This window comes from Euphorbia lathyris, chromosome 2 (assembly GCF_963576675.1).
Source record: "Euphorbia lathyris chromosome 2, ddEupLath1.1, whole genome shotgun sequence".
NCBI lineage: Eukaryota > Viridiplantae > Streptophyta > Magnoliopsida > Malpighiales > Euphorbiaceae > Euphorbia > Euphorbia lathyris.
This window is the reverse complement of record NC_088911.1, coordinates 82909439-82979285: the sequence shown is the minus strand read 5'-3', so window position 1 is coordinate 82979285 and position 69847 is coordinate 82909439. Positions and strand designations below refer to the sequence as shown.

The following is a 69847-nucleotide window of genomic DNA, read 5'->3' as shown; positions in this document are numbered from 1 at the left end:
AAATAAGCTAGTCCACGGTAATGGTAGGGGTAGGGGTAAGGGTAGTAGGTTACGCTTTGGGACATGGAACATAGGTTCTTTGACAGGAAGATTAGCTGAAATTGTAGATGTTATGAAGAGGAGGAGAATAAATATATTATGCCTACAAGAAACCAAGTGGGTTGGAGCCAAGGCTAGAGAGATAGCTCCTTGGGGTTATAAGCTTTGGTACTCAGGAAAGGATAAGGGTAGAAATGGAGTAGGTATTCTTATTGATAGGGAGTATATTGATGAGGTAGTAGCGGTGTCTAGGAAGAGCGATAGAATTATGAGTGTTAAGCTAGTGATAGGGGATGAGGTTGTGAATGTCATTAGTGCATATACGCCACAAATAGGATTAGATGTGTCTATAAGACAAGCTTTTTGGGATGACTTAGAGGAAGTGGTGCAACAGGTTCCTAGGGATGAAAAAATGGTACTAGGGGGTGATCTCAATGGACACGTGGGTTCTAGGCGAGATGGGTTTGAGAGTGTTCATGGAGGGTATGGTTTTGGAGATAAGAATGAAGCAGGAAATGATATTTTGGAATTCGCATCAGCCTATGACTTGAGTATCATGAACACATGGTTTATGAAGAGAACATCCCACTTAGTGACTTATCGGAGTGGCGGTAATGCGAGCCAAATTGACTTCTTCTTAGTAAGGAGTGCTTGGAGAAAGAGTTATATTGATTGTAAGGTGATCCCTGGTGAGAGTACGACAACCCAACATAGAGTAGTGGTGCTAGATTTTCGAAGTAGGAAATGTATAAGAAAACAAACACCTCAAGTAGAGACTAAGATTAAGTGGTGGAAATTGCAAGGGGAGAATCAACAAAAATTTGTGGATGAGATGACCAAAAAAGATATTTGGACTTGCAATATGGATTCAGATATAGATTCAATATGGAATAAGATGGAGCATAGTATAAGGGAAGTAGCGAAGGAAGTTCTAGGGGAATCTAAAGGTAGCATGCCACCGGGTAAGGACACATCTTGGTGGACAGAAGAAGTACGACAAGCAGTAAAGAGTAAGAGAGAATCCTATAAACTATTGGGGAAATGTAGGAGTGACGAGAACTACGAAAAATACAAAGAGGCTAAAAGGGAAGTAAAGAAGGTCATACGAGATGCTAGAGCAAAGGTGAATCGGGATCTGTATACAAGATTGGATACGAAAGAAGGGGAAAGAGACATATATAGAATTGCTCGGATGAGAGATAGGAAGACGCGAGATCTCGGAAAAGTTAAATGTGTGAAGGATGTGGACCAGAAAGTCCTAGTTGGAGATAAGGATATCAAGGAACGATGGAGGTCCTATTTTGATGACTTATTTAATGGAGATCGCCAACAAGATGTTGGAGATATAAGTATCCATCACGATATGATAAATCATGAATGCCTGCGGAGAATTCAAAAGGGTGAAGTCAAAATGGCATTAAGTAAGATGAAGTTGAAGAAAGCAGTAGGACCTGATGGCATCCCTATTGAGATTTGGAGATGTTTGGGAGAAAGAGGAATCGAATGGTTGACGACGTTCTTCAACAAAATTTGGAGAAACAATAAGATGCCATCAGAATGGAGGAAAAGTACCTTAATCCCTTTGTATAAGAACAAAGGCGATGTCCAAGATTGTGCCAACTATCGGGGAATCAAATTAATGAGTCACACTATGAAACTTTGGGAGCGAGTGATTGAACAAAGGCTAAGGAGGACGGTGAAGATCTCGGAAAACCAGTTTGGCTTTATGCCGGGAAGATCAACTATGGAAGCCATCCATCTAATGAGACAATTAATGGAGCACTATCGAAATAAGAAGAAAGACTTGCATATGGTTTTCATTGACTTGGAGAAAGCATATGATAAGGTACCAAGGGAAGTACTTTGGTGGGCCTTGATAAGGAAAGGCATTTCGCGGAAATATATTGACATCATAAAGGACATGTATGAGGGAGTATGCACGAGTGTACGTACTAGTGTTGGGAAAACTGAAGAGTTTCCTATTACGATTGGAGTGCATCAAGGTTCCGCACTAAGCCCATTTCTTTTTGCCATCGTTATGGATGAACTAACAAGTTCACTTCAAGATGGTATACCATGGTGCATGCTGTTTGCAGATGATATTGTGTTGGTTGATGAGACGAAAGAAGGAGTGGAGATGAAGTTGGAACTATGGAGGCAAACTCTAGAATCTAGAGGCTTTAAGTTGAGTCGAAGTAAGACAGAATATTTGGAGTGTAAGTTTAGCGGCCGTAGGAGTAGGGAGGCAGGGACAATCACCCTAGATGGGAGAGTTGTTCAGGCCTCGGATTGCTTCCGGTATTTAGGATCTATTATCCAAACGGATGGAGAAGTAGATGGAGATGTTGCCCATAGGATTAAAGCTGGTTGGTCGAAGTGGAAGGGTGCTACGGGTTTCCTTTGTGATCCCGGCATGCCTAATAGATTGAAGGGAAAATTCTACCGGACGGCAATTAGACCAGCATTGTTATATGGTACGGAGTGTTGGGCAGTGAAACACTGCCACATCCATAAGATGTCGGTGGCGGAGATGCGTATGTTGAGATGGATGTGTGGTCACACGAGAAAGGACCGGGTGCGTAATGAAATAATTAGGACAAAAGTAGGGGTTACATCTATTGAGAATAAAATGAGAGAAAACCGACTAAGGTGGTTTGGCCATGTGAGACGTAGAGCGCTTGATGCGCCGGTTAGGAGAACCGAAGAGTGGCAAAGGGATGTAGTGGTGAGGGGTAGGGGAAGACCTAAGCAAACTTGGAGGAGGGTGATCGAGAGTGATATGAGTTTATTGGGAATTGAGGAAAATATGGTAGTGGATAGGACGGAGTGGAGGGAGCGAATCTGTGTCGCTGACACGACTTGATTTTCACGGTTTTATATGATGGTTCATGTTAGCCGACCCCGAATCATTTCGGGACTAAGGCTTTGTTGTTGTTGTTGTTGTATGGAAGCTTCTATTGCTGTTTTGGATTGAAGAAGATGAAGAAGCAGGGTCTGTCCTTCACTTTCTCTCCCCTCTTTCTCTCTATCTCAATATCTTTTCCTTCCTTCCAAAATGGTTCTTCCCCCTAGTGTTTTTCCATTACTTTAAATCGTATCTAAATTGTGTTTAGAGCTAGTGAGGTTAGTGGGCACATTTACAGCAGTTTATAGAAATTGTTGTAAATTCACGATAGTGGCCAATCAGCCACCTAGGGTGGCCGACCGGCTACCCGTGATGAAGTCCAAATTGTTCTAACATTCAAAAATGCCTTTCTAGCCTCTGATTTCGATGATTCTTATACTATTGGACTTGTCTTGATGAGACGGACATTTTTGTATCGCACAGTCCACGACTAAAAATTACCTGACCTAAAGATATTGCTCTAAGATCTTCCCCGGTTTTCATTCGTAAACTTCAGATGATCATAACTCCTTCGTTTGACCTTTGAATCGAGCCTGAAAAAGTGCGATATGCTTAAAATGGAAAATAATTGATTTTAAGCTCTAAGATTCATATAAATGAGTTTGGATTTCGGTCTTTTATCCCGTACGAATCGATGTAGGTCCCACCTACAACATACCGAGCATAGGTAACCTGAATTCATCTTTAGGGCCGGAAAAATCAGTGCTAATAACTATGTAAATATCTACATATCGATAGCTTGTGAGATTAAGTGCACATTCAGGGATAGAAAAAATTATTACTTGCAAGCCTTAACGACATTATACTAGTCCTATTATATAATGATTGACTTCGAATTGTTTAAGATTATTATCATTATAAGCTTACATAAGTTTTATCTCACTTCATCTTGTATAAATACTCTATGTACTGATCATAATCTATGGAGACTTTGTTTTATCTTAGTTTAAGTTATATGATAAAAGATAAATGTCTTTCAATAATAATTCATAACTATGTATTAAAGCAAACAAGTATGAAATGAACATTTCATTAATAACATATTCTAAAACATATTTTTTAGGACATTACGCTAACACCAACAAGACAAGGCTTGTTTGCCGCTTTGGACGTATTCTAAATTGCCTTAATGGAGATCTAGTACTAACTTTTCTGAATGAGTTTGCTTTATGTTACCCATCATTGTTTGTAGATAGAATCTATCATATAGTAGACAACAAATCATAAAGTTGCATCGCTATCAACTCCTAACAACAAATCACAAAGAGTAAGAGGAAGGAAGAAGAGGAAAGAGAAGGGACATAAACAGTGAGATCCCACATGTTGCTAAACCCTAGTAGAGAAAGGAAGTAATGACCACAAAGGCATAACTACGGTTAAGGTTGTAAAAAAGTTAGGCGTTAGTCGGACGGACAAGACTCATGAATTAATTCGAGATTAATTGGATTTATAGTTTTGTGTTTTCTTATTTATCAATAAACAAATTATTATATAAATGGAATTAAAATATGTATTATATCATCGAAAAGTAATAATATAAAATGATTTAATATAGAATAATATGTATATTTATAATATATATTCTTAAAAATGTGTCAATAAAAATATTTAACAACAATATCATTGAAATTATTCAAACAAGTAAAAAATAATGTGCATAAATAATATAATTAACCAAAAACTATAAAATAATGAACTTAAAGTGCCAAATCATAGCATGGAACATATATGTATAGAACACAATTAAAACAAAAATACCTGAAAATAATAAATATAATTCACTACAAACCATACAACAATGTTTTAAAATGAATTATAATAAAACGAAAAACATAAAACAATAAAAATAATAAAAACATTGTTTACTGTCGCACAAGCAGGCTAGACGATTAAAAATTGAACAAAGGAATAAAAACACGCAAGGCTTCTAAAAAGGCCCTTGATGTTGCCCAAGAACTAATTGACACTAGATAAATGGAGCAAAACGGTCATTTGAAGCCTCATCAAATATCTATCAATAAGGACGTCATTAAAGAAGTAAGGAACTTTTTTCTCTCTCTAGACTTAAATTCTCTTCTTATTATCTCTTCACTTGCTTAATTGTCAGAGGGTATTTCAGGAACCGCACCTGATACAAGTAGGCCGTAGACAGAAAGCAACCATTGTTCAAAGTCCAACATCTCATCAAGTAATATAATTTATCAAAAACTGTGAAATAATAATTTTAAAGTGTTAAACCATATATATATATATATATATATATATATATATATATATATATATATATAGAATGCAGTTAAAACAAAAAATATATGAAAATAATTTATATAATTCACCAAAAACCATACAATAATGTTCTAAAGTGAATTATAATAAAACAAGAAAATAATAATAATGTTTTTTGTTTTGACTGTCGCTCAGGCGGCTATAGGGATCGTACATGGATGATAGTTGGAGTCAGCGGCTCTCCTAGGGTTCCCTCATCTCGGATCCCTGGAGAAGAGGTCCTATTTCTATGAAAAGGAATTCTATTCAAGGGACAGAGGACCAAAAAACTGCTAGAAGGTATAGACGGGAAAAATCGAAACGTATTCTTGATTTTTAACGCCTAGACAGAACCTAGACAATTCAGACGGTCTTTTTCTTCAACATTGACTACAATTACCTTTTTTTTTAATGTTTAGTAACTATGAACTAGGTCTAAATTAAAGGGAAAATTATATTAAAAAAAAACATGTGGTTACTCAATTCTACAAATAGGTACTTGTGGTTTTTTTATCAGAAACATAATAACTAGAAATCCAAAACAATTTTGGAAATTTAAGAATTGTTCTCAAATTCCAAAATTCTGGAATTTTCAGAATGAAGAAGGAGAAATGATTTTCTTTTTTTTTTTTACAAAAATTTCCTTGTGTCATGTCAGCTTTTTAACGGTGTAAGGGTAACTTTCTCAATTTTGTTAACAACAACAATCACTGATACTGATTAAAAAAAATACAAGTATCTATTTATAAAACAGTGTAATCACATAATTTTTAATTCACCCTAAATCAAATTAAATGCATAATGCTACCCTTTTTTAGTATACAAAAACGTGTATTTGATTTGATAATTCATCCTAAAATAAGAAAGTACATGAACACGTGGTTTGTTTTGGTTAATATAGAAGTTGCAGTAAACTTATCTTTTTTAAGTAAAGGTTGATTGTAAGGTCAAAGGATAAATCTTTCTAATCTCAATTAGGTTTGCACTACAAACAGAAAATACACAATATTTACTTTTAATGTGCATGCATATTCACTATTATTTAAGAATAATATAATTGCAGTAAAGTTGTGAGGTGCTGCTGGTTTATTTTTGAAGCATTTTATAAGCACAATCATGGACAAACCTGATTTCCTCTAAAACCTTGCAACCAAACCCAATTTCACCTTTATTTCCTTACCCTACTTTCATACGGAATTTTCCATAAATAAGGTACTAATTAATTATACACTTTTTCTTTAATATGTGTTTAATTGACGTATTAAGTGACTTAACTGTTAGAATTTTTTAAAGGGTAAAATCTAAAAAAATCCATGTGTTTTTACGTTTTATCAAATATGTATCTATAAAAAAAACAATTTATCCAAATAGAGAGTGCGGTTTTTTTTTTTTTTTTTTTTTGTGATCAGAAGATGACTGAGATTTTTCGTTTTGCTAAAAAGGACTTCAAAATTAAAATGACTGTTGACGACCTCAAATTTGAAAAATTCAAAGAGTTTGTAATATTTTAATCAACTTTAATTCTTCAATTTTCTAATTTTGAGGTTATGTAGGTGTTTGGCGAGGTGAGAGAAAGTGAAAGTTTAGAGAAATAAACCTCCAAAAATGATGATTTTGAAAAATAAAATATTTGGTTCCATACTAAATGTGGTACTAACCAACTTTAATTCTTGAAATTTTCCATTATGATGTCTTCAACGGTTATTTTTATAGTGTTAAACTAAAAGATTATTGTTTTTAGCAAAATGAAAACTGCAGTCCTCGTTTGGACAAAAAAAAAAAAAATCTACAAGTATATGTTTGACAAAACGTAAAAGCATAAGTGTTTTTTTTTACTTTACCCTATTTTAAATTTAATTAGTATTTTGATTTTAGATTTTAGAAATTAGATTTACTAACAAATGTTAATGTTTAAAAGGAAAAATAGATTGGTGCACAATTCTCTTAAGGGTGTTGTTAAACCCAGCCCCATTTTCCCACCCCTAGCCCCGTGAAAGGACGAAAATGCCCTTTCATGGGTTTTGGGAGGGGAATTTCTATTTTTTTTGCCAATCCGACACGCAGACGTGTGGGCATCACGCCTCACCTCACGGTAGGGCGTATAGATATCACGCCTCACCGTGTGGTCGGGCGTGATAGCCTCGCGCCTCACCGCGTGGTCGGGCATGTGGCTGTCACGTCCGACCACGCGGTGAGGCGTGAGGCTATCACGCCCGACCACACGGTGAGGCGTGATATCCACACGCCCGCGTGTCGGATTGGCAAAAAAATAACTTTTTTATCCTGTAAATAGTTCGTTAAACCCGTAAATAGGCCGTTAAACCCGTAAATAGTCCGTTAAACCCGTAAATATACCGTTAAACTCGTAACTACAGAATTGTACTTAAAACCAAAAAATAATATAAGTTAATTAATAAATATTATTAATCACAACATATAAAACTAATATAATCTAGTCCAAGCCTCTCTCCTTTCAGCGTATAGATTCTCCAAGTGACGAACACTCTGATGACAAAATAATCGCCATTGGGTGGCAATGGGAGGCACTGGAAACGCATGATGTAAATAAAGACGTATGTAGTGACGATAACTCCACAAATGACAAATCACAATCTCTCGCTCTGGTGGTCTTCCATCGTCCGAACGCATCGGCAGTATAGTGCAACATCCTAATTGTTGTGTAGTAAAGAGGAAAATTACTGCGTTCAATACAGATGCAGCAGCAAATAAGTCATCCGGACTCACCATCCTGTGGGACTCACCACAACCCGCTCCTGCCCATTTAATACGTGTGAGGGCAGCATCAAATCTGTTCCCGTACACTGGCGCATACAGATCACGGTTTGCCCGCATCTCATTCTCTATGAGCACTCTCATCAGCTTCCACTCCTCTTGGTTATAAATGATGGCATCGGCTAAAACACGAAATCCACAGTTACCATCTGCTACAACATCATGGAATCCAGTAATAAATGCTACGATGAGACCTTGAACCCGATGTAAATGGTGGTAACTGGCGATATCCGCATCAAATCCGATTGAAAATATTAATATATGAAATTTATCAATAAAAATATATTTACTTTAACTTCAACATATATATAAATGAAATAAAATATACCCGGCATCTGGCTGTTATGCACAGATGAGGATGAAGAACGGCCTCGACTACGACTACTCCTTGAACCTGAGGACCGTGCTCGACCTCATGGTGACTGACTGTACTCCCATGCACTCGGATTTCGTTTTGTTGATGAATTTCCCTTTGGTCTACCCCTAACAGTGTCTTTGACCTCAGGTTCTTTAAAGCCACTTTGTTCCGGGTTTATCTGATCATGAATCATCATCGATATGCTACGCACCATTGAATGATCTAATTTTTCAACCTTTTCCACAAGAGATTGAAAAAATCGGTGATCCTCAGACCCGTCAACATATACTGGAGCAGTAACTGGTATGTCACTCAACCCTTCAAACGCAAGAGATCTCCAAAAAGTATGGATGCGGTCAACACGGACCGATTCATTTGTGTCAATATATGTTTTAAGCTCACATGCACACGGAATGCCATGAGTCATGGGAAACACGCATCCGCATTCACTTACCACATCCATACTCAATCCCTGCATACGCTTCAGCTCATCATTTAGTACAGCCAAGCAGTAATGTGAAACGTGTAAGTCGAGATACGCGAAAGGTTCTCCACAGTGATTCACCACAGATCTTCTTCTCGAGTCCTCGAGTGAGTATCTGATTATATACAATGAAGGATTACAAAACTAATGTATTAAATTTTAAAAGATTAAAGCAAATAACAGAATAAATGTCTTACTTGATCGCCTCGATCTGAGCCTCAATGTCCTTGTGCACCTTCGCCCACACTGTATCAAGTGCACCAGTAGATGAATTCAACCACTGTTTCAATTGTGCATGTGAACTCTCCACTCGACAGGTTGTGGCGTTTCCTAAGTGCAACACCTTGTTCGTCCATGCTCGACAAAACTTCTCTTTATACACTAGCCATGTGGTCTCCACGTACTGAATCACACCAGGCCAGCTGCCAGTAGTATTCTTCATGGCTACCACTGCCGCCTCATATTCAGCTTCTGTCGGGGCTTCAATTATACGTTTCCATTTGGAATTCTTAAAAATTTCACCAAACTTCTTCATTCCACTCAACTTGCCAACTCTATCCTCCACATCTTTATTAATATGCCATGTGCACAATAAATGATGAGAATGAGGAAATACCTCACGAACCGGCCGCATCAGTCCTAACTCCCGGTCTGTAGCAATGGCTATCGGATGCACATTAGGTTGGAGCAAAAGCTTCAATTTTTGTAACACCCATATGTAACTACCCTCGGTTTCATCCTTCATGATTGCATAGGCGATCAAGAAGTTTTTGTTTGAAGGCGTCATTCCAATGATTTCAAAGAATGGCATCTTATACTTGTTTGTTTTATATGTTGAATCCATACCAACAAACAAGTAATAAGATCGGAACAGTGTGATCGATGTTGGATGTGCCGTAAATAAGTGAGTCACGACATTGCTGCCCGGCACCGCTTGCGTCCAATGTATATAGTCATTATCTATAGCAAGCCGATAAAACTGACCGATTACATCCCGACCCTCAAAGCTCTCAGTCCTGATTTTCTCCCTGTAGTTATAAATATGTCTTTGTGTCGGGCAATCCTCCGGATGTTTTTCTTTGATTGCAGCAAAAATAGCACAAGGCTTAGCTTGAGCTGAACTCATTTCACGAACAAGTTTTTTGGAAGTCGGGCTTAGTCCGCTCATCTGTCTGTAGCCCTGACGATATACAGCCAACTGATGACAGTGTTGTCCTCTTTCTCCAGGAATCCCATTCACCACCCAACCGTCCAATTCAGCGATTTCCATAACCTTTATCTGGAATTTGCAACCACAGTACTTTGTTTTTGTATTCTTCCGTAGCATAACATCCATATCCACATCCTTTTTCCTTTTATAATTCTTAACACCACGAGCACATTTAACCAATATCCACTTTGACTTGCACCCCGTCTTGTGCGACGCTGTGGTTAACTCAAACCCGATCCCAATTGCCGTCTGTTTTGCCCAGTTGACAGCTTCATGATATGTTTGAAATGTTTGTTTGGGAAAAAACTGCGAGTTGTAATCTATGCCGTTTCCGTCAAATTCTTCCCACGAAACCTCCTGTAAATGATTAATAACGAACATTACATTCCAAAACGTGACATTTCTACAGCGTTTCGGTGTCTAAACCCGAAAAACAGCCACAAATATGCTCGGGCGTGTGAGCATCACACCCCACCACATGGTGGGGCGTATGAGTATCACGCCTCACCACATGGTGGGGCGTATGAGTATCACGCCGCACCTCATGGTGAGGCGTATGAACATCACGCCTCACCACATGGTGGGGCGTGTGGCTATCACGCCCCACCACATGGTGGGACGTGATACTCATACGCCCCACCATGTGGTGAGGCGTGATGCCTACACGCCCGAGTGTCGAACCAGAATTTTTTTTTCCAATTCAAATTACAGAAATGCAAGGAAGTTAAAGCGGAAAAATACCTCGAATTCAGACGTAGCGTCACTCCCGTCTGCTCTCGGTGATAACGGATTGTCTTCCATCAAACGTGTTATCTTTGATTCGGATGAAAATGTATTTGGGAGACTTTGAGAGAGTTTAGGAGGGATTCAAATTTTCAGTTTTTGTTCAAAGGGCGGTTAGGTCTTTTTCGGGGACTGGAAGTGTGAATATGGGGCTGGGTTTAGTAACCCACTTCTTTTAATCAATGTTATTACATAATTGGTTAAATGGTTAAACCAACGTGTTATTTTTGACATACTTTTTATTTTTTTTAGTTAAATAGATTAAACGAGTCAATTTATTTAATAAATTGTATGGTGTCAGAATCTACTCTTAGCGGATCATATGATCATCAGTAGATGATCTATTTATGACCCACTAACCTATTTTGACACCTATAAAAGTTGGTTAACAAATTAAAAATTGTACGTGGATAAATATTTTATAAGATAGTTTGGATTTCAACTTCATTGTTTTTTTAAAGAATTTCAACTTAAATGCTTAACCGCCATATTTCAACACGTGTAGGGCAAATTAAATCCGTGGCTCCTTGAACTTTGTACTTATTTTTATTATGCCCTTTAAACTTCAAAGCTGAAAATTGCGACCTTGCTAACAAAATGACCATTTTTAATGTTGACCACATTAAAATGATTAGTGATGTTCTCAAAATAAAAGAAAAAAGAATCTAAGAATTTGAGTTGTTTAAAACCATATTTTCCATGAAACTGTCATTTTTAATTTTCCAAATCATAATTTTTTAATATTTCTCTTTAAACGACCATTTACTATCTCTTAACTAAATACTACCTAAATGATCTCAAAGCTAAAAAGTTCAAGAATTAAAGTTGCTCAAAGTATCATTATTATCAGTTCTATAATGGAACATTACCTGCTATTGGAGTGATTATATTGATTAACATTAGAAGGGGTCATTATGTTAGTAAAATATAAAGTTCAGGGGCTATATGTATTTTGTTTTGAAGTTTAGAACTCCGTAATGAAAGTAAGTGTAAAGTTAAAAGATCATGGATGTAATTTATCCCAAAATTAATATTATCGATTTTTTAAAAATGATTTTTAAAAATAAACTATGTAATTATTTATGTTGGTCCAAAGTTTATATATTTATTACACTTAAAAGGGCTAAATTTAAATATAAAATAATATAGGTAAATTATAATGTTTTCTTGAGGAATCAATTTAATGGGTGTTTCTTTTAGTTTTTCAGAATATGTTTTAGCTTTTCACTCTAAATAGCAGTTAACAGTAACATCTTTTAACAGCTAAACCAAACAAAATCTAATTGTAATGTCATAAAAAAAATTTAGACAAACTAGAAGATTTATTAGAAAGAAAGATCAAGATCTTTGGCAATTACATCAACAAGCCAATTACACACAATTTATGATAAATAAAATTGCTAGTATTGGAATGAGCTTGCCTAGTAATTAAGTAGACAATTTCATTCAGTAAACGATGAATAAAAGAGATTGAAAAGTTCAGATTATCTGAGAGAATACTTCTGCAACCTTGAATCAGGCCACCAAAGTCTGAGAGATCGGTTTTTCTAAAGTAGATTCGATCAACAACAAGCTTTGCATCAGTCTCAAATTTGACTTTCACCAGTTGGCGAGAAACCGTCCAAAGCAGACTAGTTCAAAGAGCTAAGGCTTCAAGAAGTTCGGACTCATGAATACCTTGGACGGTGCTCCTACTACATACCTAAAATTATTATTCTCATCTCAAATAATAGCCCCCAAACCGCAAAAATTCACATTTTTTAAAATTGTAGCGTAAAAAATAGAGAAGGTTAGAGAGAGAAAGAAATAGAGGGAAGAAGATGAAGAGATGGAGAGGTAAGGGTAAACGAGAAAAAAAATAATTTTTTTATAATTTATGGGTCCCACTTATACTAATGGCTAATGAAAAATGATGAGGTGACGCGTTGATCGGTCATTTTTAGCTGCTGTATACCAAAGTGAGAGGTCACCTATAATGTCGTACATATTAGTGGTACAAAATGAAGGTTGTATACCAAAATGTAAAATTGGAAAAAAGTTGTACATCATTGATAAAATTTACTCTTCTTATTTGTCCGATGTTATTCAAGATTGTTGCTTTATTTTACAAGATTTGAATTTTGTTTCGATCTCGTTTGTCAAGCGGTCATCGAATCTGGCAGCTCATTTTTTAGCGAAAGCTGTTAGTTCTAGGTTTGATTGGGATGAGTATGTCCACCACCGTTTCTTATCAATGTTCTTCTTTCTGATTTAAGTTAATACACATCATTCTTTTCAAAAAAAAAAAACTAGAAGGGCTAATTTTTTTTTTTCTTTGTTATGAAATATGGAATTGAAAAAATATATATATCATATATGCTAAAGTTGTGTATATATTTTCTTGTTTCTCACGGTATCCACCGTCGGTAGCAGTAAATATTTATTTTCAAATATAGTTTGCATTTTTATGGGAGGGGCTGCTATACACGGAAATTTTTTAAAAATCTCAAATGTGAGGATCAAATCTTGAACTTTTGGTTAAAGGATGAGAGCCTTTACCATTCCATCACAACGTCACGGTGACTTTTTATTGAATAATTATATATTAAAAAGAAAGTGATTGGTTTATTATTTAAGTTAATGAATTATATAGATGCAATGTAGCAATAGATAATAGATAGGAAGAAGAAAGGAAAGAATTTAGAAGTGGATTCATTCCACCCCACGCACCCATATCATAACTGTAATGTAATGTATGAATGAATTGAATCCTGAAAATGGAATAAATAATGGGAAAACGTATTCCCAGTTTTCAATTTTAAATAGCGTTTCCAATTCCAATTAAAGCAATTGATGTGCTAAATGGATTCAATTACGGGAATTATCTTAGTTGTCCGTTATCACTAAATGGAAGATAATCTTTGCTTCCGATTCATATTCAGATTCAGACTATAAAAAACAGAGCAAGACCCTCTACAGAAACAAAAAAGCAATGAAGCTTTCAATCATCTCTGCCTTTCTTTTCTTCTCTCTTTTGCAGCCACCTACTTTTGCCTTAAGAAAGGTCTGGTTACTTTTTTGCTTTTTTCAGTTTCAGAATTCTCTTTTGTTAGTTTCACTGATTTACATTTTGAATTTGGAAATAGTCTTATGTAGTTTATTTGGGATCACATTCTCATTCTCATGGTGCCGATGCTGCAACCTCATCCGACATCGAGCGGGTTACAAATTCACATATTGAATTGCTTGATTCAGTTTCAATAAGCAAAGACACAGAGAATAGCAAGGATAGGATATTTTACTCATACACTCAAAACATCAATGGCTTCGCGGCACTTCTAGAAGAGGAAGAAGCACAACAACTATCCAGTAGGTGTTTTATCTATTCTCATATACATAATGTCTATCTGAGTTTTGTCTATAATAATCTAGAATTGAATTGAATTGAATGAATGCAGATCGTGGAGATGTGATATCAGTTTTTGTGAATAAAGGAAGGAAACTGCACACAACACGTTCATGGAATTTTTTAGGATTAGAAAGAGATGGCAAAATTCCAACTTCCTCTATTTGGAGCAGAGCCAAGTTTGGTGAACATGTAATTATTGCTAACCTAGACACTGGTACGTTTTCAATATAATAATAAAAACACGAGTTTTGGGGGTTTTATTTTATTTGGATTCAGGAGAGGAGAGGCATTAATATATTGAATATGGTGTGTTTAGAGTGAATCCGAGGATTATTCATAATGTTTTTAATTTAATAGAGTGATTTGTTGGATTATTGGTAGGTCGTAGGGTCATAAAATAATATAAATATGGATATTTACTTTTGCATAATTATGATACTATTCTTTTCACCGTATTGACATTTTTTATGTGGCAATCATCTTTTAATAATATACTATACATTTTTTGTAAAAATAAAAATGAAGGTGTTTGGCCAGAAGCAAAGAGCTTTAGTGATGAAGGAATGGGTCCAGTCCCATCCAATTGGCGCGGAATCTGTCAAGATGACACCACTCTATTCCCTGTTCGTTGCAACAGGTTTTTTCTCTTTTTTTCTTTTTTTATTATTATTTCTTTTCCATATTAATTACACTCAAAGTATTGTTTATGTTGATTGTATCTTGTAATATACTACACTCGTACTCATTGCAAAATAATAATAAAAATAGCAGTAGTTTTCGGGTTTTTTTTTTTTTTTTTTTTTTGTGAAAGATATCAACTTTTAAACATTAAATTTAAGATTTTACCGTTTTTTAAGCGGAGGCTAAATGTTTTCTTCCTTAATAATGATATGATCAAATTTTTACTCTTTTTTTTCCAAGAATTTGTAATTACGAAACTGATTAAATAAATAGCTTCAAAGGAGTTCTTCTAACGCGGCACCTAATTAATTAATTAGTGAGATCAGAATCCCATAATTTCTAAGTTTGTCTAGTGTTTGAAGCATTGCACTATTTTTGGGATATCAGGAAGCTAATTGGAGCAAGGTACTTTAACAAAGGATATGGAGCATATGCTGGACCTCTAAACTCCACATTCAACAGTGCAAGAGACACTGAAGGACATGGAACTCATACCTTGTCAACAGCAGCAGGGAACTTGGTTGAAGGAGCTAGCATTTTCGGCAATGGCAACGGAACTGCCAAAGGCGGATCCCCCAAAGCTCATGTTGCTGCTTACAAAGTTTGCTGGCCACCAGTCAATGGTAGCGGTGAATGCTTCGATGCAGATATCCTGGCTGGCTATGATGCTGCTATAAGTGACGGTGTCAATGTCATCTCTGTTTCCCTTGGCGGGGATTCCTCCGAGTTTTTCCAAGATCCTATTGCAATTGGTGCCTTCCATGCTGTTCAGAAAGGCATTACTGTTGTTGCATCTGCTGGCAATTCTGGACCTGACCCTTGGACTGTCTCAAACGGCGCGCCTTGGATCTTAACTGTTGGTGCTAGCACCATAGACCGCCAGTTCTCCAGCTATGTTTCTCTTGGACCCAACCACCACTTCAAGGTTTATTAACTCCTACTACTCCTGCACCGCATAGACATTAACTAAATCTGCTAAACTGAAATTGCTTGAAATGTTGCTGAATAGGGTACTAGCCTTTCCGAAAAGGGATTGCCAGCAGAAAAGTTCTATCCCCTCATCACTGGAGAAGCTGCCAAGGCTGCTGGTCAGATAGCGGGTGACGCGTGAGTGTTTCCAATCACTGAATGTTTTATTTAGCAATCATGTGGGCAGGGGTGGAAGACTCCGGCTCCTGGGAGAAAATGTGAAATTATATTTACCGACGGATATTTCTGTTAGTAAATATAAAAACTCTGTCCATAATTTCTTTATTTTCAGAATTTGAGACAAATTTAACATCACTACTGATGAAATTGGTGACGAATTTTCAGCCGTGTGTTTTTAACTAAATCTTTGTCCATTGAAGCTCCGAATATTTGACTCTGCTGCATGTGGGTAGTTTGTAAATGGGCAATTTATTTTGCAGTTTGCTTTGCAAGCCTGGAACACTTGATCCTAAAAAGGTTAAAGGGAAAATATTGGTCTGCCTTCGTGGGGATAATGGTAGAGTAGAAAAGGGAGAGCAGGCTGTTGTTGCTGGCGCGGTTGGAATGATCTTAGCCAATGATGAAAAATCCGGGAATGAAATTATAGCTGATACTCATTTGTTGCCTGCTTCTCATATCACTTTCAAAGATGGTCAATCTGTTTTAGCCTACTTCAACTCTACAAGGTCACTCCAATTAATTTTAAAACTGACTCATTTACGCTACTCATCTTCAACCTTATATAACATTTTACTTTAACAGGATTCCTATGGCATGCATGACTCGTGTAAAGACAGAGTACGAAGTGAAGCCAGCTCCTGTTATGGCCGCTTTCTCATCAAGAGGGCCTAATCTTGTTGAACCATCCATCCTCAAGGTTTGCTTAATATATGTTCTCTTTAATTTTGTCCGGTTCCAATATCAGTCTAACTATAATTTTGTTGATGCTTGTTGTAAAATTGCAGCCAGACATCACTGCTCCTGGCGTAAACGTAATTGCTGCTTACACTCAAGCAACGGCGCCAAGCGGAGAAGAGTTCGACAAGCGTAGAATCGCCTTCAACGCAGAATCAGGCACTTCAATGTCATGTCCTCATGTTTCAGGCATTGCTGGACTCCTCAAAAATCTGTACCCACATTGGAGTCCTGCTGCTATCAAATCTGCAATCATGACATCCGGTACATTACATTACATTATATCAATGCTACCAAAACCCTTTTCTGGATTATTTCAAAGTTAATGAATCTGTCTGATTCGTGCAGCGAGAACACGCGATAACAACCATGAACCGTTGCTAGATTCATCTACGAATCAGAAGGCTACTCCATTTGATTATGGAGCAGGACATGTTAGACCAAATCAAGCAATGGATCCTGGTCTAGTTTATGATTTGACAGTTGATGATTACTTGAACTTCTTATGCAGCAGAGGATACAACCAAAGCCTGATCAAATTATTCTCAGGGGAATCATACTCTTGTCCTGAATCATTTAACTTAGAAGATTTCAACTACCCTTCAATCAGCATCGTTAATCTTATGAATGAAACATTAACAGTGAGTAGAAGAGTTAAGAATGTTGGTACACCTGGAACATACAAGGTTTCTGTAAAACAACCTAATGGGGTTTCGGTTTGGGTTAAACCAGAGAGCTTGGAGTTTGAGAAAATAGGTGAGGAGAAGAGCTTTGAGGTTAGTTTTAAAGCAAAATCGGAAGGTAGAGATGATGTAAATTATGTATTTGGAGGATTGACATGGTCGGATGGGAAGCATTATGTAAGAAGTCCTATTGTGGTGCTAAGCTAATCCTTAAACTCTGGCTGCACACATTTGTCTATGTACAAATAAGGAATTGGAAATGGATTTCTCATTTTAATTCTTTTTACACAAGCTTCATTTCTTTACAAATCAAATAAAAAATACAACTTCAGTATCCGCTCTTTTTTCTTTTAATCCACTAATCCAACTTAATTTCTGTATTAATTGAATCCTTTGAAACATTCTATGTTATCCTTTTTCAGCTAAATCCCTGTATAAAAACTTCTATTAAATCAGAAATTTGAATTAAAAAGGTCAATTAATGTACAAAATAACTCTATTAAATTATGAATAAATAAATAAATAAAGGTTTAGTTTTTTTAAGGGATAAAGATCAAATTTAACCTACATTTTAAAGGAAGTGTAGATTTAGCCTTAACTTATGAAATTGTACAAATTTAACCATAACGTTTTCAACCAAGATCAATTATAGCCCTAGGTTATGACTGGTATTTATTTGTCAGACCTTCCAAATATCAATTATATATCTAAGATATTTAGTGTATTACTAATAAAATTACAAAAATTATGTCAAAATGCTAAAACCTAAATCTGTTACATATAAGTTAACCGCTTTTTCTTTTTTTTTTTGTCAAACTGTCTAAAATATTTATTGTGTTATTAATATAGTTACAAAAAATATATAAAACAACTTCAATTTATCAACAAACTTGTTTGGAAAGTACGATGTGACCGTTAAATAACAGTCAATCCAGTCTTTTTAAATTTTTGAGAGAACTAAAATTGATCTTGTTTGGAAACGTTATGGTCAAATTTATACCATTTCATATGTTAGGACTAAATATGTACTTCGCTTAAAATGTTAGGATAGTATTGGCCCTAAAAGTACAATTAATTGACAAAACATGAAAATTTACAAGGAAACATACATTTTTCTTTTGAATAATAACAACGAAATTGTTTCAAAAAAAAAAAAAAGACAACAACAAAGTTGTTATTAAATTAATTCAATGGTAACATTGTCTAAAAATATAATTATAACAGTATGATTCAAACTCCAAATACAAAATTTGTTTCACTCTTTCCCGAATAGAAAACTCATTATAGATTACTTCTATGGATGTATCCTGAAAATATCGTGCACTCACACATGTGATGTCTCTCAAAAAGAAAAAAAAAATTATCATTTACTTTAAGCACAAGTGTAGCTCTGAGTAGCTTTGATGTGATACATATTGATATTTGGAGACCAATCAGAGAATCATTTACGGATCATCATTATTTTTTTACTTTTACTTTTGTAAATGATTTTAGTCGTTATATTTGAATTTCACTAATGATTTCTTGGTTTAATGTGTTATTTAGAACCAATGACATGTAAGTTAGTCTCATCCTCCAAAGCAGGAGGATGCACTTGCTATTAGGCAGTAAAAAGAGGAGGCACCAATAAGGCAACTTTGCCTTCAGCTCCTCAACTCTATACACATGATTGAAGATTTGGCTAGTGATAAGAACCCATCCAAGAAGCCTTTCAAGAAAGAAGATGATAAAAGGATCTTTTCAAAAAGAGCCAATGGCTTCGTGTGACACAATGCCACTAAGGAGAAAGGTGGATCATATACCCAAATCAATATGCAAAAGGCTGCTACCCAAAGGAGAGATGCAGCCTAGACCATCAACAACAGGCAAGAGATTGTTACCCCGGTGGAAGGTGGAGTCTAAGCCAACAACATCCAGGGAGAGGGCGAGCACTAAACACAGTTAAAGGTAGAGTTGTTACGTCGAGAAAACATAAGCAATGGGCTTACAACCAATAAAAATTCATCAAGAGGAAAAGCATCAACAAGATGGTACTACTAGAAGCTATAGTCAATAGCTTGAGTGAATTGGCTAAACTATGTAAGGCTTGCCAATATTAGCTAGAGGTCTGAAGACAGTCAACGAAGAAATATTGCAAAAATGCGTCAAGGCGATGTAAGTCGAGAGAGACTAATAAGAAGCAGTGTTGCAATAACAACAAGGTGAGAAAACCCAATCTCGTCATAAGTAACAAAGGATAATGAGCATGCCGTATTTGCTAAAGAAAGACAAGATAAGCACATATGACGAATTAGCTTAGAAAGTCAATAAGAAAACGGAGACTACGACATATGAGGAAACATCTTCAAGTAATGAAAATTATAGAAGAAAATCTTCGAAACACAACTTTGGAATGACAAGAAAGTACGAGATATTATTAAATCGGTGTTGAGGGAAGTATTAGATACTTTGCACCACAGACTTATTGTGTGGTCTAAAATGAAGTTTTGAAATTGTAAGAATGGACTATAATACAAATAAGTCCAAAATTTGTGTCTTATTTTTTTTTTTTTTTTGTCGTAGTAACCCACATATTTAGTATATAAATAGGAAATGAGTTGGTGATTATGTACTAAGTGGAGTAATAGGAGAGTGCTCAAATCAAAATTACTTATGTCATGTGACTCTATATAAGGTGAGGTTAGATGAAAATTATTCAAATATAATATATTGTTTTCATATAAATAATTTTCAAATATGAAAATGAATTAGATAAGAAAGTTAAAAGTAAAATCTAAATATAGAACAAGTTGATTTGATTATGTAAATCTAGATTTGAGGATGTCCATAATTTAGTATCTCTTATACAAAAGTATGGAGCCAAACTCGATCGCTACTAAAAATAGTGAAATCTAATTTACACATATATAAAAGAGCATGCAGCTTAGTAATCATCTATACTAAACTAGTTGAATTAATTATGAGGAGGGCTACACTTTGTATCATTCTTTTATTTGTTGTGCATCTCCCTTTCCATTCAGCCAGACAGGTACGTACGTATATTTCATCTTTTCTTTTTTTAAAATTGAATTTAACACTTATTAAATCAGTGTAGCTAATTTGGTGCAGAGTTACATAGTCTACCTGGGGGAAATTTCTTCTGTACCTGGCCTTAAAAGTGTCGACAATGCTAATAAGATCAAGCAGTCCCATATTGAGTTGCTCGCATCCACCAGGAAAAGGTTCTTAATTAATAAATCCTAATTTCATTTTTAAAACCTTATTGTGTTTTCTTATTATATATATGTGTTATGTAGTTCCGTAGCTGATGCAGCTGATTCCAATTCCAAGAGTGAACTCATATATTCTTATACTAACGTTCTAAATGGTTTTGCTGCATTCCTTCAGGATGATCAAGTCCAACAGCTCCGTGGTAATAATAATAGTAATTTTATTTGATTTATGCGGAAAAATATATATAAATTATTAATTTAATGGATGCAGGAAATCCCAAAGTGAAAACAGTTTTCTTGAACAAAAGATATGACCTCCACACTACAGAATCCTGGAATTATCTTGGATTAGAAAAAAATGGTGAAGTTTCTCCTGCTTCCATTTGGAAATCTGCTAAATATGGTGAAGATGTTATCATTGGTAATCTTGATACAGGTATAACTTTATTACATTTTATCAAATGCATTTATATTATATTATTCAACCTTTTTAATTATCTCCTATAATGAAGGTGTTTGGCCCGAATCCAAAAGCTTTAGCGACCAAGGAATGGGACCCGTACCAACACGATTTACTGGATTATGTCAGACCGGTGGTACTTTTAAATGCAATAAGTAAGTTCTTCTTTCACCTTATAGTATTATAAATTATATTGTGTGTTTGGTGCAACATGTTATGAGACAAATGACTCAACCAATAATAATTAATTATTTATTTATTTACATAAAATTCTAGAGTCTATAAAATAAACTCTAGCTACACTCCAATTTATAAATCCTAGATAGTATGTTGCACGGAAACGGATATTGAAAACGTTGTTTCTAAAAAATATAGAAAATGGAAATGTAGAGAAACACATAAATATTTAAAATATATGGACATATTTATAAATATTAAAATTATAATAATAATAATAATAATAATAATAATAATAATAACAATAAAAGATTAGTCTTTATACTCTAGATATGATTACAACATTGAGCAGAAAAATTACAAATTATGGAATAGAAATTATCATCAATGTGTTTGCTGGTTGAAAGGCGTGTTCTATTTTCAAAACGTGTTTGGAAACATCTCATACTGTTTTCGAGGAGTTTTTGTTTCCTGGACAGACACAACAAGCAGAAATGTTAGTGAAGATGAGTTCTGTGCAACATAGCCTAGATCTTAAAATATATGATGTCATTAAATTATTGGTCTAATCGTATGAATGACATGTGCACAATTGGTCCTAAACCAGTCACAAGATGACATGTGAGCATCTCGGTGGTTTGGTTGTTGGTAGTGATGTTGTTAAAATTGTGTTTGGGACAAGCAGGAAGCTTATAGGTGCAAGATATTTCTACCAAGGGGCAGAGGCATCAGGAGTGAAAATCGACTTAAAGGAGATGTCTCCGAGGGACTATGAGGGGCATGGTTCGCACACCTTGTCAACAGCGGGTGGTTCGTTTGTTCCAGGAGCAAGTATCTTTGGTTATGGAAAAGGAATAGCGAAAGGGGGATCACCCCATGCTCGTGTGGCTGCTTATAAAGTTTGCTGGAAAGAAGGTTGCTATGGTTCTGATATCTTAGCAGGTTTTGATGCTGCAATTAGCGATGGAGTTGATGTTATTTCATGTTCAATTGGTGGTCCTTACCCTGATCTATATAGTGATTCTACTGCTCTTGGAGCTTTCTTTGCGGTTAAGAAAGGAATTGTAGTTGTTGCTTCTGGCGGCAATGATGGCCCAACTCCTTCCACCGTTGAAAATGTTGCTCCTTGGCTCCTCACTGTTGCTGCTTCTACTATGGATCGCGACTTCTTTTCCTCGGCCATTCTTGGTGATAAAACCCAATTCCAGGGGACAAGTCTTTCAGATAAATCCTTGCCTGACGGAAAGTTTTATCCCTTGATCAATGCAGCAGATGTACCAGCTCCTGCTTCAAATACTGCTGATGCGTAAGTCTCTTTCTTTCTAGCATATAATAATAATATATGGAATTAATGGAGTATTGAATGCAGTGTGTTATGCAAGGACAACTCGCTTGATCCTAGCAAGGTAGGAGGGAAGATTGTAGTGTGCTTTCGAGGTGCTAATGATAGAGTAGCTAAAGGAATAGAGGCAGCCCGTGCAGGTGCAGTCGGGATGATTTTGGCCAACGATGAACTCAGCGGAGACGCACTTTTAGCTGATCCTCATTTCCTTCCGGCTACACATGTCAGCTATAACTTTGGTCAACTAGTTTATAAATACATCAATTCCACCAAGTAACCTACTCATCCATTCATTCAAATATTCCATCTTTTTCTATTCTAATTAGTTTGTTGATGTATATAGGAATCCCACTGCATCAATCACTGCTGTTAAGGCTGTAACTGGAATCAAGACAACTCCATCAATGGCATCTTTCTCCTCCAGGGGACCAAATAAATTTCAGCCTGGAATTCTTAAGGTTTTATCATATTCATATATATATATATATATATATATATATATATATATAGTTTCACTTGAATTTCCTCATCATGTCTAGTCTATCAAATGATTTCACTGATGATGTAGCCTGATGTAACTGCACCTGGAGTGAATATACTTGCTGCTTACACAGAAGCAACATCTGCATCTGGAGCAGCTACCGATAAGCGAATCGTTCCTTACATGATAGTCTCCGGCACTTCTATGTCGTGTCCGCACGTTTCCGGCATTGTTGGTCTTATCAAATCACTCCACCCTGATTGGAGCCCCGCGGCTATCAAATCCGCCGTCATGACCACTGGTACTCTACTCTACTACTAAACCAATTAAAACTCTTTTTGCAGTTGATTTGATTATTGTTGAACTGCAGCAAGGATAACAAATGACAATGGAACGACAATAAGCGAAGGAGGAGGGAATCAGATGACGCCGTTTGCATACGGTGCCGGAGAGACGAGACCGAACAGTGCAGCTGATCCTGGACTAGTATATGACATGGCAATAGATGACTACTTGAATGCCATATGTAGTTTGGGGTATAACGCAACCATAATGAAGATATTTGGAAATTATGAATGTCCAAAGGATGTCAATCTGGCTGATATCAATTATCCATCAATAACAGTTGTAAATGTAAATGGACCAACAACTGTGAATAGGAAAGTGAAGAATGTAGGGACTCCGGGGACATACACAGCAGAGTTTATTCCGCCGGTGGGAGTTACAGGAAGTGTTGAGCCAAACAAGCTGACATTTGGAAAACAAGGTGAACAGCAGGCTTTTAAGGTTGTTATAAAACCTGAAGCTTCAGGGAATTCCAAAGGGTATACGTTTGGCCAGTTGATATGGTCAGATGGGAAACATAGCGTAAGGAGTCCTGTAGTTGTGCAGCTTATCTGATTAGCCCTAGCTTTTTCTTTTTTTGAAGCATAGTATTTTGTCTTAAATTCGCCTAATTTATATTAGAAATATCACTACTTACAATCCATTTCCTTTTTAGTTTTCTTCATTAATCATCCGTTATGGATAAGTATGTCAACTTAAAATTAAGTTGATTTAGATCACACGGAAGTAGAACTTGATTTTAAGATGGAATGGTTCTTTAAATCAAAATATAATTAATAACATGTAGTGGCAGACGCAAGAATCCAAAGTAGGAGGGTTAATTTTAGCTTTAGCTGTATAAAAAAAAAAATCATGCGTATATAAAAAATATATTTATATTTAAACTAATGTAAATACTATTGAAAAAATATTTAAAATATTTTAGAAAAATTATAAAAATAAACTTTATAGTTACATCTGTTTTCGATCGGCACCCTTATGGTTTAAAAGTTTACAAATTGGTACTTTAAGGTTACTTCCATTAGCAAACATATGTCAAATTGACTAAAAAATCACAGAAAAAAGAGTTAATTTAGTCTTTGGTTCTGTTTGGTAAAGAGCGTTTTGGGATAAAAAAAAGCGGTTTTGACCAACTTTAGCGGTTTGACCACTGAAGCCGCTGATTGGAGTGTTTGGTGGAGAGAGGTTTGGGAGAGAGTTTTGGAATGAAAACGTTAATTTAGCTCCTTTTTTAGGAGCTTTTTCAATTAAAGTTTTATAATATTAAAATTAATGGAATTCTTTAACCCTAAAAATAGACCCCTACTCCAGCCAAATGCAAAACTAATTAAATCAGCTAATGTAATCTTAGTAGCTAATATAATCAATTAAGAGCTAATTACCAAACAGCGACTTTGTCTTTTCCGTCTCTCCTTATTTTATTTTTCTTTCTCCGTCTTCTCTCTCATTTTTTTTCTCAGGGAAAAGACCAAACACGAAGAAAATTACCTGACTGGACTCGAAGGCATCCTCTCCATATAAGTTAGGAAGTCTAGCAATCCGACCAATTTAACGAAGAACTACAAGTTGCAATTTCGCCCTACAATTAAAAAACAACAGAAACAAAAAGCCATAAATCAGAAGCAAGGAAAAGATCAACTAAAGAATTAAGCTTAAAATGTCAGAAATTTCAGTAAAGACAAAGGGGAAATGAAATGCCCATTGGAGAAAACGAGAGTGGGTAGAGAAGAAGAGTCAGTAACAGTTGAAGTAGGCAAATCGATGGCTGCAACCTTGGCGGCAGCGATAACGGAGAACGGAGAACGGAGATGTATCAGCCGGAAAAGAAAGGTGTTTAATCTCCATTCCGGCTACTACCATAAGCAAAGATGAATCAAAGATATCTAATAGAAGATTAAGCAAAACGCACTGGAAAGGAATGCAGAGAGGATCGAAAATGGAGAACGGGAAGAGTATGATTTTCTCGTAAGGTTGCGTTGGAGAATAAATTGTAGAGCAAATAGTCCAATTTGGAGGGGAGAAAGCCCACAATTAGTCCTCTGAATAGTCACAAATCATATATATTTTAATTTAATCATCAATTACTCCTATATCGACAAGATTTCTGTTACCATTCTAAATAAAAGCTAAGAAATCAGCTTTATCAAATTAGAGAGAGAAAGATGAGAGAGAAAGGAAAGAGGGAGAAGATTGTGAAATTGATTTTTATTTTTTATTTTGGAGTTTGTTTGTAATAATTAGATAATAAGGGGTTTAATTTATAAAATAAATTAATATAAGGACTAAATTAACTCTTTTCCCTTTAACTTTTAACATTGTTAGTCAGTTTGGTATGTGTTTGCTAACCGAATGAACCTCAATGTACCAGTTTGTAAATTTTTAAACCACAATAATGCCGACCGAAAATAAGTGTAACCACAAGGTTTATTTTTGTATTTTTCCCAAATATTTTGACATATATGATATTATCGATAACTGTTTTTTTAATAACATATGGGATGAACTACTGGCACCACTAAATTTGCTAAATATCAAGAACTAGCACAAATATTAAAAAAATATCACAAATATTCAAAACAATTGCAAACTTAAATTCAAAATTCAAAATGTCAATAACTTCAAACTTTAGAAATTGAAGTTTCAAATTCAAATTTGAAAAGTTCTAGAAAAAAAAAATAGATAATGATAGAAAAAAAAATGAGAAATTAGTTAATAAAGTAATGGAAAAAAATAATAATAATAGATAATATTAACGGGAAAACAATTATTAAAGAGTAGCAAAATGTAATACTTGCAATTTGAACTTAGAACCTTTTGATTAAATAAAAGTTCTTCATTCATCCTTATACCAACTGTACTACCTCGTTCTTTTGTTAAATGTTTATGTCTTGCTTGATATATAACATATATTTTCTTAGGGGGCTACCAAAAATAAAACCACTGTTCCTTAGGGCGTGCCGGAAACATGGGGACCCTCCGCGCTCTGGGCTGTGTCCGCCACTGATAACATATTGTTTCTTGCTTAGGATGACAAATCCACATGCAATCTTAAAACTAAAAATTTGAACCCCAACTAGTGAATGATGGATTGGGCATCAGCACTGACTCCCGTTAAGGAAATTAGAGTTTGAAGAAGAGTGTTCAAAGGGAAGGAAGGATTGTGCTGGCAAAACAGACTTTGAAGATTGGTTTGACTCAACCCATGAATAAACCATTAGAAATATATGCTTGGTTATATATTTTTTACCCCTACTTTCGCAAGTTGAATAAATCTAAATTTAATGCTAATATTTTTTTTAATTACAGATATACTCAAATTCAAGAAAAGCCCTTGAAAAAACTGGCATTCAGCAGTCCTTGTCCTTTACAACTGCCATAAATTCCTCTCCAGAAGAGGACATGGATTCTGTTAAATTCATGAAATGAAACTCTTACTTACATCAAGAGGCGCCAAAAAAAGTTGGGAACCAAATCCTTATAGGATGGTTAACAGGTGGTTAACAAGTGGTTCCACCACCGCCTACCTAAACAATGTATATTTTTAGAGAGAATCCCAAAAGCAGTGAATTTGGAAAATAAAAAATATGATTTCATGATAAATATCGTTTTAAACAACTTCAATTCTTAAACATTTTTATTTTAAAGTCATTAACAGTCATTTTGAAACATTAATTAAAATTTAATGATCATAATGTTAAAAAGTGTAAAATTAAATAGCTTTTATATTGCATTTTGAAGTTTAGTGATTATAGCGTGAGAATGGCATATATGCTCACTCTCTATTGAAAAGAGTTGACTGAAAAATAATTTCAATTATCGATGATTCGAAAAGAATTAAACAGTAGCGGATCCATTAACAGTCCATAAAGAAAGGCAAGTGTGAGCTTTATCTGTACGTACGTACCCAACTAAACAAGCAAGAGATTGATCTTCCATGGATAAGTTAGCAACCAGTTAAGGTGATTGAATTGGCCAGAATGTAAAAGGTCAATTGTAATTACCTACAGTAAAAACAAATAATATTGTGAATTGTTTGAATGAATCAATTGATAGTTTGTATTCATCCACCAAAAAGAAATCCAGCAGCTTGTTCTTCATTCCCATCAAATAACTTTAGAGCTTGAATCACTGAGCCCCTATCAAACCCCAGCTCAACAAGCTTTCCTATTTTCGCTTCGAAATCAGCTCCCTACACCAAAATCATGTTTTCGCTTTTATCATTTGAATTTATCAGAGCAAGCATGCACGTTTACTAATTAAAACTAGAATTTATCAACTAAAAGCCCAGACTAACAATCAAGTCAATTCAAAGAGTCTTAACACAAATACGGGATGGTAGCATATGTATAGCAGGTATTACCAGTGTCGCATCACCACGTGCCCTTCCTGTTAACCACAGGCAAAGTAAGAGTAATTAAGTAATCAAATGAGTTGTTTTAGTTGAAATAATGTGGTTGACCTAAAATGTTTTTCAACAAATTAGAAAAACTAACCAGAAGAAGATTGGCCTCCTACAGCCACATTACTCTTATTGTCCATTGTTCCTGATGTTACCTAGACAAATAAGAAACTTGAGTCAAGACGCCATTTCACTTCTGTTTGAGGAAAATTAGGAGCAGACTTACTAGGTTTCCTGAGCTAGATACTTCTTTTGACTGACTCTCTTCATCCAGGAAATGAGATGGAAGGTCTTTTTCTGAAACAATAACATTTAATGTAAAAGAAAAGCCCCTGGGAATTTGAAAGACTGAAAGGAAATGTCGAATCCAACATTACAGAGTACAGAGAGAGATGAGATGATTGACCTTGCAAAAACGGTACAGAAACTTCTCCCCCGCCAACTCTCATAACATTCTCCTTCAAATCAATAATGCACTGCACACATTGGATAAAGCTCGAGAAAATTAGACAAAATCAGGCAAATTTCAACAATCAAAGCTCTGATAACAGATAAAAAGAATAACTGCAGATTCTACCTGGTGCTTGCGGAGCATATCAAGTCCAAAGAGAAATTCCATATTGGGTGAATCAAGTACCAAGAAGGAGCAAGGATAAAATATATTCCCAATCTGCATAGAGTTAGAATTAAATAATGAAGTTGAAGTCAGATTTAAGCATACGATAAGTAGCAAAAAAAAAAAAGGGTTTGGTTCGGTCAAAAAAAAAACCACAGAATCGGAATGGGAATGAGATATTCCCATTTTGAATGTTTGGTTAATCAGAATGGGAATGTGATCCCTATATATGATGGAATGAGTCATTCCCACTCTAAACCGTGTTAATCAAATTAAAAACAGCTATGTTTATTTTATTTTATTTTGTATTCCACGCTTACCATTTAAGAAACATGATGTTGGTTAGTTTTATTTTTTTTTTTGTTTGTTTCTTTTTGAAGTTTAGCTTTTTTTGTTATGATTTCTCTTTCACGTTTATATATATGAAAGTTTATATTAGTTAGTTATTTGGCCTAATGGTACCCCAACCCCCTTAACTTGTCCAAATTGGTCATTTTACCCCCCTCAACTCATCGAATGTTCTATTTACCCCCTTAACTCCATAAAAGTGGTATTTCTCACCTCCTCAACTTGTCCATTTATCCCCCCAACTCATTGAATGTCCTATTTACCCCCCTTAACTCCATAAAAGTGGTATTTTTCACTCCTTACAATTCGTTATCGAGGCCTAAATTGATAACCTTTTTTAAACGTTAAACCTATATTTATGCTATTTTGTACGTGTAACCTAAATTGATACTTCTCCAAAAACCATTGGCCTATTTTAGTACCTTATACCTACATATAATGTCTTTAACTTGTTTATATTAATGTTCTTGTTATTTGTATTTTTTATTTATTCTTTCTCTTTCAACTTTTTTGGCTAGTTAAATTTTGATTATCTAATTATACAATATTATCGTAATAAACACATGCAGGATCATTATAATTATAAAATTAAAACAAAATAAAAAGTTGATATTAAAAAAATATATTTTCAAACGCATTTGAATAAGTTCTATTAATTTTGCACTATAAAGGGGTAATAAATATCATTTTTATAGAGTTAAGGGGTAAATAGGATCATAAGGGGTGAGAAATACCACCTTTATGGAGTTAAAGGGGGTAAATAGGACATTTGATGAGTTGAGGAGGGATAAAATGACCAATTTGCACAATTTAAGGGGGTGAGAAATACAATTTTTATGGAGTTAAGGGGTAAATAGGACATTTTAAGGGGGTGAGAAATACAATTATTGCTTCTACCTTTCCGGGATCCACATACACTCCTTCCCCCGTGACAATGTGTCCCAAATATTCAACACTCTTACCCCCAAATAGACACTTTTTGATGTTTGCCACAACTATGACTAAGTATCAAGATATCATCAAGAAACATCAACCCCGACTTTCGAAGAAGAGGGCGAAAAATCTCATGCATCGTTGCTCGGAACGTTGTGGGTGCGTTGTCAAGCCGAAAGGCATGACCAAGTACTCGTAATGTCCATTATGCGTGCGGAACATTGTCTTCTCTACATCCTCTTCCTTCATCAGAATTTGATGATAACCCTCCTTGAGATCAACCTTGGAAAAGTATTGTGACCCGAACAATTCGTCTAGCAGTTCCTCCACCACAGTAATTGGGTATTTGTCGGGTATGGTTACCTTATTCAGAGCACAATAATCCACAATGCGTCCTTTACCAGCAAGACTGGAATTGAATAAGAGTTGTTACAGTTTTTGACTACTCCCTCTTCCAAAAGATTCTGAACTTGCCTTTGTATTTCGTCTTTATGATGATGGGGATACCGGTATGTACATACATATACTGGCTTGCTTCATGGTAACAGGTTGATTGAGTGAAAAATTTGTCTTGCGGGTGGCAAGCCTCTAGGCTCCTGAAATTCGCTCAAACAGATTAATAAGCTCACTTTGTTGGTGCCTTGTTACTCTTGCCCCTCTTCTTGTCTAGTCATTTGAACCATAGATGTATCCTTTCCCCTTCCAACCAAGCCTGCAATGGAGTTGTGCCAGTATACTTCAGGCTTCCCCCTTCTAATTTGATCAACTTCCCACTATTCCAGAACCTCATCGTCCTCTCTTTCCAGTCATGCCAAACTTCTCCCGAGGTCTGAAGCCATTCAATGCCTAGAATGATGTCAAGATAGCCCAAATCGAAAATCAAAGCTTTGATCTGACACTGAGAAACTTGCCCATTGTTAATGCAATCACTTGACAATGTTCAAAAATTTGGACTCGATACACATCCCTCGGTCGAATACTGATTTCCGACCTAACCTCAATTTTGATCCCTAGGGATTCCACCAACCTTCTGGAGATGAAGTTATGAGTTGCTCCACTATCTTCTAGAATGGAGATAAGAGAATTCCTTGGATTTCCCCATTACATTTAAACTTTTCCCAAGCGAACCCGTTCCATTCCAATATTCGACATTCTCCCATGACCTCACAGCTAGCCTCTTCCTCGGTTGCCTCAGCTTCGATGAGCACAATTTCCCCATTCTCTACTTACCTCTTCGCCCTCCACCAGCAAGAGAATTCGCAGTTTTGCCTCCGGACTTCGATGGTTGGGGGGAGTAAGGTTGAGCACATTTAAAACAGAGACCCTTGCGTTTTCTGTCCTCCCAATCTCTTTAAGTGATGTGCTTGGTTCCTTTGTTACACAGTGAGGATTGCGCATTCAAGGCCACAAGTGATCCTGTGTTTCACTTCTAGGGCTCGGAAGGCCATGATTTGCAAAAGATCCGACGTTTTGATTCAATCTATGCATATTAATTGATTTTTACCAAATATACCCCTATTTAAGTAGCCTTTGTATTTTGGGAATAGATTAATTAGTGGATGCAATTAATACAAGGGTAACAAAATCTTTTACTTAAAATTAATTAGATTTCTTAATTTGTGTGCCGTAACATTAAAGACATCTATTATGGACTGAGGGAGTAGCACCTAACAATATAGATATTTCTATTTGATTATTGACTTCTAATCCAAAAACACAATTGAACCCGATAGATAAAATCTTAAAACTAATTTTTCTAACCAACCAATTAGAGAAGGAGAAATGAAAAGAATTACCTAACAAACAAAAAAAAATAATGTAAATAAACAACAAACACACTATTTTAAATAAATCATTATGAATAGATAAGTTAGAAATATACAAAAATTTCACATATTAGAATAAAGTAAACGATTTGTTGCCAAGTTCAAGTGACATTTTTTTTCTATTTTCATACACCAACTATATCATTTAGCAGATTCAAACATAGCAACTAACATATAGAACTATAACAATAATTGCTTGTTTTTCATGTAATATTAGAGCAATGATTAATATCCTAAAAAATATATCCACAAGAGCAATAAAGGGCAAAAGTATACACAAACAAGTATACAGATAGATCAAATCACACCAATTTCAAAATGAATGTACAAATACAATTGCTCATGATGAACTGCTAGAGGCAAACACTTAAAAAACTAGAACCTGAAGGCTATTTTACCTTTATTGGAGCTACATGTATCCGACCCAATATCTCAGATTGACCCACACCACGAGCAATTCCTTTATAACGTTGATCCAAAAGCCTCAATAATCTAACATAGACCAGCCAAGATAATCAAGATGGCCAACATCAGCAAATAGATAAATGGTAAAAAAAGCATAGAAATAAAGTACACATACCCACATCGCTCAGCACAACTTTTGGATATTATTGTTGATTGTGCACCACTGTCAACAAATGCCTGAGATAAAGATAAGAAAATGTCAAACTATAGAGTCGTTGCTACCACCAGTATCAGTACAATTAATGTTATGAACAGTATCACAACCATATTTGTTGAGGAATAAATAAGAACACAACAAAAGGATATACATGTTGAAAGAATACATAACATAACAAATATGACAGGTAGTTTGGAAGAATAACATATTTGCTTCTTGATTAGAATAAATGAGAATCTCTACTCACTCTACCTTCAAAGGTACACCGTTCACTTCCATGTCGACATACAACATAACCTGAAGATGAAACAAGAAATGCCAAATTAAAACAAAATCAACTGCTGTAGTTCAGAGGTTTAAGAGAGTACATACCACCCTAGCAAAAGCCTCAGGGTTATGTTCTAAGGCAGCTGCCCAGTTCTCATCAATTCCTTTCTGCAATTGAAATCAGCAATATCGATAAACATGACAGGACAAAAATAGCAATCATATGTGATGAAAAATAAAAGACCTGCCATGATGATAGGATTAAAAACTGAAAGGGGGCTTTTAATAAAAACGCTCAGCATGCATCAAGAAATCAAAAACATAATTAGTGACAATTTTTCTGGAAGCAGTGTGAATTAGAGTAAAATTCAAAGCTAAACGGTTGGAATGCCAGAATCGCGTGTAATAACCACTAGCAAGTATTACCCAAAATAAAACATCTAAAATGGAGCACAACATAATCTTAATAATTAGCACCATATTAACAGGGGCTATGCAGTTCCAACAGTTATTGACTCATCAGGAAAGTATTGTTGGAAATGATATCAATCTACTCATGGATAAAAAAATAAAATAAAATAAAGAATAAAAATTAGAAAGTCAAAAACCAAAATGTCATTAGATTAATGTAAATTACTGACTTGGCGAATGGCAGCTTCAATTTTCCTCTGTGCCTCAACATCAAAAGGATCTGCTTCAAGAAGAGCCTATGATGCACAGCATAGGTAAATCAGCATCTCTACTTAATAATACACTATTTCCAATGATCATTTAAAGTATATAATTTATATTAAATTTCCAATAAATATTTATACATTACAGCAATAGATAATAAATATAGTTCTAATGTGATAGCTTTCAAAGGAGTTTACTCAAGGATCCTTTACTAAAAAAATAAAAAAATAAAAAAGAAGTTTACTCAAGGAGTAATGTCATCTAACCAATAAGCCAAAAATCAATGCACAAAAACTAAAGTGAAAATAATCTTACTCTAAATTGCATTCAATATGTTAATAAAAAAAAGGGCGGCACGGTGCACTACGCGTCCCCGCTGAGCGAGGGTCCGGGGAGGGGTCCCACCACAAGGGTGTACTGGGAGCAAGCCTTCCCCTGCCAATTTATTTGGCAAGAGGCCGCTCCTAAGACTCGAACCCGTGACCTCTTGGTCACACGACAACAACGTTTACCGTTGCGCCAAGTCAGTATGTTAATAATGAACTAAAATTAAATTATTGTTCTTTTAAAAGAAAGCCAATACACATTAATGTCAGAAATACTGTAAGAATTGTTTCTAGATGAAGTTTTCAAATTACACTAGAAATTTATTCCAGTGGTATGCCAAAAGCAAAAAGCAATAACAGAAAGAATCAAATTGCAACAGATACAACATCTTTTAAACCCCTCATCTGGAAACTTAAAATTGTTAGAAAAATGAATTACTAGGTTGAGAAATACTTAAGTGATAACATGGGAATCAACCACAAGGAAGCTAGCGACTCACAAGTTCCTCTTCTTGTTGACGCCGTAATTCAGATCTTTGGCGATTGCGCTGGCGCAACATGTCCTGCAGTCTGTTGAGATCATTTCCAAGAAGAGCTTGAGCAAGTTCAGGATCACTCTGTTAATCAAAGACAAATTTAACCCCATAAAAATTCTATAGAAGAGAACAAACCCCTATTGAAGTATAAAAATTTACAATCTGCAGGGACTTCAAGTGTTCTGCAATAGAGTACTTGTGAAGTCTTCTCCGGTAATCATAAAATATACAGAAATTTATCAAGTACCAATTTCCAAAAGTATGATCTTGAAAGAATTCCAATTCATTAAGACTGAAATTGAGGCGATGCATTCATCTTGCAAACATTCTTAATTCACAAATTGAAAAGTATAAATATTGAAAAAGAAATTAACTTTTCACTAAACCTGAAATAGTTGAGCCATCACATTAGAATCACTTCGGACATGCTGTTGGAAAGCCCCAGGGTTCACAGCAGACCCATCAGGATTAAAGCTCAAATCATTTGTTGGTGCACTGAAATTTTTTAAATTATCGTTTAGTAAGAACGTATGGAGTATACCTATTTTAATGCAATTTTCATTCGGGTTCTATATATATGTCTACTCAACTAGAAAAAAGTCAATCAAACAAAATAAACATATAAAGCTATAAATGTAAACAGTACAAAACACAAGCCGAGAGAAAGGCCAGAAATAGAGGTATAATGCCCAGACACAGAAAACTATTCCCAAGTATGGATATTTACTTAGGCTTCACTGATCAAAATGTGCGACTTGGGAAGGAGCTAAATTATCAAGCTAATGTCACCTCGATTTCAGTTCCAATAACCTTAAAACATATATTGCGGCTTATTTTCTGTGAAAGTAATTGCAGCATACCAACATATGACTTTTTTCAGAACCTGGTAACTACCGTCAAATTCTTGCAGCTACATTAATAAAATCAATTACATCACCCCTATTTATCCAATTATGAGTTTATATATTTAACTTGCACTGTTAGGTTTACAAAATAATCATTTAAATTGAACATACATATCTAATCAACATCACATATAAGTTAACATACTCTACATAGTTACAGGCATCAGGTATTTGACAATCAAGCAAAACCAACAAACAAAAAAGTATTTATCACAACTCAGTAATCTAGATATAATGTGAAACAAGCTAATTGAGAAGTATATATTACATTGTGGAATAATTCCATAGTGAAGTTAGGGTTAAACATTAAATAGTATAATACCTATGCGCAGCAGCACCAGAAACCGTCATCATCATCAAATCCTCATCCTTAACACCCAATGCACTCAATTTCTCACTGTTCCTCATTTCCCTTCCATTATAGAGAAGCTGCTGTCGCTGCAGTGGCACCTGGGTCTGCTCAAGCACATAAAAAAAATTATGAAGACAATATCTATTTTTCAAAAAAGAAAGCGGCAAACTTTATTCATGAATTACAAGCAAATAATTTTCAGTATTAGAGAATAATGAGCTTTTGCAACTTAGTTAAAGATTTTTAAAAATGTTATCTTTTATCTTTTCCTTAAATTTATCGGCAATTAAACAAAGAGTGATTGCTAAAACAGAGAGAGCTTACCTCGACCTCGAGCAAAGCTTTCACGTTTTCAACCTTCAATGAAAGTTAAGCAAGAGGAAAACTTCAGACTACAATTTCCGTAGAATTGAACATACAAGTAAATATCAAAATTAGGGTTTAAGAGGGGATTACAGATTCATTGGGATCGACATCCAGAGATATGATCTGTTCATCAGCTGTCATTACTGTGATTCGCATCTTTACTTGGGTATCTGTCTCCCTCGCTTCCTCTAGAATTGGATCTCTTTTATCTCCCCAGTGCCTCAGAAACCCAACTGCTGTTTTGGGTATAAATATGGGCAGTGGCGGACGCAGGATTGGGGGGCTAATTTAAGCCCAACATTAAAAAAAAAAAAAAAAAAATTCTTGCATATATGAAAAAAAGTAAAATCAAACAATACAAAATGTTAATTGTATTGATAAATAAATGCTAAAAAGTACTTGTTACATATACTATAAGGGTGGAAAATATACCTATTTTTTGACAACAGATTAGCTATCGATAAATCCCCAAATCAAAACCCTAAATTAAATCCCCAAATTAGCTAAATTAATAAGTTTAAAACCCCTAAATTAGATCCCCAATCAAAACCTTCGATTAATTTCACCTTAATGAACAAGTTTAATTCATATCCCTAAATTAATTTCACAAATTAAAAACCCTAAAAAAAATAAACCTAATTTTAATTTTTAAAAAAAAAACAAGAGAACTTACCTTGTTGTGGTTGTGGCCGGCGGCGGAAATTGAAGGAGGAGATGGTGGCCGGCCGGAAATTGAAGGAGGAGAGGAGGGGGAGAAGTAAAATTAAAAGAAACGGGGGGAGGAGGTGGGCATACAGCTCTCTCAAAATAGAAGAGAGCTGGGAAGGAGAAGGGACTGGGATCGATCTCCTGATCCCAATTCCCAATCCCTTTTTATTTTTCAATTTGCCCAGATACAAAACGACGTCGTTTTGGTCTTGGGCAAATTTGAAAACATAAAAGAGATCAGGGATCTCCTGATCTCTTTTATTTTTTTAATTTGCCCCAGACCAAAACGACGTCGTTTTGAGTCTGGGCGAATTTAAAAAAAAAAGCCCAGCCCCTGATCTCTTTTATCTTTTCAAATTTGCCCCAGACCAAAACCAGTTGTTTTGAGTCTCGGCAAATAAAAAAAAAAAGTCACTTAATTAACCTAGGAAAATTTACATACTAATTCATTTTTAACAAATTATCTACAATGATGTCATATCATCATTTTGAATTATATCAAACTAATAAAATCATTACTTTTAATCTATTTTAAGAATTAGAGTTTATGAATTATAAATCTAAAATACATTGTCTAGGGTTTAGGATTATGAATTTGAGTTTAGAGTTTTTAAATTAGGGATAAAAGTATACTTTATTTATTATTTATGACATATTCAGAATTAAGTTTGATAATTTGAGTTAGTTGTAATTTTATATTAATTATAATATTTATGTAGGAAGCTCATTAACCTATCTCCTTCTCCGCAGAGAATGAGATAGGGTTTGTTCATCTCCTTCTCTATCGAGAAGGAGATGAACAGGCAGAGGTGGCTAATTTCTGGAAATCAAAAATTATCCCCATGCAGTTCCGGCGTCTGGGTGGCTGGAGCCCCCCAGGTGTCGGGTTGCGTCCACCTCTGAATATGGGAACTTCAATTTTCTTGGTGGAGGTCGTCGATCTAATTGACCATTAACTTAGTTTTCAAGGTTGATGTGTTTTGATTCTTTTGCCTTAGTGCTTGTTTTGAGGAGGTTGGGTTGGAAGATGCGGACGCAAAGTAGTATTAGATTAATTTTGTTTGGAAGTCCTTTAGTAAGCTTTATTTATGAATTGGGAGGTTAATAGAAGTTAGAGTTGTAAGAGGATTAATGGAAAAACTTTTAATATAGTTTATAAAATCTAAACAAGGGTTAGAAATTAACTTTAATACTTTATAAAAACTAAATGGGAGTTAAAAAAATTAGCTCCTGTTAAAAAAAAAGGCAAATTATAAATCTAACCCAACTGAAATGGTTCATTAACATATTTGACTCACTTTGCTTCCATCTCTTCAAATTAGATAAGTTCATCCTTTTTGGACAAATATACCCTTAGTTCCATTCGACTTCTACTTCTGCTCCTGCTCCCGCTTCTTCTTCTTCGTTTCAACTTCTTTTTTGTTTGTTCTTCTTCAATTTCTGATACTAATCGTTAGCGATTTTTGAGATTATTAAAGTATTCTAAATTTTGGAAATGAAACACAAAACAAATGAAGCTTTCACGTATAAATTGTATATTTTTAGCTTATACGCCTGCTTTTCTCGCTGGTCTTGCCTCTTTCTTCATTTGTAACGGTATCGTTTTAATTTCCTCAATTTTCCTCCATTTTCCTCTATTGTTATCGCATTTATGACGAAATTTGTCGCATTTCATCACAAAAGCGATAATTGTTGTCGCATTTCGTCAGAGATGCGATAACTTTTGTCGCAAATGCGACAACTATTGTCGCATTTGTCACAAATGCGACATCACATCAGTTCAATTGTTAGATTTTTTTCTTTCTCATTTTTTGAGCTTTCCATCTTAATTCTCTTCCGTAGACACTAATTCTTCAAAGGTTGAACGAAACATAATCTATTCTCTCTATAAACCACTGTCTTTTCTCTCTCTACAAACATAATCTCTTCTTTTTCTCTCTATAAACTACCGTCTTTTCTCTCTCAAGACCGATGAAGAAGGCAAATTGAAATAAGGGTATTTTTATCCAAAGTGGATGAAAGTGTCTAATTTGATGAGATGGAAGCAAAGTGGGTCAAATATGTTAATGAACCCCTTCAAATGGGCTAATTAGTAAGTAGCCCTAAAAAAAATTCATTAATCTCATTAACATCTAAGCTGGAAGTTAAAGTTTAGATTTAATGGGAGTACATATTAACTTTCATTAATTTTCATTTATTCCCCACCAAAATTCTTAAAAAAAAGTTAATCTATTAATTTACATTTCAGGGGGCGTTTGGTTTGGGGGTTTCAAGAAAGGGTAAGGGAAAGGGGAGGCTTCATTCCCTTTGTTGGTATTTGTTTTGCTAATTAAATGATTCCCTTTGCCCTTTTTTAGTTTTGGGTTTACCCCTAACTCCTCTAACCCATTCCCCACTCCCCCCTAAGGTTTTCTATTCCCTTTCCCCTCTCTTTCTAACCTACACTCCTTATAAAATTCTACTTTACTCCCTATTTTATTTTTTATTTTTATTTTGGTCTCTATATTTTTTTATTTTTACATTTTTTATCTTTGGATTAATTTCATTTTTGTTATATATTTTTAATTTTTTTACTCTTTTTTTTTTAAAGGTTGGTTATCGAGGAGGAGCCGAAGACGGACATCCCAGCTATGCTGGCACCCCCGACCTCAACCCTATGACCCCCGAACCAATATTATTAAAAGAAAAAATAAAAAATCCGAATACAAAAGAATGAAAGAGAAGAGAAAAAAATACAGAACATGATCAAGAGAAACGGTAAGAGCACCATCCTCCCCTATTGTGAAGAAAAGCCGATTCACAAAAGCCCGGAATATCATCCCACCACGTAAAACTAGTAGCCGTCCGTCCAAAGTTTGCAAGCGAGTCAGCAACCTGATTGCCTTCGCGAAAAATATGAGAAATAACACAGTTCATAGCTTCAACCTGTGTCAAACAATTTAACCAATTCTGTCTAATTACCCAAGGAACCGATGTGGATTTGGTTTTCAGCATCTTCACTACATACATAGAGTCACTTTCAATCCAAATCTTCTGCCAACCTTTGTTGTAAGCCAAATCAATAGCATGAACAGTCGCAGACAACTCATCAAGGAAGGCAAACGAACTGGTGATTGGAAAAGCAAATGCTCCCAGACATAAACCAGTACTTGAGCGAAAAATTCCACCGCAGCCGGCCGGTCCAGGGGAACCCGATACAGAGGCATCAGTGTTAATCTTCGTCCAATCCCTCGGAGGAAGCTGCCAAACAACCGGGATGATTCGTGACCCTTTAGCAAGCCTTTTAGGAATCCCAAGCTCTCTCAAAATTTGTGTTTCCACTAACGAATTCCATGTAGTACCCCGACCCGTGTGAGAAGATTCTCTCAAGGCTCTCTAAATGCGTCTTAAAACCATTACTGTTTCCGGTTTTTCATCCTAAAAAATGTATCTATTCCGAGTAATCCACAATGCCCAAATAGAATTTCCAATTGCAGCTGCCCATAATTCAGAAATTTGAGAGCTAAAGCGTTGAACTATGGCATCACTTATGAGAGCTTTAAGTGTCAAGTTTGTGTTGATCCGGCGTCCAAACAATGAGCTAATACCTTGCCAGATAATTCTAGCAAACGGACAAGTGACGAAAAGATGATCAATTGATTCCACATCAGACAAACATAAGCTGCAGCGCGAGACAATAAAACATCCACGTAATCTCAGCTTGTCGTGAGTAGGCAGATAGGCGAGATAGGCACGCCATGCGACCAACGAATGTGCAGGAGGAATGCACGGATGTCGAAGGAAACGACACCAATGTTGCTGATCAACCGGATCCCTAAGCCAAGCATACAACAATTTAACAGTAAGAACCCCACCCATAGCAGGCTTCCACACACATTTATGCTCCGCGTCCTTCCCACGCTTAATGCATCGAACCCTACCCTCAACGTCTGAAGGAAGCACAGGCATGTTATTCCAACTATCTCCATCCAGATAATTTTCAACCGAATCCGAACAAGAACGTTGTTGTCGAGCAGTTAACCCAACCTGAGCAGCCAATGAGGGACACATCCATCCCCCGTTCCAAAAGTTTAAGGTCGAGTTCTGACCGATCCACCAAAGACAATGTTGCGAAATTTCCAAATAAATGCCCTTAACCGAAGCCCAAACAGATGAGTTCAAAACCAAATGACGCGGCTGTCCCGCTTTGTTTAAGAATCGAGTTCTCAGCAAGTTAAAATAGAGCGAGCTGTCCTGAATTAAGCCCCAAGCCATCTTCCTAGTCACAGCCTTGTTTAAAAGAAAAAAATCCTTCATGCCAAGCCTGTTGAAACACCTTTCCACATAATTTTGATTTGACAAAATTGTTTAAGTATAACTTAAAATACATATTCTAAACACACTAAGTTTAAATGCTTTGATTTATTATACTAATGTGTTTGTTCAATGTTGAGTTAAAACCGTTATAAGACATAAGGATAAAAAGGCCCAAGCCCAATACGGAAGCCAAGGCCCAAGTCAAACAACTCAGTACACTCGGCCCGCGTATGTCAAGACGTTGCCGTTTTGAACAAAACGCAACTCAGCAAACGGAAGGATCTAGAAGACCTTCGGGAACAACTTCAAGATGAAGCTGCTGAGTAGTCTCGACGAAGCGTACAAGACAGCAGCTGGCAAAGGAAAACTTCCAGACAAAGTATTTCCTCTTTGGGCAAAGTTCAGACGACACAGTATGCTGTCCAGTTGACTTTACCATAAAAGGAGAGACAGTCTGCTGAGCTGACCGAGAACAGAAGATACACCATTCTGATTGGCCGAGAGCTCTGAGCAAGTCAGGATGACAACGACATATAGCCGTTTCCCTCCAACGGTTATTTCGAAATTCGAAATGACCGATGCCCAGACGTCTCTATAAATAGTGCCATCACAAGCTTCATTCCACACAGAACTTGATCAAGCAGTTACGCTAACCAAATTTCTACAAGTTCTGCAAGCAAAGAAGCAAAGCAAATTCTTACACTACATTTCTTATATCTGTGTAAAAGTCTAGAGTGATTGTAAATCGTCTAAAGTGTCTTAGCACATCTTTGTATTAGGACAAAACACTTATCATTTCTAGAGATAGAAAGGAGAGGCTGAGTACTCGGTTTTAAGTACTCAGCGGAGAGATTAGGATTGAGTAGAAGTATAGAGGAAGGTACTCTTGTCATACTCAATTGCTGATATTGTAAAAGGTTTGAGGCTCTACCTTTAAAGAGCTCAGTAGAGTATTTGAAATCTCGGAACGTGTTCCGGGGACAGGACGTAGGCTTAGTAGAAAACGAACCTGGATAAATCTGCTGAGTGAAGTATTTCTTACCTTAACTCCTTATTTATATTGCTTGCTTTAAATAATCAAAACTGACCAAGTAAAGAGGTCAAGTCGAGTTGTGCGCGTTGAACGTCTGAGCTCAGGAATAGACTCTAAGTGCTATTTCCTGACTCAAACTAAGAAACTGACCTAGTCACCTGTTGACTAAGCCAGTATCTTATTGTTTACTCAGCGCAGCTGTTCAAATCTTTTTTTTTTTTAGAAAAAGAAGTCTGCCTAAATTGCAAAAAGTTTAAATAGTTCCTCCCCCCCCCCTTGGAACTATACTTGCAACTAAACAAGGGACCAACAAGTGGTATCAGAGCTTAAAAGCTCACTTTAAAAGGTCTAACAACCTTGAGCTGATCCCTACCATAGGCGAAAACAGCACTCGGTTTCTCCCTGGAAACCAAACAACTCAAATACTGCCTGAGGGGCTGTCCATTACTAGGCCTCCCCTATTCTTCGGGTCAAACTATACCTTCTGGAAGAATAGGATGAAAAACTTCATTCAGGCTACAAACATGAGTGTCTGGCTATCCATAGTCCAAGGCCCGTTTGTACCTGTCGAGGTTGTGGCTGGCCAAACAGTTATAAAAGCTGAGGCCAAATGGACAGAGGATGATCTTAAGAAGCTTCAAAACCATGCTTCGGCTATCAATATGCTTCACTGTGCGCTCGATGCTGCAGAATATAACAAAATCTCAGGTTGCGAGTCAGCACAAGAGATCTGGAAAAAGCTGGAAGTCACCTACGAGGGAACAAACCAAGTAAAAGAATCCAAGGTGAATCAGCAGATGAGACTGTACGAGCTGTTCGAGATGAACAATGATGAGGGCATTTCAGACATGAACGCAAGGTTCACCAACATCATAAATGAGCTCAAGAGACTTGGGAAAATCTTCACTGAGGAAGAACAAGTCAAAAAGATACTCAGGAGTCTTCCGAAGGACTGGCAAGCAAAGAAGACAGCAGTTGAGGAAGCTCGGGATTTAACCACCTACAAATATGACGAACTCATCGGTTCATTGCTGACCCATGAGATATCCATGAAAAACTTTGAGGTGAAGGAAAAATCTGATGACAAGAAGCAGAAGTCACTTATCATGAAAGCTGACTCCACTGACGGGAGTTCAACTGATGATGAGGAGATGGCTATGTTCACAAGGAAGATGAAAAGGCTGTTCAGGAAGAACGACAAATATTCTAAAAAGCCTTACAAAAAGTTTGATAAGTATAAGGCTGACTCAAGCGACAGCAAATACAGAAAGGACAGCTCAAAGCCCATTACATGCTTTGAGTGCCATCAAACTGGCCATATTAAGTCAAACTGCCCCACGCTGAGGAAAGACAAGAAGAGTGGGAAGAAGGCAATGGTGGCTACTTGGAGTGACAGTGATGAATCTTCATCAACAGAAACTGAGGCCACTGAGTCAGTGAAAATATGCTTTATGGCTGACGAACTTGCTGAGCCATGCGTCTCTGAGCATGCTGACCCATCCATCGCATCAGATGATGAAGAATAATCAAATGAGGTAATTTCTCTTCCCCAGCTCAGAAACGATATGGTTAATGCCCTGAGTGATCTCTATACACTTGTTAAGAAGTGTAATAAAAAGGTTAGAGCACTCAGCAGGCGCTGTGACGAAGTGGAAGAGGTCAAACTGAGTGACCTCAGATACCTTCTTCAGAACAATTCGACTCTGCATGATAACATGAAGATCATGCATGAGTATGTCTCTGAAGTCCATTCAGTTTCAAAGAAACTGAGGAAGGACGTCACAACCATCCAGAACCAACTAAAGGTTCCTAAGAAAAATAACATTCCTCTGAGAACTCAGTACCAAGGTACTCAGCAGAGATGGTATCCCAAGCGAAAAGTCCAGTGTGACTTTTGTGGGAAGTTAGGACACACCACTAAGGTGTGCTGGCACGCTTAGCACTGGGGTGCTGACAAGTCAGTAAAAAATCCTAAACAGAAGGTCAGTTGTGACTTCTGTGGAAAGAATGGCCATACTGTCCATGTATGTCGCCATAAAATAAAATATGATGCTATACCTGTTGCACCTAACAAGTTAGGACCCAAAAAGAATTGGGTACCTAAAAGTAACTAGTTACAATGCAGGTAAGCCTGAGATGTGCCGAGAAGTCAAAGATGTGGTATATTGACAGCTCATGCTCAAGGCATATGACGGGTGATGAAACTCAGTTCATCACGTTTGAAGGTAAACGAGGAGGGAGCGTAAGTTTTGGAGACAACAAGAAGGGTAAGATAGTAGGCTCAGGAACCATCGGAGGTAATCCTACTATTGAATCTGTCTCCCTAGTCAGCGGACTCAAATATAACTTACTCAGCGTAGCTCAGCTATGTGACAATGGGAGAAAAGTTATATTTGATGCTACTGGATGTAAAATATACGAGGGTGAAACAAATGAGTTAATTTTAACTGCCCCTCAGATAGATAATGTCTTTATGCTAGACTTAGAGAAAAAGTTTTCAAAAACTGTGTGCTTAGTAACAAAGGAAGAAAATTCCTGGCTATGGCACAGGAGACTTGGTCATGTAAGCATGGACCTCCTGGCCAAACTAGCAAGAAAGCAATTGGTTAAGGGACTGCCTGAACTTAAATTTCAAAAAGATCAATTATGCCACGCTTGCCAAGCTGGAAAACAAACCAAACAATCTTTTCACAGTAAAAACATTGTCTCAACTAAACGTCCGTTAGAGTTACTACACTTGGATCTCTTTGGTCCAGTCCAGCCGCTGAGTCTGGGTGGAAGAAGATTTTCCTTGGTCATTATAGATGACTTCTCTCGATATACGTGGGTCATCTTGCTGACCAGCAAGGATGAGACTTTTGAGACATTTTCAAATTTGGTTAAAAAAAATTGAAAATGAAAAAGACCTAAAATTAGCTCATATCCGTAGTGATAACGGTGGAGAGTTCAAAAACCAAAAGTTTGTTGAATTCTGTGAAGCCAGCGGCATTGATCACAATTTTTCTGCTCCTATAACACCTCAGCAAAATGGGGTTGTAGAAAGGAAGAACAGAACTCTGGTTGAAATAGCCAGGACAATGCTGGATGAGCATAGGCTTCCAAAGTATTTTTGGGGAGAGGCTGTTAACACAGCATGTTATATTCTTAATAGGGCTCTAGTTAGACCTATATTAAAGAAAACCCCCTATGAACTTTGGAAATGATGAAAGCCCAATATTGGATACTTTCGTGCCTTTGGCTGTAGATGTTTTATTTTAAATACCAAAGATAGCTTAGCAAAGTTTGATTCAAAAGCTGATGAGGCTATCTTTTTGGGCTACTCAACAAACAGCAAAGCATACAGAGTTTTTAATAAGCGAACTCAAGTGTTAGAAGAGTCAATACATGTAGAGTTCGATGAAACTGACCCTGCAGGTAGATACCAGCCGCTGACCGAAGATGATCCAAACTCATTAACCATCGCTGACCCAGAACCAGCTACTGAGTCATTCACGAAAAGGCTGACCAAGAGTAAGAGTGAACCTAAGATTACTTTTACTGACCCATCTACTTCTGCAGAGATTGTTGAAACAGGAACAGCACAAGACATAAATCTACCCAAAGAAATAAGGATTCCAAGAGGGCACTCCGAAAGTGCAATCCTTGATTCTGCTGGGAATACCCTGATGACGAGGAATCAACTCAGAAAGTACCTCATCAATGTTGCTTTCGTCTCAGTACAAGAACCGAAGAATTTTACTGAAGCTGAGTACGATGAATTCTGGATGAACGCAATGCAAGAGGAGCTCGATCAATTTCGAAGAAATGATGTATGGGAGTTAGTGCCTCATCCAAAGAGTCAAAAGACCATCGGAACAAGATGGGTCTTCAGGAACAAGATGGATGAACAAGGAAACGTAGTCAGGAACAAGGCAAGGCTTGTAGCTCAGGGCTACAGTCAGCAAGAAGGTATTGACTACGGTGAGACCTTTGCCCCAGTGGCAAGGCTAGAGGCAATTAGAATATTATGTGCATATGCATCTTACATGAATTTTAAATTATTCCAAATGGATGTCAAAAGTGCATTTCTTAATGGAGTTATAAATGAGGAGGTTTATGTAAATCAACCTCCAGGTTTTGAGGACCCTAAGTTCCCAAACCATGTTTACAAACTCAAAAAGGCTCTGTACGGCCTCAAGCAAGCACCACGTGCTTGGTATGAGAGGCTGACCAGTTTCCTGCTTACTAGAAATTACGTCAAGGGTAAAGCTGATACAACCTTATTCATTAAGAAAAAGGGTAAAGATACCCTGCTGGCCCAAATTTATGTTGATGATATAATATTTGGTGCAACTAACGAATCAATGTGCAAGGAGTTTAGCAAACAAATGCAGACTGAGTTTGAAATGTCCATGATGGGAGAACTCAACTTCTCCCTCGGTCTTCAAATTAAACAAGGAAAGAATGGCATCTTCATCAGTCAAGCCAAATATGCCAAGGAGATATTAAAAAAATATGACTTGGAGAATTGCAAGCCAATATCCACTCCTATGGGCACTGACACTGTCCTCTGCGCTGACGAGAATGGTAAGTCAGTAGACAGCAAATTATATCGAGGTATGATAGGCTCTCTACTTTACTTAACAGCCAGTAGACCGGACATTCAGTTTTCAGTATGCTACTGTGCTAGATATCAATCTAACCCTAAGGAATCTCATTACATTGCTGTAAAAATAATCCTTAGATACTTGCAAAGCTCAGTGAATGCAGGTTTGTGGTATCCAAATACTCATGATTTTACACTCATTGGATACACTGACGCTGACTATGGACGAGATAAGCTGGAACGAAAAAGCACCTCTGGAGGATGCCACTTCTTAGGAAGCTGTCTTGTATCCTGGTTCAGCAAAAAGCAGGCGTCAGTAGCCTTGTCTACCACTGAAGCTGAGTACATTGCTGCTGGTCATTGTGTTGCTCAAGTCCTATGGATTAAGCAACAGCTTGAAGACTATGGTGTTCAAACGAAGACAATTGAAGTCAAATGTGACAACAAAAGTGCAATTGATCTTTCCAAGAACCCAATTCAACACAGCAGAATGAAGCATGTCAGCATCAGACATCACTTCATTAGAGACCATGTACTCAAGGGTGAGATCAAGCTGACCTTTGTCCCAACGGACGAACAGCTTGCGGATATCTTTACGAAGCCACTGGCCCGTGAGCAGTTCAGCATAGTGAGAGAAGCAATTGGTATGTTTAATCCTCTTCAGTAAATTCCTGTGCTAAATGAATATGAATGCTGAGTGAATTACATGCTGAATGATTTATTGTTTGATGAGTAACTCATCGAAACTGACTGAATATACAATACTGAGTAAACTTGCACGCTGAGAAACTTAGTTTAGAACTTGAACTTAAAATCATCCTTAAATACTGCACTGACCACTCAGAATATCAAACGCTTGACATTCTAAATACTGAGTGATTAATCCGTTAGCATAAATGCAAAGCACGCGTATAGCCTAGGATGACGTATTCGCCGTAATGTGTCATAAATGCCAGGATCGTTGTCGGTACATGATCCCAAGGCAAAACTGACACATGGATTCGATTAAGATCCACACCGTTCATTTCGTCTATAAATTATGGGTATTTCCCCATCTTTTACTCTCTACGCTTAATCAATTCTTAAGGCAAAGAAATCACTTAGAACTTCTTTTCTCTCAAATTCCTCAAATTCCTCCATCTTCGAAGAATGACTAAGTTATCCTTCAACGTCTCCGGTGCCGGTCACCAAAAGGCCAGCTCCGATGAACCTACTGGAAATCCCCCTACGCCGAGCAAGGGAAAAACTGGCCAAAACTCAAACTCTGGTCAAGGAAAGACTGTGAAAATTCGTACCTACTCCAAAGTCTTTGAGAATGTGCGAGAATGGAAAGTTGAACCCTCCAGATGGGTTTTGGAGCACTTCGTACAGAATGAACAGCCATTTGCCGAATGGATTTCCAAGAATGAATGGACTGGGCTGTTCTCAGTCAGTGATGAAACTTATCCTGACCTAGTGAGGGAGTTTTACCACAACCTCAAGGTTGCCAGTGACTCCACCGACTACCTATGCACTGAAGTAAGAGGCAAAACCATCTTCATCAACCCTCTATACATAGGAAACCTTCTCCAACTGAAAACTGAGGGAGCAAGGCTGAGAAAATCGGGAGATCAGGACAAGACAAACTATGTACACAGCTTCTGCAAACCTGAGGGCTACTCAGGAGAAGTCTCAGCTTCTTCGATGGGTCAGCACCAGAAAATGGCTCACTACCTGCTGAGTTATTTTATTTACCCGAAGATCAACTGCACTACATCAGCAACAAACTTTGAACAGTGCTTCATATGGCACATGCTGACGTACACCCCCATCAACATGCCGGTCTTCTTAGTTGCTGGGTTCCTATGCAGCACGGGTACAATGAGGCTCGGGTCAATCATAACAAGAATCCTCATTGACCACAAGATTGACCTCGAAGGTGAGGAGAAAAATAAAGGGACTGAAATAACAGCATCCTCGCTGAGGGCACTGAAATTTGGACAGTCGTTGAAGAAAGGCAAAGCTGTTGCTGCTGCTGCTGGCCAAGCTGAGGAAGCTGCTGAGCCCAAGAAAGGGCGAAGAACTAAGGCCCCAGCTTCTCGCAAGAGGAAATCTGCTGAGACTCCTTCTAACAACGTTGAGTCTCCAGCGAAGAGGCAAAGGTCAGCTGGTAAGTCAGCTGAGAAGAGAACCAGGCAAGGTGAGCCTGGAACTGAGGAAGCTGCTGAGCAACCTCAGAAGAAGCAGAAGACTTCAACTTTGACTCCTCTGGAAGCCATACCGACCGACTTCATTGTACCGGGTGACTCTCACTTCACCCAGTGTCAAGGTACCAATGCTGAGTCTGAGGAACCTGAGGTCCAGTTAGATGACCACTTCATCTCCCAAGTTGAGGAAGAACTTGATGGAGATAGTACTGAGGAAGAAGATGAAGAAACCAGCGGTCAGGATGCCGCTGAGGATTCTGAGGAATATGCCAGCGAAATTGAAGCTGAGGATGCTAACACTGGGTTAGCTGGTGGAGATGTGCATGTCAACACTGAGTTGGCTGCTGGAGTTGAGCAAGTACTTGACCAACACACTGTTGATCAAGTTGAAGAGCAAGCTGACCAGACTCATAGTGAGCAACAGGGATCCTCTCCTACTCACTCAGAAGAACCTGCTCCTACTGACACTCCACCTCGCAGAAGGCGAAAGTTGGTCAAGGCCAGTGAAAAACCAGTCATTGAACTTCCTGTGCAACTTCCAACTCTTCCTAACATTGTCCTCTCTAAGACAACTAAGGACCCTTCTACCGTCTAACTTAAATTCTTCAATCGCCAATCCACTTCCACTACATCGGCGCAATTGGAAAAACAAGCCTCTATTTCTTCTCAACAGGAACATGCCGACCCCAATGCCTCAGCAACATCAACCAGTCAGGTTGAACCGTCCACTGTTCATGCTGTCTCCTCAAGCATGGTGCTGACTCCCCTTCCTTCCGCACTCAACACAGACAGTGTTCGGGTTATTACTTCCACAACCAACCTCTCTGCTGATCAATCAACAATTCCTCCAACTCAAGTGCAGATTGAGCAAACTCATCCAGTCACTGACCAGGGTACTCCTTTTACTCCACTTCCTTCTGGTCATACTGATGTCCATCTGAATGCCACTGAGTCCGATAAAAAGATCATCGACTCAGTGCAAGCATTAATCCGGGAACTTCAACATTCCACTCCTCCTCCTGCTGGTTCTACTATTCTCGAGACTACCCAGCTCTCTCAGGTCACTCAGCTTCTAAATGAAGTTAAGGGACTTAAAGATTTGCTAAATGTCGTCTTATCCTTCCAAGCCCAGCAAGCTAAGCAGGATTCTATTGCCAAGTTGGCAGAAATACAGCTGACAACAGTTCAACATCTGAACTCTCTCCATCACCAAGTCCAGAAGTTGTCCGCTGTAAACACTGACTACGCCACTTCCTCTGAACTCAAAATGCTCTTTGCTCAGCTTCACACTGAGCAACTGAAGACCAACGAGCAAATGGTGTCATACAGTCAGTGCTCAGTAGAGCAAATCGGTGAGGCTATAAGATTGCTTAATCTAAATAAGCAAGAGATGGATACTGACGCGTTGAAGCAGAATGAGTTGCTGTCTCTCGCACAACAATCTTTCAACCACATTCGTCATAACAATATCCAATGTCATCATTATGACTCAGCTCTCTTGAAGACATTCCACCAAATCTTTGCTGGCCTCTCTGAAGCTCTTATCGGGCAAGCCAAAGCTCAAGCTTACAGTGTAAATATGCTCAGTGCTGCTGATCTCCACATACCCGTAGAGGTCTCAGCAGATGGAGTTGCCATTTTTGATGGCGTAAATGAGAGCGCTGAGAAGCTAAAGGAGCTTTCTCAGGAACTGACTCGCGCTGTGTTAATCGATGCATTCAAGCTCCCTGAAGTTGACAAAACGGGGGAGAAAGCGCAAGCAGCTAAAGCTCAGCATGAGCGACGTCAGTACGAGCGAAGTCAGTCACAAGGCAAGAAAAAGAAATAGATAGGCTAGCTCAGCATAGGCCAAAACAGTTGTAATCTTTTTGTTGCCGTGTCTATATATGTGTTGATTACTGACTTCTATCATATATATCATATCTGCATTTCTTATTCAAATCTTGAGTTATGATATATGTTCCTATATACTGAGTTATTAAGTATCTTCAATTAAAATCAGCCATGTTTAACACTTGTAAAAATTATTTGACTAAATCAAATGCTGATAACATGTTTGACATTGACCTATGTGTTTATAAAACATTCTGATAAGAACTCATTGAACAATAAATTACTCAGCGCACTCTATATGACTAAACCTTCCGCTTTATACTGAGTAAATAGAATATGTTGAAATAGCTGACCTATATCTGAAAACTGACCTTAAATTTACTCATGTAAACCCTTACAAGTTTCAAGTAAAACTTAAGTCAGTAGCTCAACCCTTACGGGGGAGTTTGCTAAATTATACTAGGTCAACTATCATGGGGGAGCTCATACTGAGTTCCTTGCTGAATAGTTTTGCCAACATCAAAATGGGGGAGTTTGTTGAAACACCTTTCCACATAATTTTGATTTGACAAAATTGTTTAAGTATAACTTAAAATACATATTCTAAACACACTAAGTTTAAATGCTTTGATTTATTCTACTAATGTGTTTGTTCAATGTTGAGTTAAAACCGTTATAAGACATAAGGATAAAAAGGCCCAAGCCCAATACGGAAGCCAAGGCCCAAGTCAAACAACTCAGTACACTCGGCCCGCGTATGTCAAGACGTTGCCGTTTTGAACAAAACGCAACTCAGCAAACGGAAGGATCTAGAAGACCTTCGGGAACAACTTCAAGATGAAGCTGCTGAGTAGTCTCGACAAAGCGTACAAGATAGCAGCTGGCAAAGGAAAACTTCTAGACAAAGTATTTCCTCTTTGGACAAAGTTCAGACGACACAGTATGTTGTCCAGTTGACTTTACTATAAAAGGAGAGACAGTCTGATGAGCTGACCGAGAACAGAAGATACACCATTCTGATTGGCCGAGAGCTCTGAGCAAGTCAGGATGACAACGACATATAGCCGTTTCCCTTCAATGGTTATTTCGAAATTCGAAATGACCGATGCCCAGACGTCTCTATAAATAGTGCCATCACAAGCTTCATTCCACACAGAACTTGATCAAGCAGTTACGCTGACCAAATTTCTACAAGTTCTGCAAGCAAAGAAGCAAAGCAAATTTTTACACTACATTTCTTATATCTATGTAAAAGTCTAGAGTGATTGTAAATCGTCTAAAGTGTCTTAGCACATCTTTGTATTAGGACAAAACACTTATCATTTCTAGAGATAGAAAGGAGAGGCTGAGTACTCGGTTTTAAGTACTCAGCGGAGAGATTAGGATTGAGTAGAAGTATAGAGGAAGGTACTCTTGTCATACTCAATTGCTGATATTGTAAAAGGTTTGAGGCTCTACCTTTAAAGAGCTCAGTAGAGTATTTGAAATCTCGGAACGTGTTCCGGGGACAGGACGTAGGCTTAGAAGAAGCCGAACCTGGATAAATCTGCTGACTGAAGTATTTCTTACCTTAACTCCTTATTTATATTGCTTGCTTTAAATAATCAAAACTGACCAAGTAAAGAGGTCAAGTCGAGTTGTGCGCGTTGAACGTCTGAGCTCAGGAATAGACTCTAAGTGCTATTTCCTGACTCAAGCTAAGAAACTGACCTAGTCACCTGTTGACTAAGCCAGTATCTTATTGTTTACTCAGCGCCGCTGCTCAAATCGTTTTTTTTAGAAAAAGAAGTCTGCCTAAATTGCAAAAAGTTTAAATAGTTCCTAACCCCCCACTTGGAACTATACTTGCAACTAAACAAGGGACCAACAAAGCCCTCCATCTTTGAGATTTTGACAACATACTTTCCAAGGAACCGTTACTAGCTTCCTACAGTGAATTGAACCAGACCATACAATATTCCGTATACTTTTAGTCATACGGCAGAGTAATGCAGCAGGCCACTTGTAAATAATAAAAGAATGAATAAAGCTCCCAGTGATAATAGAATTTACCAGGGCAACTCTACCAGCCATTGATAAACAATTGCCTTTCCATTTAGTAAAATGGGCAAGGACCCTGTCCATCAAACAATTTAAATGTGAAGTTTTTGGTCGGCCAAAAAATAACGGGACACCAAGATAACGAAAAGGAATCTCCCCTCGACGAATTCCAATTATACTGGCCAGATGATTCCCACGTCTAGCAGTGACAAAAGAACCCAGGAAAAGCTCCGACTTATTCCAGTTAACACATTGACCCGAAATAGAGCCATACATATCAAAGACTTCTTTGATAACAACAAGATTATTCACAGAAGCCCTGCAAAATAAAAGAATATCATCCGCATATAATAAGTGAGTGGGAAAAACCCCTGATGAGGTATAACGCATCGGATTCAGACAACCAGTGCTACTAAGAAGTAGAAGCCAACGACTAAGAAAGTCCTCAGCAATTCCAAAATAGAATAGGAGATAATGGATCACCCTGTCTAACCCCTCTAGAGCATTTGAAATAGCCACTAATGACACCATTATTGAGAATTGATATTCGAGCAGCCGATAAAATGTTTAAAATCCAATCCCTGAATTGTAAAGAAAAACCAAACGCATCCATTACAGCCAATAAAAAATTCCAGTTTATCGTATCAAATGCTTTCTTGATATCCACCTTTAAAGCCAAATTTCTGCCAAAGCATCTTTTCCGAAGCATATTAGTGCCCTCCGAAGCCAGGGACATGCATTGATGAATACTCCTTCCAGGAATGAAACCAAACTGATTCTGTCATACAATGCGGGAAACAACCAAAGCCAACCTGTCTGCTAGAATTTTTGCAATAATTTTATAGCTGAAGTTGCTCATAGCAATAGGCCTAAAATGATCCAAAGAAAGTGCCCCCTCAATTTTCGGAATAAGGACCATAATGCTTGAACTCAAACCAGGATGAAGCTAACCACTCGTAAAAAAACTTTTGACCATAGCAAAGACGTCTAATCCAACAATATCCCAAAAAGACTGAAAGAAAACCCCAGTAAACCTGTCAGGTCCAGGCGAACTGCCTTTATCCATCGAAAAAACAGCCAAGCGAACCTCATTCATATCCGGACATTTAATTAGCGATTCATTATCCGAGTCAGAGACCATACGCGGAACAACATCATAAACTAAATCATAATTATGTGGCAGAGTGTCCTCATTTTTAAACAAATTTGAGTAAAAATCAGCAATATGCATACTAATTATTTGTGGATCAAAGACCATTTCATCCCCAATTTGAAGGACCGATATCCCAGAGGTCGCAGCGCGAGCGGAAGCCATACGATGAAAAAAGCTAGTGTTCCGATCTCCCTCTTTTAGCCATTTAACCATGCTTTTGTCACGCATGAAAGCCTCTTTTTGGCGCAGAACATTATCAAGATGGGCATGTGCATTAAGCTCAGCATGATGAAGATTAGAAGAGTGTCCATTTTCAAAAATATCTGCCTGAATCAGAGCCAGCTGAGATTCATCAGCAGTAATATTGGCATCAATATCCCCAAAAATTTCTTTATTTCAGCAGCGCAGGACAGGGCGAAGCCTCCTTAGTTTATCACACAAAGCTTTCATTGGAGGCAATCTAGGATGAGTCCCATTCCAAAAATTGGCAATAACCTCCCTAATACTCGGGTGCATACTCCACATAGATTGAAATCTAAAACGAGAAGCAATCTGATTACCCTTTGAACAGCTAAACAACAAAGGACAATGATCAGAATGATGACGCGGCAGAGCATTGCAGCTAACTAAATCCCAAAAATCTGTGAACAAAGCAGATAGCAAAACACGGTCCAAACGACTTTCATCTCTCGCAGAACCAGCTCTGCCATTGGACTATGTAAAAAACGCCCCCTGCACAGAAAGATCAACAAAAATTCCTGAGTCAATAAACTCATGAAACTCTCTACACGGTCGCGAAGCAGGAGGTCGACCAGATTTCTCATGAGAGCCAAGGACCGCGTTAAAATCGCCAATGAGAATCCAATTCCCTTTTAATCTACTTTGATGAACCAAAATATCCTCAAACATATCAACATGACGATTTGCCCAAACACTTCCATAAACAAAACAAACAAAAGTATTCAAAGTCGGCAAACTCAGGATAACATATTGATCATGCCGAACATGGATACTAGAAGCAAAAGAGGAATTAATCCTAGCAAAAACCCAAAGAGTAGGAAGCTCCCTATTATTCATGGCCACCAAAGAAAAACCAAGTTTTTGCCAAAAGGCATCACTCACTGAGTTGAACTCCACCATAGGCTCAGCCAGACAGAAAAAATCCGGTTTATGAAGCAAACACAAATTATATAAGTAACCCTGGGTATCCCTATTTTGGATACCCCTACAATTCCAAAAAAGAACAATCATTTAAAACGAACCGGAGGTTTACTGGCTCGCTTATTGCGAGATGACAAATTCTCCGTTGTTGTCATTATTCTTTCCCTGCGCCTTCCTTTCTTAGCGTTGACAGTGTTCCAGCTATTTTCCTCCTCCTCTGCCATATCAGCCCATGATTTAGTGTGCGAAGATGATTCAGACGTTGAATCGACACCCTTACAAACAGGAAGAATATTATCCATCCCAGGAGATGCTGGCCGATCAGCATCATCGCAAATAATCCCATCTTCCATTTTTAATTTTTTTACTCAAAAAATATTTTTTGACTAAATTTTACTTTTTTTATTTTTGTTTAATCCTTATATTTTTTTATCACTAGATTAATTTCACTTTTGATCCTTATAATTATTTATTTTTACCTTTTTACCCTGAAAAATAATTTTGACCAAATTTTTTTCTTTTATCATATTATTCAGTTTTAATATTTATTTTTAATTATTTTAAAATAATTATTTTTTTAAATATAATATTTATGCATTTTCTTTGATTAATTTTAACTTTTATGAACTTTATATTATTATCAATAAGGGTAGCAAGTGAGTGACGTTTTTGATTGTTTGAGATTATATATGAAGTTATTTCACGTTTTATGAAAACTATAGTAAAAGAGTTGAATTTTTTTTATTATATATGAAATTAAAAAAAATAGTTTTGATTCCCTATTTGAACCAAACATCCACAAAGGGAATGGGGTGGAATTGCATTCCCTTTCCTAAACATATCCAAACACATAGGGGTATGAATGCTCATTCCTTTCCTTTCCTTTAGTTTCCCTTTCTTGATTCCTTTTCCCTTACCCCTTGTGAACCAAACGCCCCCTCATTACTTTCATTAACTTCATCTAACCTCCCTTCAAACAATGGCTAAATAAAACTTAAGAATGACTAATTTTTTATTCTCATTGCCTCTAAATTTTAACCTCCAATTTCAGTATCCTTTCATATTTTTTCGGACCATTCTTCTCATTCTTCTTACTTTTTTAACCTATCACAATCAAGATACAAGTTCAAGTTACCTAATCTTCTTCTTAATATGTTGACCTAGTTCATATATAATTGCTCTATTTGGCAAATAAATGTTAGCTATTAGCTGATTGTGTAAACTTATTTGGTAAAATTTAGTTACTAATAGCTGTTTGGGTAAATAAAAATAAATACGTGATAAAGTATTTATTGGGGGTTAAAGGGTAATAATTAAGGGTAAAAATGACCTTCATAAAAGATGGAGCAATAACCTAATTGAAAAATCTCCTACAGTTAGCTTTTTCAAAATTAGCTCTTTCAAATATATTTTCACCAAACACCACTATTAGATGTTTGACTAGTCAAAACCTCTAAAGCGGCTCAAACCTCCAATTTTACTCTAAAAAGTTCTTTACCAAACATGGTCAATACTTGCTTTCTTTATGTTATTTTTTTTAGATACATGTTTACTTTATATGTGTATTATCGATTGATGCTTGCAACTTTTACAATTTTTTACCTTTATGTTTTTATATATAAGCTTTTGTTATGGCGATTTCTCTATAGCGATAAAATTATCTTTTTGGTAGTTTTGAAATTGTGTGGAAATAGAAAAATGTGAATTGTTAACGTTTTTCTCCTTAGGGAATATTTCAAACTTGATATTCTTTCAGGAAAATAAAAAAAGAAAGACATGGAACATCTCATTTGATTTGTAACTAAGAAAGTAAAATTCGATTTTTTAAACAGATGCTTTGATCTTCCTCTAATATTTGGAAAATCAGTTTACTTGATTGAGCATAGTGAAAAAGTTTTAGTAAGTTATATAGAGCATCTCATTTGTTGATGTTCAAATATTTAATCTGAAGTTTTTATTTGATAACTATACTATGGGAATTTACTAATTACGTAGTTTATTTTTTTATGCATAATGGACGTAGATGAGTGATCAAACAATGGTATGGCTTTCTCCCACTAGAAAATATCTTTTTGATACATTAGGATATCCTATAAAGATACTTTTTTCCTTTTATACCTAACTTTCCAAACTTATTTGAGGTATCATGGCTAAAAATAGTACAACCTCATGGTTTGTGTAGATACCCATTTTTGTCCGGGACATTTTTATGCCTTAATTAACAATATTTGAAATTTCAATAAATTTATGAATTATATCAGAAATACAACATTGCGTTCTCACGTACGATTTACCCGAGAAATGAGGCATTTGTATACCAATTTGTTGTATCTAAATATAATTACCGGGTCACTTTCAAGATATAATTTTTTGGAACAAATATATCTCAAATCTTGCTATAATATATATATATGAGATTTAATGTGTTGTTTTCTAAATATAATTTTGAAATTGTTGTATTTCAAATTATGATTATTAGTTAAAATCAATTTTTGTTTAATAGTTAAGTTAATGTCATGAATTTAGCTCATTCATTTTATAATTAATGTTCAAGGAATAGATATAGTTTTAGGCATGATTTATTGTTAAGAGATTAGCTATTGAAGATAATTTTTTACATAAGGTCATGTTTAGTACATAATTTATTCTTAGAACTAATTAGTTATGAATGAATTAATATTCATAAAATAAAGTATAAAAAATAATAAAACAAAAATAAAATAAGATGCTTTTATTAAGAAATACAATTTGCATTTTACAAAACTAATCAATTTACATTCTTGATCTTTTGTAGATGAACATGAGATTAAATCCATCCCTCAACAACTCAAAGCTTCAAATCCTAAAAATAATCCTCAAGAGAAAACCCAAAATTCAAATTTGAAGGACAAATTCAAGAATTGGCAGCATTATGGTTCTCTATCCAAGAGAGAAACCTACTTCCAAGATAGAAAAAACAAGACCTATTCTCAAGACTAAAAGAGCCAAAAGCTCATTGGGAAGCAATATATGCCAATTTCAAAGCAGCTACCTATACTCAAATCAAGCTATAAATAGAGCTTTCTTTTGCTCAAACAGGGAGGCCAATTTTTGAGAGAGGAAATTTTGATCCAAAATTGAGAGAGAGCATATTTTAGAGTGTTTTTAGACAGAAATTAGGAGATTGACTTCTGTAATATTTTCATTGTGAGCTTAATCTTGTACTCTCTCCATCAAACTCAATATAAACCCATCTTTTTAAATGTAGTCTTCAAGGCTTTAAGCTAAAGGTTTTTATTCCTAGTTTATAAAAACAGTGATCAAAAGCACATATTTTGCTTTTGAAATGAACTGATTTTGTAAACTTTAAATAAAAATCTATTAGTTTTCAGCTACTTTAAATACATGTTACTCCCTCCATTCCATTATATAAGTCATTCTAGGGTATTTCACACAAATTAAGAAATATATTGGTTAACTAAAAAAAAATCTCTCTCATGTCACTATTGGGCAATAAGCATTGAAATATTAAAAAACACATGTACCAATACAAAAAATAATTCTCTCTCATGTCACTATTGGGCAATAAGCATTGGAATCTTAGAATAACTTATATTTAGGGAAAAAACTAATTTGCTAGAATGACCTATATAATGGAATGGAGGGAGTATTATCTAATGCATTTTAAATTTTTGCTACTAACATTTACTGATCATACTAACTTTATATCTTTATTTGTACAACTGTTTATATTAATTATTAACTAACCACTAACATTTACGAAATTCTTTACTAATCACTAACATGAATTCTCTACTATACTAACATTATCTTACTAACACTGCTATTATTATTATTATTATTATTATTATTATTATTATGTACATTCCATTTGCACTAACCATCTATTTTATTACATGTGCTAACCATTTATTATAATCATTTATTGGTTCCAATCTTCTAAATGAATCATGTGAGTTTACATTTTGCAAAAAACAAAACTAATTAAAGTTTGAAATCAGTTCATTTGTAAATTATTTTATGATAACCCTTAAAACAAATTCAACATGTTTTCAGTAATAGCGCACTCGTAACCTCACTCCATCTCTCACGATTGGAATAGGTAAGTTCCATTAGTCTGTTCTCTTGTTACAGAATGAAGAAAACGCAATAAAAACTTCACAGAAGCAAAACTCGAAAACAAAAATTAGCCTAATAAACCAGTAATCAACAGGCCAGTCTTCTTTCTCCTGTTTCAAACCGATTCAGTCTTCTTTCTCCTGTTTCAAACCGGTTCAACCCCATTCCATCGGGTCTGAGCTCCTTCCTCTATCTTAAATCTGTTGAGAATAGGCACACATTTTCAGTATTTAGAGGAGATAAAGTAAAAAAAACAAATAAATAAATAAAACGAAACTTACCTTAACACCGATGAAGCAGATACAGTAGACAATGCCAGAATAGACGAATGGACAGAGAAGAGCGGACGGCGCACGGCGGCAGCAGTTCGGACAAATGGCGGACTCGAATCGGAACTCAAGCAACAGTGGACGGCGGGGCCAAGGCGAGATGAAAACAAGACAGAGCAGAGCGGAAGGCGAATAGACGGAGTAGATGGAGGTGGTGAACGGCGGCCGGCCAGGTGAGAGGTTGTTGCTGTAAACCTTTAGCCTTTGTTTGGGAGTTTGGAGGTTAACGGAGGTGAGAGTTAAAGGAGGTAATGGAAATGGAAGGGAAGTGATGGAATGGAAAGTTAAAAGTTAACCTTGTTTGGGAGTTTATAGGATGTAAATGAGGTTAAATGTTTAACCTTGTTTGGGAGTTTAAATATGGAGGGGAAGGAAGGTTAAATTTACACTGCAGAGACAAGAAATTTTAAAAAAGTTTACGTTACTCCCATTAACCCCCAATTTGGAGGTTAGAGTTTGGAGGTTAGAGGAAGTAAATGTTGAAACACCTTTCCACATAATTTTGATTTGACAAAATTGTTTAAGTATAATTTAAAATACATATTCTAAACACACTAAGTTTAAATGCTTTGATTTATTCTACTAATGTGTTTGTTCAATGTTGAGTTAAAACTGTTATAAGACATAAGAATCAAAAGGCCCAAGCCCAATACGGAAGCCAAGGCCCAAGTCAAACAACTCAGTACAACTCGGCCCGCATATGTCAAGACGTTGCCGTTTTGAACAAAACGCAACTCAGCAAAAGGAAGGATCTAGAAGACCTTCGGGAACAACTTCAAGATGAAGCTGCTGAGTAGTCTCGACAAAGCGTACAAGACAGCAGCTGGCAAAGCAAAACTTCCAGACAAAGTATTTCCCCTTTGGGCAAAGTTCAGACGACACAGTATGTTGTCCAGTTGACTTTACCATAAAAGGAGAGACAGTCTGCTGAGCTGACCGAGGACAGAAGATACACAATTCTGATTGGCCGAGAGCTCTGAGCAAGTTAGGATGACAACGACATATAGTCGTTTCCCTCCAACGGTTATTTCGAAATTCGAAATGACCGATGCCCAGACGTCTCTATAAATAGTGCCATCAGAAGCTTCACTCAACACAGAACTTGATCAAGCCATTACGCTGACCAAATTTCTACAAGTTCTGCAAGCAAAGAAGCAAAGTAAAATCTTACACTACAATTCTTATATCTGTGTAAAAGTCTAGAATGATTGTTTCAATCGTCTAAAGTGTCTTAGCAAATCTTTGTATAGGACAAAACACTTATCATTTCTAGAGGTAGAAAGGAGAGGCTGAGTACTCGGTTTTAGTACTCAGCGAGAGATTAGGATTGAGTAGAGGTATAGAGGAAGGTACTCTTGTCATACTCAGTTGCTGATATTGTAAAAGGTTTGAGGCTCTACCTTTAAAGAGCTCAGTAGAGGATTCGAAATCTCGGAACGTGTTCCGGGGATAGGACGTAGGCTTAGAAGAAGCCGAACCTGGATAAATCTGCTGAGTGAAGTATTTCTTACCTTTAACTCCTTATTTATATTGCTTGCTTAAAATAACCAAAAACTGACCAAGTAAAGAGGTCAAGTTGAGTTGTGCGCGTTGAACGTCTGAGCTCAGGAATAGACTCTAAGTGCTATCTCCTGACTCAAGCTAAGAAACTGACCTAGTCACCAGTTGACTAAGCTAGTATCTTGCTGTTTACTCAGCGCCGCTGTTAAAACCTTTTTCCTCAGAAAAAGAAGTCTGCCCTAATTGCGAAAAAGTTTAAATAGTTCCTAACCCCCCCTTGGAACTATACTTGCAACCTTACAAGGGACCAACAGTAAAGATTTAACCCCATTAACCTCCATTTACTCTCAAAAAATAACTCCCAAACAAGGTTAACTTAATACTTAACCTTCCATTACTCCCATTTACTCCCATTAACCTCCTCCCAAACAAGGGCTTAAGAGAAAAGAAAGTCGCAGGAGATAAGGAAGAAGGTGGCTAGTCTAATTTAAGTGCTAAATTAGGTTAACAATTTATTTATATGGGAAGTTAAGGTTAGGTTAAATTAGAGCCCTTGATCAAATCTAATCACATGGTGGGGATTAATCCCCTATTAAGATTATGGAGAGTTTTTTTTACGTTGGGCCTGTTTTGTTTGGCCTAAGTAGTTTAATTAAATATAGAAAATAGTTTAATTAAATATAAATCAAGTTTAGTTCAATTAGTTCAACTTGCATTAGTTCAATTTAGATACTTTAGATTAAATTCTTTGATGATTTATAACATAAATTTAGTTTGATTAATTTGATATTTATTAGTTCTGTTTAATTTATCCAATGCATAGGGTTATGTCATAATCGTATGCATAGTAAATATAAAATAATAAAATCACACAAAAATAATGGTAATATTCTCCAAGTATATTAAATCCGCTATATAAAGTTATGTCATAACTATATGTATGGTAAATAAAAATGAGTAAATCACTCCGAGATTTAGTCCCCACTATCCAATGCATAAGGTTATGTTATAATCATATCACTACACCATAGATGGTCAGTTGCAACACCAAGCAAGTGTTGACTAAAGTCGTTATTGTGTTGCTAAAGAAGTTTTGGCAACAGTTTTTGTCAGAAAAGAGAGTTGCTTTTTCGCACGTTGCTAAAGATGTCTTAAGCAACATTTTTTCACATTTTTAGCAACATCGATACAAATGTTGCTACACATATCAGTGGCAACACTTTCCTATCCTATAGCAACTTAAATGAAAGTGTTGCCTATGTCGTAGATCAGGTAACACTATTATCGAATAAAATTATAAGCAACACTTTTGAACTTTCTTGCAACAAGTTTTTATGCAACATTGTTTTTTAGTTGAAACTCTTTTTATATAGAATTGCAACACTTTTTAATTTAACATTGTTTTGTTTCAAGCAACTATTTCATATACAATTTGCAACATTTTTTAATTTAACACTTTTTAAGCAACTCTTTAATTTAACATCCGGGTCTGGTGGGGATTTTTCTTAGCCTAGTGGTTGAGAGCTTACCTATGCCTTGGGAGGTCATGGGTTCGAATCACATCCGGGTCTGGTGGGGATTTTTCTTTCTTCTTTAATGTAAGCGCATTGCGCAAATTTTTTTTTTAAAAAAAAAACTCTTTAATTTAACACTTTTTAATTTAACATTTTTTTAGCAACTCTCTTATATTATGTTAACAGCAACGCTTTGTGTTTGAAATTTTAACGGTTTTTAATGTAACACTATAATATATGCAACATAATCTTTAACATGTGCAACACAAAAAAAAATTAAGAAATTTCTGAATTTAAATAATAGCATAAAAAAACCCTTAATTGCAATTACAAATCCATAATAGCCCAATATGTTAATAATGAAATTTAAAATTCTCAAATGATCCAAAACACATAATAAAAAGTATAATAAAGTAATAATGTAACTTATCCTTCAAACTCCTTAGAAAAGATAGTAGTATTCTCATTTTCATTTGAAATGCCACTATATATCCTCAATATCAATATTGAGATTGCGATTAACTTCTACCAATTTGTTTATGATTAATGCCAAACTCTTTCTCACTTTCTGATCCACTTGTTTCATTTTCTCCTCCATTGCTTCTTCAAGTTGGATAACTTTCTCCTCCATTTCTCCTTGCAATTGGTTTTTTTATCTTTGTTAATTCCTGCAGGCTCTGATGCTCAGCTTCTTCATCATCTAGGGGTGGGGGCTCCTAATCAAACAAATATATACACGATGCTCAATAACATTGAGGACTGTAAAAAATGTTTACAGATTTGCATACTGTGAGTGTCGGGAATTTACCTGTTGAAAGCGCCGACGTTGGATAGCAGCTACAACTCTCACCATCACATAAATTGGAATAACAATCCCAACAAATCGCAAAAATATCAACTGTCACACACCACACCACACTAAAACACTTGTTAATATTTGCATTCATACAAGTGCCATTTCATTCAAATTTCAACTAATTTTCCTTACCATTAGGAGTGGGAAGGAAATGACATTGTTTCCAGAAAGGATGACTGGAAGAGTATGGCGTAAAACCAGAAGAATCATGAACTGCAAAAATGTAAGCAACAAACATCTAACACTTGTTCAAACATGGACATTCTAATAGAGATGAGACAAAATTAATTAAATCCCAATTTTGACAGCTAAATTTACCAGTTACTCAGAGAGCTTAGATGGAAACTACATTATTTCAGTTGTTACAAATGAAGAATGCACAAAACAGTGCCAAGACTATGAAGAAAGATGAAGGGACCAACCCATAAGCCTTTTTTTACAAATACCGTAACTTTGAGGACGTTTATTATACAAGAGCCTTCGAGGGACAACATATTTTCACTATGAACAAAATTTATTAAACAATTTTGCTTTAGGTACTAATTTCCACAAGGTTAACAACTGCTAAAAGCTTAGAGTCCTATAGGCCATATGATCTTCATTATGACAAAATTCCATTTGTTTACTACTCTATAAACAGTTTTGCAGCATACTGAGTTGGCACATACACCATACAAGTTTAGAAAAAACATTACTTAGTGAAATCAGTTAAAAATCATTAATTAACAAGACTATAGATAGAAACAGATTTATGTACTGAGAAAAACAGAGTTTTACATACAAAAACAGAGTTTCACATAGTTGATAATAAAACATACCTCATCACGTAATTGCCTTAATGATTTGATATTTTCAAATGCTTTGTGCTTCTTCTAGATCACAGCTGAAGCTCAAACCGTGAGGTCTTGATTTCATTATAAAAAAACCTTCACTATATCCCTAAGTTGATTAATTCTTCCCCAAACTGTGTGCTGCTCCTTTCTTACTCCATCCAAATCAGAACCCATAAGCTACAATAATATAACTAAATTAGCAAGTTACCGGGCAATTCTGATTATAACATAAATTAATCACAAGAACTGATCGAGAGAAGCTAGAAAAACTACAAAAATTTAGCACAACAGAGCCAAAATTTCAGGATTCTTACTTTGACCTGGTCTTCTATAGCTTCTTTCTGGCCCATTGAATCCCGAATCTTTGCTCTCATAGCAGTTAGCAATTACTTTGTCCCTTGTCCCCTCAAGCTTTTTTATTTCTTTGAGAATTTACTTCTCCTCGGTCAATGGGATCCTCTAGTTCTGTATACGTATATGATATTACAAACAATGCATAAAATTTTACTACGGCTGAAAGAAATAATAGAGGTCCAATACCATTCTAAATGCTAATATAATGTTTATAAAAAAGTTAATAGTAAACAGAATTAGTTAAAGGTGTGCTACAAGGTCCTTGAAGTTTTAAAACTTATCAAAAGGACGAACTGTTATTGCCAAGGTAAATACACAAACATTAGATTTAAGACAAGTGACAATTGAGAAAACTAGGCAGAATTCTGAGTGAAATATATGGATTATGTATATGCATAACAATTTAAATTATGCAAACACCAGATTTATTGAATATTATTAATTATTCTCATATGTTTTAGATTTTTTCATAAAAAGGTCAAATCTAGACACCTAAGTATGGCTTGTCAAGTAGCTGAAGCAACTCATATCGAAATTGGAAGGTTCCATTGATTTCTTTCATTTTGATAGGGAAAATGGCAACCAAGACAAAGTCGAAATAGGTTTTACTGGAAAAGAGAAAACCTCTATTGAAACAGAAGAGGAGAAGCTTGAAAGAAGCGATCCATGTGATGAAGAAGGAGAGAATTAACTAGAGGATGAATACCAGGGAATGAGGAAAAAGATGTAGAAAATGGGTGTGTAAGATAGGACTCTTAATAACCCTTTCGGAATATAGGAAGCTAAGAAATAACAAAAGCTAAGCGTAAAGAGATTGGGATGATCAAGCTTTTGGTAATTTCAGTCTCCATTTTTCTTCAATTTTGAGACTTTTGGATTTGATTTGCTGATATGCATGTGAAGATGGTTTCTTTGTGATGACACTAGATTAGATTGACACTTTATACCGGTTCTAGAACCAGAAATGGATACTAGTTCTGGAAACAGAACTGTACCAGTTTACCAATTATTTAAGGTAACACTTTGCTAAATTCTACTAATAATTCTGTAGGCTGTAACAGCTCAGCTTTCTAAGCTCGACAGTTTGTGTTTAAATAAATTGTATTATAATAAATAAAAAAATAGAACTAAATAAAAAAATAACATATAAAGTTAATAGGAAAAAAATATAATATGGTTAATTTAATTGTGACGTTTAGCTTAAATTAAATATATTTTGTAAACGTTAAGTCTATATTTGTGCTATTTTGTACGTGAGGCCTAAATTGATGCTATATTATAAACGTTAAGCCTAAATTGATATTATGTTGTAAACGTTAAGCCTATATTGGTGCTATTTTGAACGTTGAGCCTAAATTGGTACTTCCCCAAAAACCTTAGGCCTATTTTGGTACCTTATTCCTACTATATATAACCAGTAGAGAGAAAGAAGTAATAACCTCAATCTGGATGACAATAAGGTCAAAGAATGTATCCATTACAAACTTCAATAACAAACCTGCAATAAGCAAGAAAGAAACCCATCAAATTAACCCGTATGTCCATTGATGCACTCAAGTTGATAGGTCATTATATTAAAAATAAGCAACCCATAGTTGTTCACAGTCATCCATTAAACTTCAAAACGAGGTGTTTATCGAGAAGCTTCTTAGTTTCTTCTGGATCTGCAACAACCAGATCCACCATTTGAGCATACTTTTGAAAATAAAGGAAGCCCGAATTGAGGTATAACATTAGGATACTAGTTTTCAATAAAGATATATACCTTTAGGAACAGGGGCCAAGGTATCAGAAGGAACAACTACTTCATCAGATGGTGTTTGAATCTGCTCTATTCAACTTGTTGAGCTTCCCCACTTTTTCGCCACAATTTGACAGCAAAAGAAGCAAATAATTAGTAAATTGCAAATCTAAAATGTCGAATCAGATATCAATATCATACAATCATGTAATCTTTGAGTTACAAATATTTGACAAATCGGAAAAAACAATTAAGAGTGGAAAAAACTCAAATATTAGGCTAAAGTTCCATCTGGGTTATGTTTGTCAGTTTCCTTCAATGGCACCAATTGGTCTGAGTTCATGTGAATTTTTTGCATTTCATAAATTGAAATGGACATACAACAACATATATCTACTTTTAACAACTTTTACCATTTTCAGGTCGTAATCTCAGCCAAAACAATGAACAAACTGTAATTTGACAATTAAATTATTAAAACTGCAACATAATGAACTAGAAAGCAAATAACAAGAAACATGAACTCATTCTATAATAAGTCTTTTGTTTAGGAATAAATTGAAGACATTTTATCTAATTGTGTTGAAGTTTAAAACAAAACCAGTAAATATTGAAGGGCAAGATCAGATATTTAGTAGAGAAATTGAACAGAGTAAGACTGAAAACAAAAAGTTAACAGAAATGCTAACTATGATGTGTGAAAACTATAATGCTTTAGGAAGCCAATTGGTGGATTATATGAACAAGAATCAAGATAAGGAGCCTAGTCTATGGAGTAAAAGAAAATCTAAGAGCAGTAATACCAACAACAATTATTGATAACACATTAGCCATGAATGGTAATTCTGAAAGCAGCTCAACTGATGAAAAATCTTGTAAAAGCCAAAGAGAAGCAGTTATCAAAGCTAGATTTCAAGAGTGTATGTCAAGTCCGAACCATCTGATACAAGCCTAGTAAGTCCTTTAAAAACAGGAATTGTTAACATTTTTGCTTTACTCATAATTAACTGAATTCTAATTGATTTTCAAGTTGTTAAAGATGGATATCAATGGAGGAAAATATGGTCAAAAGGTCACATGAGATAACCCTTCACCAAGAGTTTATTTCAAGTGCTCATTTGCTCCTACTTGCTCTGTTAAAAAGAAGATAATTTCAAATGCAATTGGACACAAGATCATACATAAAATAACTCTTTTGTGATAAATCTGAATGAGATTATTAGTTTCTAAAGTATAGTTCTTTTGTTTCTACGATATTCAAGTGCAAAGAAGCATTGAAGACCAATCAGTGTTAGTTGCAACATATAAAGGTGAACATAATCACCCACATCCATCACATAATGCAACATCAGGGGGAAGTAGAAACCTAACTCTTGGTTCAGTACCTTGCTTAGCTTCACTTCATCAGGCCCAACATTTACTCTTGGTGGAACAGATGGATTCTTCCTTGACAAAAGATCCCAATTTCACATTTAAGACCATAATATTAAATAGCTTTAGGCTAAGCTGGTAAGTTTATCTAACATTTAACCTGTCTAAACCTAGACTGAATGCTCGGGACGTTTAAAACATTAGTTAATAGTGCTACTGCCTCTTATAGAGATTATGCAAAAACAGATAAAATTTTGCCCCATACTGAAAACGAAAAACTTCACATTTAGCAAAGAAATTTCCAATTATCACAAGTTGTCAAAGTGATAAACATGCCAAAAATATCAATGGGTGTTACAAATTTCTAGGGCTTTTCTTTATATTTGAAACTCTAACTCAATGTCCAAATGTTGGTTCTCCAACTTATATATAACCTAAAAGAAGCAAAAACTTACCAGAAATTTTATTGAAAGTTGGGAACTGCAGTAATTTTGAGAATGCAATTGAAAATCTAGATTAAAGAGGGAGGGAAAGAAAAGTGAAAGAGGGAATGAAAGTGTTTCAAAAAGTACCTGTAGAAAACCCAAAGGGAGTGAGAATCAAGGGATTGGGAATGACCGAACGCACACCAGAGAATGGACCGCACATCAGGGTTTTAGGTTTTTACAAAAAAAAAAAAAACTGGGCAAAGAATGGATCATACAGATCGATTGAAAAGTGGGATTCGCCTGCATAAGGTTATTTGCTCGATTCATTTTGCTGTAATCAAAATATGGTCTCAAATTCGAGTGAGCCAGGTTTGGGTTTTAGGGGGAAACGAAAAGAAAAGAGAGAGGGAAACGAAAAGTGAGGGAGGGAATGAAAAATCGATGGAGGGGAAATTTAGGGGAGTAAAAGCAAAAGCAATTAATAAGCAATTAATGTATTATTATTATAATTAATAAGTGTTTCAGTTTTCTGTATTACAATTTCTAAGGGGTTTTAATTTAGGTATTAAAATAGAAAATAAAAGGATTTTAATTTAGAATGAATTAATAAGGGGGATTTTTGATAAAATTTATTAAAAATATGTTTTGCTTATTAATTAAATAGTATTAGAATTTATGCTTATTAAAAATATTGAGAATTTATTTTTAATATGTATTTTATACCCTTACTAAATTTTGCTTACTAATACCTCTTTTTCTTGTAGTGGATTTTAACTCTATTTATAAAAATAATTTCAAATTAATTATTATATTTAATATATATAAATATTGTTTATTTATTTTTTTACGTCATCCGATCCGACCAATACGAGTCATCCGGTCCGACCAAGTGACTCTTAACCCAATTATAAATCTGGTTTGATATCCGGTCCGGTTCTGATAACGTTGATCACAAGCACAAAAGTTTTCCCCCTTAAGACAATTTTATTTTTTATGATTTTTTTAATCCTGAAATATACAAAACGACGTCGTTTTGCATCTAATAGAATTAAGAAAGATTATTTACATAAAAAGTGTTTCAATTTTGACACATCTCTTGCAACACTTTATCATTAGTGTTCTAAAATTTCAAAATTATATGAGTTTGACATGTCTTTTGCAACATTCTATAAACCATGTTGCAAAAGATCCAAAAAAATCATAAAAAGTGCAACACATTATAAGCAACACATGTATTTTAGGTTGCAAAAGACCATCTATGGTGTAGTGTATACACGGTTATCAAAGTCATTTTACAATTAATAAATATTATAATACGATATTATTTTCTTGATATCTCTCGATTAATGGATCCGCTACACGTGGTTATGTCATAATCACGTGAATGGTTCACGAATAATATTCCCGCTAATGATATTCACAAAATATAAATGTACCATTGTGATAATTCAACTTTTAAGCTCTCTGTACAAGGTTATGTGATAACCGTGTATACAGTTACGAAACTTAAAACACGATGGAAATTGTTAAACAAATTCAAAGAGTCATCTCGGAATTAAAAACGACGCTTAAGTTTATGTGATAATTCATACGCAATTACAATTCGAGCGAGATAGCCAACATTATCATGCATTAAAACCTCCTCATACCAATGAGTATGGTCATGTTATGACCCATATCCATTCCCAAATCCATGATACTTCATAAACAACGATGAGAGGCTTGGAACCCAGTCAACAATCAAAGCAATATCAAACACGAACACGTAAAACAAGCATGCAGAAGTACAACAGTACCGATTTATCGGGTGGGGTAGGGTGAGATTATGTCCCTTCCCTACACGTAATCGGAAACCGAACTTAGAATCATCGCAGACCAATACCTCATCCGAACTTTACCTGAATGGGTCAATTTGGAATCAAATCGGTGTCCAATCAGACCGTCAAACTGATTGGTGGCGACTCAAAAATCCATTAGATCAGTCTCCTTAGAGGGACTGTCTAGCACCGTTATCAAACCAGTAGAGCGGGAGCCATACGAAGAGATAACAGTTCGCAGTCCGCGGGCACGGGTGCGATAGTTTGAGCGTACTCAAATTGAGTTTTTGACTTATCCATAATTCGTATGGGATCGATATGACAGCTCT

General features: G+C 36.1%; 3 protein-coding genes, 1 long non-coding RNA gene and 1 pseudogene across 6 annotated transcripts; 3 read left to right on the top strand and 2 right to left on the bottom strand.

Moving 5' to 3' along the window:
• Positions 1–13527: 13527 nt before the first annotated feature.
• LOC136220633 (subtilisin-like protease SBT5.4) lies at positions 13528–17754 on the top strand. The gene is made up of 10 exons (XM_066008431.1): positions 13528–13880; positions 13963–14185; positions 14275–14439; positions 14751–14862; positions 15294–15831; positions 15916–16013; positions 16316–16561; positions 16638–16752; positions 16841–17054; positions 17139–17754. Exons 1-10 carry the CDS (start codon positions 13809–13811, stop codon positions 17678–17680), a joined length of 2325 nt encoding a protein of 774 aa, XP_065864503.1. The 5' UTR covers positions 13528–13808; the 3' UTR covers positions 17681–17754.
• Positions 17755–21577: 3823 nt separating this feature from the next.
• LOC136218739 (uncharacterized) lies at positions 21578–25529 on the bottom strand. Its single transcript, XR_010683918.1, has 2 exons — positions 24979–25529; positions 21578–21793 (listed from the first exon to the last, which is right to left on the bottom strand). It is a non-coding gene; the product is annotated as an uncharacterized lncRNA (long non-coding RNA).
• LOC136220226 (subtilisin-like protease SBT5.4) lies at positions 21937–24586 on the top strand. Its single transcript, XM_066008016.1, has 5 exons — positions 21937–22628; positions 22692–22937; positions 23008–23122; positions 23233–23446; positions 23516–24586. Exons 1-5 carry the CDS (start codon positions 21937–21939, stop codon positions 24043–24045), a joined length of 1797 nt encoding a protein of 598 aa, XP_065864088.1. The 3' UTR covers positions 24046–24586.
• Positions 25530–27282: 1753 nt separating the features above from the next.
• LOC136218738 (protein DNA-DAMAGE INDUCIBLE 1) lies at positions 27283–36506 on the bottom strand. 3 transcript variants are annotated; one of them, XM_066005813.1, is made up of 18 exons: positions 36335–36506; positions 36094–36142; positions 35752–35944; positions 35620–35652; positions 35266–35399; positions 34425–34533; positions 34003–34119; positions 33143–33208; positions 32607–32669; positions 32487–32531; positions 32193–32254; positions 32011–32104; positions 28467–28559; positions 28296–28365; positions 28116–28186; positions 27984–28044; positions 27812–27876; positions 27283–27679 (listed from the first exon to the last, which is right to left on the bottom strand). In XM_066005813.1, the coding sequence occupies exons 3-18, from the start codon at positions 35815–35817 to the stop codon at positions 27551–27553; spliced, it is 1278 nt and encodes a 425-aa protein (XP_065861885.1). In that variant the 5' UTR covers positions 35818–35944; positions 36094–36142; positions 36335–36506; the 3' UTR covers positions 27283–27550. The 3 variants fall into 3 exon arrangements, with proteins under 3 accessions (XP_065861885.1, XP_065861884.1, XP_065861886.1); XM_066005812.1 differs by lacking the exon at positions 36094–36142; XM_066005814.1 differs by lacking the exon at positions 36094–36142 and having other exon boundaries at positions 27851–27876; positions 36335–36505.
• A 28619-nt stretch (positions 36507–65125) lies between these two features.
• On the top strand, positions 65126–67415 carry LOC136217178 (probable WRKY transcription factor 40; annotated as a pseudogene).
• Positions 67416–69847: the final 2432 nt, after the last annotated feature.

Bases quoted from the DNA above. Each gene is read 5' to 3' on its own strand.
- LOC136220633 (XM_066008431.1), top strand. From the start codon at position 13,809: ATGAAGCTTTCAATCATCTCTGCCTTTCTTTTCTTCTCTCTTTTGCAG. The intron at 13,881-13,962 runs GTCTGGTTACTT...ATTTGGAAATAG, and splicing joins CTACTTTTGCCTTAAGAAAG to TCTTATGTAGTTTATTTGGG. The intron at 16,014-16,315 runs GTGAGTGTTTCC...TTTATTTTGCAG, and splicing joins GGTCAGATAGCGGGTGACGC to TTTGCTTTGCAAGCCTGGAA.
- LOC136218738 (XM_066005813.1), bottom strand. From the start codon at position 35,817: ATGCGAATCACAGTAATGACAGCTGATGAACAGATCATATCTCTGGAT. The intron at 28,187-28,295 runs GTCAATCATCTC...TTATTGTTTCAG, and splicing joins TTCTGTACCGTTTTTGCAAG to AAAAAGACCTTCCATCTCAT. The intron at 27,877-27,983 runs GTTAGTTTTTCT...TGTGGTTAACAG, and splicing joins AGGAGGCCAATCTTCTTCTG to GAAGGGCACGTGGTGATGCG.
- LOC136220226 (XM_066008016.1), top strand. From the start codon at position 21,937: ATGACATGTGAGCATCTCGGTGGTTTGGTTGTTGGTAGTGATGTTGTT. The intron at 22,629-22,691 runs GTAAGTCTCTTT...TATTGAATGCAG, and splicing joins GCTTCAAATACTGCTGATGC to TGTGTTATGCAAGGACAACT. The intron at 23,447-23,515 runs GTACTCTACTCT...GTTGAACTGCAG, and splicing joins ATCCGCCGTCATGACCACTG to CAAGGATAACAAATGACAAT.